Raw genomic sequence first — 72,089 nt, forward strand, 5'->3', positions numbered from 1 at the left:
CATATGCCAACTAAAATGTGTCCCTGAAAAAGCCCAGAGGACAAGGGTTGAAGAATTTGCCTGGATTGTGGGACAAATGTGAGATCCTGGAGGAAAGAGTATATGAAAGATCTTGGAGGGAAATGTGAACTTGAATTCTTCCTTCTGAAGGAGAGAAGAGAGGAATGGAAGAAATCCCTCCTCGGTGCCCCAGTTCTGACACAGTGAAATCCTGACCAAGCTTCTTTGAGAAGAATGACTGAATAGTTGAACACCTACAGCATGTCTCCTAAGGAAAACCAAGAGCTATATGGACCAAAGACCAAGAACTGCTCAGTGCCTCCAGAATTCAATGTCCTCAACCATCCAAAGCGATGGATAAAATTTGAGAGTGGTAAATATACTGCCAATAATTTAAGTGTGTTTTCCGCATACGGACCAATACGATTAAAAATGAATCCTTTGGTGAAGTCTACCTCGCTAGAGTTGAAATGCTGCTTAGAGGCTGACCAGAGACAATCAAACATATCAAATAACTAACAAGATAACATTACCTTATTGTGACAAAATTACAAGACTATTGTCCAGATTATGAAACTCAGTAATTTGGTTGCTTCGCATCTATGACACTGTGCTAAATCTTAATGACCATTTTCAAAGAACATTGGTAAGTGGGCCAGCACTACCCAGAGCAATCCTGACTTTTAAAAAGTAATAGAATAATATTATAAAGGTCAGAACCATAAGGAATAGGCATAAATATAGGATAATAATCTTGAATAAATGTAAGAAAAGTTAGACCACTGAAGACAGCTATGTAACAGTAGAGTAGGTCTTGTCTGGCCATAATAAGTATCTGTCATAGAAGTGTTCAACTAGGAACCAAGTGGTAAACCTGGGATTTCATACAACTCCATCCATGCATTCACTGCCCAGGGTTATCTCCTTCTCAAGAATCATTTGTTTACAAGAATTTAAACCTCCTGGAAGTAAAACAAACAAAGGGACACTTTTCTGGAAGAACCTAAAGATGTTCCATTGAAGCCAAGGGCAACAACAACATTTGGGCCTCAGGAAGGGCCAGAAGGAGGAAGAGGATATCATCAGGAACAAGAATTCATCTTTCTGTGTCTGTCTCATCATGCCTCAATGTGGCTAAGATGACGTGCTTCTCAGTGTTTATTCCTGGGTTCCCCGTTTGTTCTACTCTGCTTCTCTTATACTCTGTCAGCTCTGTTTTCCTGTGTTCTTTTAAGTTTTATGATTCAGTCCATGTGAAATCCCATTATGAAGCCTCAACTTGCAGATCTCCCTCTCACAAACCCAGAGTCCATCCACTTGCTAATCAGGTTGTCCCTTTATGCCTAATGTCCCAGTCTGCATTACATAAGCTTCCATGGCATGACCAGGGATTAGAGCCACTCTTTTCAGAGAAAGAGATGGCAAAGTACTTAAAGGACTCAGAATGCAAATTAGAGGTTATTGACAACCCTAAGATATTAATTAAAATCACTTAAGCTGCTTGTCTGTTTAATGTCAAATGACGTGTCAGTGAATGGCAAACCATTGGGGTGGCTCAAGTGACAATACGGAGAATGAATTGAGCATAAGGTTTCTTCATTTGTAGCTTAATTTCATCGTTTAAGGGATGTATATCATCAGGCAAGTTGTGTAATCTCTCCATACTGTAGTTTCTTCATCGATAAAATGAGGAGTGACGGGTGTGCCCATGAGGGTGCAGGTATGTGGGCATGCGACGGTGTGTATTCAAATGTTCAGATAATAACAGTGCTTCCCATGTAAGAAGGTTCATTCTGAACTTCAAAATAACTATGAATATTGGTCAAGTTGATTGTCTTTGCTTCATACAGTGACTCAAATCACATGAAGCCTGCCGCTCTTACAGTCGATGGCCTAACTGGGCCTGCATCCAAACCTTCCCGAGTCCTTTCGGATGCTCTTCCCACACTGCATGCTGCTTCTCTGGATCAACTTTATCTTTTACTATGTTAGTAGACTCACAGAAGAATTTTTTTCACAGCCTGACGAACAACTTTTAACTTCTCAAATATTTTCCTGGCACAACATGGCGTTCCCAATGACTACAATAAATTAAACTTTTCCTTGAAAATAATGTCAAGAAATATTTTGGGCAAGAACAGATTTGTAACTGTCACTTCCTGTACCTGTACACAATCCCTGTAAAAGATATATGCTCCCCTCCCCCACTGCACATGCACAAGCACATTCACAGAGCATCTCTCTGGTATAGAGTCCACTACCCTCTGAGAATTCAGGATCCCCCTCCTAATTAAAGAAAGCAACTCCCTGTGGTCACTTTGCCTAAGACACACTTTGTCTATCGTGTAAAGTTGAGCACAGTCCCGAGAATATGGAGAAAATATTTCCGGGGCATCTGCGGTCCACACTGGAACCTGGTGAACAAAAGGAAAAAGGAGGAAAGAGAAAAAGAATGCCCTCTGTTGGTTAATAACAGTAAGTCAAGGCCTTTGGGCACTTTTAATAACTGGGAAAGGACAGAGCAATGCCATGTGGAGCTGCAGAGAAAAGGGCCTGGGCTTATGGGGTATGAGCAGCAAGCGCAAATGGGGGTTTGCTGGAGGATAATTGCAAAGAGACCGTCAGTTTTCAGGTCACCTTGAGAATCTGACATGGCTTAGAACACTTCTTGCTAAGTGAAGGAGATTGAATCGAAGGCCACCAGAAGGTTCAGGATACCGATTTCGCATGCAGCTTTGAGGTGGTGATGTAAACTAGATTTATCTCCTTCCACCTCTTCATTCTGTCTTTTTCTCCACTAGCTCTGTCTCTGCAGCACTAGCTAGCACATATGTTTCCAACTTCAAATCTCTAAGAAAAGGAGAATTTACTCCACGACAGCACAGCTGGCTCTCCTAGCTCTGTCTGGCCCTGTATCAGGTGCCCATCTCTGACCCACGCCCTCTGACTTAGGAGAAAAGGCTGCTTTAGCTGGCCTCTTCCCAGGTCTCCTGTGTAAAATCAACACTGCACCTGAAACACATGTAACTGAGGAAGACAGTCCTCTCAATGGGCCAGGAGGGAATATTTTTCATATAACAGAGAAGTAAATTCTAGAAGCAAGAATAACTGATGTTTACTTAGGTCTGACTTTCCTCCTAGTTTACCTAGGGAGACTGGTGCTAAATTCCCAGAACTCTAGGGCATTAAAAATAATATAATATAAATCTGGGAAATAAACAAACATGAATTAAAACATGGCTCCAACTTTTACTTGCTGTGTGATCTAAAAGCCAACCTTGGCACACTTAGCTTCCAGATGGTGGCACTGTTTTGGAAAGTGTTGGCATCTTTAGGAGGTGGAGCCTCATCAGAGCGACTCTCTAGAAACAAGTTCACTTCCTGTGTGCTTGCTGCTTCCTAACTGCTGACATGATGTGACCAGCTGCTTCACAGTCCTGATGTCATGACTTCCCGCCATAATAGACCATTTCCCTTCTTAAACTGTCATCCAAAATAAACCCTTTTATCCCTTGAGTTAGTTTGTGTCAGGTATTGGGTTATAGCAATGAGACAAGTAATACAGATGGCATCATAAAAGATTAGTAAGGTTTAAATAGCATTGCTTTAATTCAGAGATCAACAGTCAAGCACTGGGACAAGCTTTGGGAGTCCTGAAGAAAGGGAGGAGCAATTGTATGAAGGGGGGTGTCCAGGCTATGATGGAGGAACCCACAGAGACAGATAACATCAGTTACGAGAGCACATGGACTGTGGACCAACAACTAGGGAACCTGTATGGGACTGACCTAGGCTCTCTGCATGTGTGTGACAGTTGTGTAGCTTGGTCTGTTTGTAAGGTTCCTAGCAGTGAGATCAGAACCTGTCCCTGGCACTTAGCTGGCTTTAGGGAATTTGTTCCCCATGTCAGATTACCTTGCCCAGCCTTTATACAGGGGAAAGAGCTTGCTCCTACCTCAATTTGATCTGCTTGTGCTATGTTCAAATCCATGGGAGGTCTGCCCATTTCTGAATGGATCCAGAGGAGGAGTGGGTGGATTGGGGTAGATGGGAGTGGCGGGGAGGGATGGGACAGGAGAGAAGACAGAGGGGAAACTGTGGTTAGTATGTAAAATAAAGGACAAATGTTAATTTAAAAAAGACTTCATTTAATAACTGATGCTTATGGTTTCAAGTATGATAATTTACTGTTGATGATGCTAACAACAGCAATGCTTAGAGCTATGGAAACAGTAAGTGGGATCCTGGTTATGAAGCCATTTTTCTATGCTCAGAGGACCTAAGGTTAAGAACACATAGTGGCCATCCTAACATATGTCTTCCTGCTCCATAGGATCCACAACCTTTATTACTTTGACCTCAGATTAATTTCTTTAGCCTTACTATTTATAAATTAATCGTAGTATGCATTAGATAAAATAAAAGTCATATTTCTTTCTCTCTCTCCCAAAGATTAAAGGTTTCAAATAGTTGTACCCTTAAAAGTCAGAATGTCACTACATTAAAAACAAAATGAATTCCAAACCCCTTTAGGCAGCTGGTCAACCCTACCGAGCCCTGCTCATTTAACACGACTGCCCTCCACCTGCACACTTGGTATACCCAGAGCAGTTCTCCACAAAATGTCCTTTTTCTAAACAACCAAAATATTCCATTTATAATTCCTGTTTATTAACGGTGATGCTCAAAATAGGGCTGGGAGAGGTGCCTGGCAGAGGACCAGACCTCAGTTCCTAGCGCTCTCATCTGGTGGCTCACAACTGCCTAAAACTCGATCTCCAGGGGAGCCAAAGGCCTGTTCTGGCTTCCACAGGTTACACACACACACACACACACACACACACACAAGTAAAAATGAAAGAAATCATTTTTCAAACTGCTCAAATCCTTTCAGCATCTGCCCACAGTCAGGCAGAATGGCGCTTCCCCCTGCGGGATGGACAACCCCGCCTATTTTTATCCTCATTGAAAGTCTGAATTTAAGCTTCTCGGTGACCCTGGAAGGACTTTCTCAGACCATTAGATGGGAGGTGATATTTCTCTACACATTTTAATGGGTCTGTCTGTCTAACTCTTCCTATGTCCTTACTTTGCCTTTCACTTAGGACTAGGAAATCCTCACAAGGCCTCAGAGCACTGCCCATAATTCAACTTGTCTCTATCGTATTGTATTCCGCCCTAGAGAATAAATAATCGCTGATCACTGCCGTTCTTTCATACTGGGAAAATCCTTTGCAGAGGAGAAAAATCAATGTCCCATAATTCTATAATCTCAAATATTCTTAATCCATGCTTTTCAAATGTTAAAATTTGCTTTTAAAAATAATAAAGAACCAAACTTCAATTCTATACTATTACTTTTTTAAAGACTAATTTCCTAATATCGAGTACAGTGGGCCATGACACATGTACTACATTCTTTGACTTCAAATGTAGTTTAGGAGATGAACAAGGGTAAGGTAAACTGTATATTCTAAAATATATACCTTCAGGAAAACTTCCAATCATATGAGCTGTGGCACTTGGCTTTCCATCCCTGTACCCAGCAGGGATGAAGGCTGCAGGGATGACAGTGGAAACAGGACAGCAAGCAGGTGGGTTCTAATGGAAGCTCATGCGCTGCCGAGAGACATCTGAACCACGCCCATGCCACCCTCTCCTAGTAAGAAACTGACTGGTACATTTAGTTTTGTAGAGGGCACAACTTATGGAAGGCACAAAGTAAACCAGAACTGTTAAACATGCAGGCTCTTTTTTCTTCAAAGGAAGGAAATGACACCCGTTCACCGGGGGATGCTAGAGTGGATATTATCTAACAACCTAGTAATGTTTTGACATGCCATGGAGCCATCCTTCATCAAATCCCCCAGAATTCTTGATGGAGGAATGTCTATGTATTACTTTCATTGGTCAATAAAGAAACTGCCTTGGCCCTTTAATAGAACAGAAAATTAGATAGGCGGAGTAAACAGAACAGAATTCTGGGAAAGAGAAGGCAGACGCTTCAGGCAGTCGCAATAAGGAGTCGCAATGCTTCTCCTCTCTGAGATGGATGCAGGTTAAGATCACTCCTGGTAAGCAAACACCTAGTGGTGCTATATAGATTACTAAATATGGGTTAAAGCAAGATGTGAGAAGTTAGCCAATAAGAGGCTGAACCTAATGGGCCAGGCAGTGTTTAAAAGAATACAATTTCCATGTAATTATTTCGGGTGTAAAGCTAGCCGGGTGGCGGGATGCAGCCCCTCCGCTCCATCTACAAATTCTGAGCATTGGCTCTCAATCAATAGAACCCATTTTGATGCTTATTATAAATCCTTCCTCCCTAGGCCCTTACCTTGACCATTATTTCTCTGTCAATAGAACCCATTCTTATGGTAAAGGTCACAGGTGTTTTGCTATAGACATGTAAGGGGGTTTTCATGTAGCCATAACTGTCACATGGAAACTTTTTTCTAAACTTTTGCTGTGTAAGAAAAATAAACCACTTGACCAGACTCTAGAAGTTTTTGATCCAGTACCAACTAAATTTGTGCTGATCCAAGTTCCATTCTTAACCTCACCTGGGTCATTTCCCTGCCAGCTGTGACACTTGCAGACACACACACACACACACACACATTTTGTTTAGTTTTTCTGTGCAAAGTCACCTAAGTACAGACATCTAATATTCTCTCCCAAAGGAGAAAAGTAAATATCCTGCCAGACTACATGTCTAGATTAAGAATACCAGAAAAAACAGAGCATTTTTTAATTGCCTTAAGAATGAGGTTTCCCAGGGGGAAAAAAATCTTGCTAGCCTATGGATTTAACAGCAAATAGTCCCACCCTCCAGCCACAGCTGGATGCCCTAGAAAATAACCAATTTTTATCTCTCAATCTTGATATCAATAAAGTCCCCCTTTGAAATCAAATCTCAGTTTATGAGCTGTTTTATCTCTTTCTCCATCCCAACTGTACCTTTATGCTTGCAAAGACAAATGGGCAGGGTTCAAGTTCTCAGACTTTGTGTTCCTCCTAACTTCGGCCTCTCTCTCCATGTACAGAACTCTTTAAGGGCAGAATGCGTGCTGAAGTGGGAGGAGACTGAAGTTTGAAGAAACTGAACAAGATACGCCATGCACATCTGCCCTGATGTCCAACTCAGGAGAACAAGACCGGGAGAGGCAGCCAGATGGTGGCAAGTCAAGAGACCTGCCTTCCTCACTGCTGCTCTCCCCATGTGCTGACTTCTCTGCTAAGTTCTTAGGAAGAAAGCAGTGACTGAGATAACCACTTCAGAGCTGACAGGCAAGCTGACTTGCCATCACAATGTGACGTGATAAATGCCACGGTGGGTGTGCCAGAGAGAATTCCCTTCATCGCCTTCAGTACTGGCTTTGCGTGTGTGCAACGTGGGCAGTTACACGGAATCTCATACCTAGGTTAATGCTCTGTTCTCTTTGCATTCAGTTTCTTAATTCTTTAACAAGAGAGTCCACCACAAGCGGTAGTGAACTTTAACCCCAGCACTCAAGAGGCAGAGACAGGCTGACCTTGGGGAATTGGAGGCTAGCCTGGTCTACAGAGGTGGTTACAGGACAGCCAGGGTGACACAGAGAAACCCTGTCCTTAGAAACTAAAACAAATCAGAACAAAAACAAGAGATTCCACAATTGCACTGTCCCCAGTCTTGCAAGCTATCAAGACAGCTTGACTAAGCCTGACATCCAGAAACCTGCACCTTCTCTCAGAGCTAATCCAGCACCTAAGCACCTTTTCTGAAGCAGGTTCCGGTGATTCAACAAGCCTCCTCTGCCTCTTTAATGCATTCTTTATTCCTGGGGCTCCTCATACCTTGAACTAGCAGCAAAATGATGCTAGGGGCCTTGCTTCATAGGAGGCACCGAGGGTAGAATTTTGCATCTCAGTGATCCTCAGGCAGTCACTGACAAGTGAAACAAGTATAATGAATAAGAATGTCCTAGCTACCTTCAAAGCAGATGGCAAAGCATTTATACTCCAGCTTGCCTGTTCTGTGAGTCAACATGCAGCAATAGGCAAACATCCACCTGCCATGCTTCACAGTGAAGCAGGAAGGAACAGCAGAATCTCTTGGAGTCTTCCTGCAACCCACCAGACCTGGTGGCTTTCGGACCTCTGGATCCTTCTGTCTCAAAGGAGAGAACTCTTAAAATCCACTGGAAGAAGGTAAGACTCCTCACAGAAGCAGATGAAAGCAAGCCAGGTCCCATCAGAAAAAAAAAGGACCTCCTCCCTGTGAATTCTGGGATCATTTGATTCTCGCAGAGAAAGACACACCATTTGACGAAGAAGGAGCAGGCGGTAAAAGGCAAAACTACACCGAGACCACAGAGTTTGCGACTGGAACCCCAAATACAGGCTTCCTGACCCCAGATTTTCCACTCATGACCCCTATGTCACATATCCTCTGTGACCACAGTCTACTACAGTGCCCCCTACTGTCCTCCTGAAGAAAAGATCCCCCACTTCGATGCAGAACCAACAGCTCTAAATAGGAACAGAAACCCTTGTCTTCCAATCCCACCAGCCAACAATTTTCAGATCCCAACGTAAACGGCCTAGTGCCAGAGGACAAAGAGGAGCCTGCACAGTCCGCATGATGATGGGATGCGGCTTGGGATAGACAAGGAACAAACCCTCCTCTTTCTGGGGAGCTTTCCTGCTCCCATGCGGGCATCTGCAAGCTGGAGAAGGTTCTGTGAGTGACTGCCTCACCTCCAAGAAGGAAGGAATCTGAGCATGTGAAATAACTAGAATCCACGGAGAAAGGAAGATTGCTAAATTTAGAACCCAGAGTTTAACAAAGTGTCTATACTGGCCATCCTTTAAAAAAAATCTTACAGCTTAAAAAAAATACAGAAAAGATTATTCTTCAAGCCTTTGGAAGCTACATTGTTTTATCTTTGATACAGTATCAGCAAACACTTGGCCACAAGAGACCATGGGATTTATTTAAATTGCAGAAAGAACAAATTAGTATTTTGCCACCATTTTCACTTCTTTGAAGAAAACTAAAAACCTCTCTAATGTGATTCATCCTCTCCCTGAGCTCTCCTAACTGAAACTCCAATAAATATTCGATGTGTTTCTTCTAGTCAAGAGAAACAGACCAGAAATTAGACATGCAAGTTCAAAAAAAAAAAAAAAACCCTCAGCAGAGAAAGCAAATTCCAGTATAATATAATCACCTACCTTGGGATCAGAAAATAAGCTACATATACAAAGATTGGGTGTGTTTTTTCCATCATGATAAAAAAATAAAAAATAAAGCTGGATAATGGGGGCCCAGCAGGGATTAGGGGTTTCCTATTAGGTATCTGTTTTCCAGATGAACGTTTTAGTCCTGGAGGCCTTTGGCAGCATGTGCTTTCTGAGATAATTAGTCACTCTTTTATGGACTATTTTATCAACTTTTTACTTAGTGAAATCTTGGGTAAAGAGTCCATTAAATTATATATTTTTCCCCTGGGATTTACTTCTGCTCTGTAAAGTTGAGTCATGAAATTGGGGCAGTCACAAAATCTCAGGAGGTAAAATTAAGGAAGCTATTTCACCTTGGCAGGGAATAATTCACCCAGTAAACAACCCACAAAACCAGGCTAAAAAGTCAAAGATAAAAATCTCTGTGTCACATCCACTCCCCAGCAGCTGTGAAGATTTACCTTTATGGACAAAGGCGGCCTTTTTAGGCAGTTAGCCAAGAATGTTTCCTGAAACAGATTGGCTCCGGAGCAGAAGCAGAAGGTCAAGGGACATTTTATCTTCCAATGGCAGCCAGCACAAGCCACTCCTCAGAAATCCAATTCCCAAGGACTCCAGAAACTTCTACCAAGTCACTTCTTCCAGAAGGCTGCAAGTCACCTGCTACCATATTGTCCTCAGGAGCCTAAAGGACAAACTGGCCCTCACCGCAAGTTCTTTCTGCTTTCCTGGTGGCTTTCTTTTATTTCAGATCAATTTCAGGGCCACTAGGTACCTCCACAGTGCTGTACGTCCATCACTGTTGGAGCCTAAGATATTTTTACTGCTCTATGAAAAATCTTCGCCTTAGGTATTCATCCCTCACCCCCTCACCCCTGTCTACGGCATGACAGACTAATACATACCTTTTGCATTCAACTTTTTTTTCTTAGTAGAACACTTTTGAGGTTCACCACGGTGGCAGTGTGTATTAGTCCTTTTTGATTTGTCATGGCTGAATAATCTTTTGTTGCGTGGATGGGCCACTTCAGTGTATCATTGCAGGCGCTTGGGTTGTTGCCATGTGGGCTGCTGTGACTACTGCTGCTTTCAACTGGGGCCCCTATTGTTAATGTCAACACCATACTCTTATAAAATCCTTAGGGATTTGTACAAACTCTCTCTCTTGGTCTTCCAACACCTGTTACTCATCTCTAAGGATGACTTCTGAGGTACAAAATATGCCTGCGTCATTCTTTTCCACAATGGTAAAAACCCGGACCCTTTGATTTTTGTGACAGAACTCTGTTCCTCCCACAAGAAGACTTCCCAGCCCTAACTATTCTCTTTATCCCAATCTGATATAGGTATGAATAATCTTCATTGGTATGGATTTTAAGGTCAATTTTGTTATATGTATATGTATTTCTGATCTTGATTAAGCTATTGTGATTGTGTAGTTCATTTTTAAAAATGTAATGTATAATTAGGAAATATAGGTTAATGGATAATCATCAATATAATCAAGCTTGTAGTCATGTTAGTTAGATTTTCTAGATTATATATAGAGATATATTTCAGTTAGATAGACATTCTTCATATCTTTCAAAGACTGCAGAATATGGCATTTAATGTTTTAATAACTTAGGGTTTTTCATGACAATGAGACACGTCTGCTCCTGGCAGCACCAATCTACTTTAAGAGGAGGATGGGCAACGAAGAGGATCCTTATGGAATTTGATAGCCATTTGAGAAAGAAACTGCTCTTGCCTGGACTGTTGCATAAACTGGACACAGAGAACCCACAGAGAGAGGACTGCTGAACTTGCCTAAAGGTGAGATGATCTTCCGGGGTTCCTGATTCATGAAAGAGTCTGCAAGACATTCTGCAGGACACAGCAGAAAGTGACTGAACTGTCTTTGGAATTTCCTGCTTCAGGCGGATCTCTGTGAGTTCGAGACCAGCCTGGTCTACAAGAGCTAGTTCCAGGACAGGCTCCAAAGCTACAGAGAAACCCTGTCTCGAAAAAAAAACCAAAAAAAAAAAAAAGAAAAAAAAAAGAATTTCCTGCTTCATGGAAATGTCTGCTGGATACTATGGGCCTGAAGGCCGAAGATGAATGCCCCAACAGTACAGAGGAACTTTGGGTGACTGTCCAGGCAGCGAGTTGTCTCTGTCATTTCTAGAGTTTGAAAGTTGCATATTTATTGTTTACTTAGGTAGTATTATATCCTTCTGGAGTCTTTGATGGAGTTGAAGAATGGTTCAATAGCTATAGTTTTCCTTAGTTATGATAAAAGATAAAATAGATTTAAATATTGTAACTGTAATTCTTGCTTGATAACTGTTTTGTTATATGTAATTTTACTATGTTAAAGTTAAAGCCTTTCTTTTTTGTTTAAACAGAAAAAGGGGAAATGATGGAGGAGTGTCTATGTGTTACTTTCATTGGTTAATTAATAAAGAAACTGCTTGGCCCAATAGGACAGAAAATTAGGTAGGCAGAGTAAACAAAACAGAATGCTGGGTAGAAGGCAGTGGGACAGACAATTCAGGCAGTCGCCATATGCAGTCGCCATGCTTCTCCTCTCCGACATGGATGCAGGTTAAGATCTCTCCTGGTAAGCGATCCACCTTGTGGTGCTACATGGATTACTAAATATGGGTTAATCCAAATGTGAGTAAGAGGCTGAAACTAATGGGCCCGGCAGTATTTAAATGAATACAGTTTCCGTGTAATTATTTTGGGTAAAGCTAGCCGGGTGGCGGGACACAGCCTGCCATTCTGTCTACACCAATCTAACTTCCCTCGGACAGGTGAGGGCAAACAAATACATTTCATGCTTCATTTGTTACTCAAAACCATAGCTCCGCCTCAGGGTCCCAAAGAGCATGACATTTGTTCAGTGCTGCAGCCAAGAGGCTGTGTTTCCAGCAGCATGTAGCTTAGAGACACTGCTCACAAAGCAAGAACAAGAAAGGAGAAGGGGGTGTGGTCCAACCAACAAGAGCTAGCTAAACTCACACTGCAGGCATAATCATGGAAAAAGCTGTGGTCAGATGGCCAGTCGGCAGAATTCCCAACAGGACAACTGCCTTGCTTTTCCTTCTCTTTCCTTCTGTCGTGAGACAATTGCAGTATTTGTAAATTAACACAAGAAATAAAAGCAAAAGCAAGAGAATCTATTACCCAAGAGGCACTAATCTAATTATACTATTGCAAGGGTAGTGCTCAGCCCTTACTCTGTAGCCTGGATAAATTGTGGCCCTAAGTACATCCATCTTCCATCCAGATAAGCTCTGGATTGATATGTGATCTTATACAAAGACTGCAGAGTTTCTACATCATTGAACTACCTGAATTCTGATCAAAGAATCATAAAATGTCAGAGGCCTACAAGGCTGAGAAAGCCTATCTTTTTCCTCTCTCAGTGCATGCAAAAAGGGCATTTCTGGGAGAACTAACCCCAGGTTATTACATTATACCCCATGCTTATCCCATCACAATAATGACTTGGTGTTTAAATTCTTCTTCTGTTTCCTGTCAGAACATTCCACTAGTATCATTTAAGCTTCACAAAGACTATCTGAAAGTTAAAAAAAAAAAAAAATGAAACTGGACCAGAAACTGCATGACCAAAACAAGAAACGTCTGCCAGTTTGGTGTGCAGACCTGCTGGTTGCACTGCCACTGTCACCCACCGCCACCCCACTCCTGCCACGCCAGGAGTTCCCGCTAGTTCTGCCTACCCATTCCCAAGAAAGTGCTTTTCTGGTGGAGTCCGAAACAAGTTCAGATCCTGAAAGTGAAGAGATTTTTCTACTGCAGTAACTCCCCTGAATAAACTCTCCACACCAAGCTCATTTCAGAGTCTCCAGCTTCCTGGAAGCATCCCCACAGAGAAAAGCATTTGGTAATGTTTGGGGCTCGTGTCCACATAAACAGGCTGGCGATTTCCCCCTGAGGACAGTCTCAAGCTCCCATGCAGGCCTCAATGTGTTTATCTACTGGTCAGTGGAGACCTCTCTGCTGTAAGCTTCAGGATCTAATTCCTGACATTTGAACAGCAGTCCAGCCGGGCCTTAGAAGGAAAGCATTCTCTATCTCCAGTCCCAACACTCAAAGAGCACAATGCATCTGCTGTGAAACACTTCTCTTACAAGGTGCATCCTCTTGTCCCTGGGGAGCACTCTTGTGGAGCTGCCAAAGCACTCCTCAGAGCAACCTTGAGAACGGACTTTGTCTTCCCAGGACAGTCCTCTCTTGGCCTTGCATTACCCGAGTTCAAGGCAGGCATTTCCCCTGAACTGTGACTAAGCAGCTAGACTAGAGAGCCTCTGCTGCCTCCTCAGACCTCCTGCTCCAAGCCCAGCACTTGGCCTTTGCTTTGCAAACTAACGGCTGCCAAGAAATCACTGAGATGCCTAAGACACAGATTTTAGGGGGAAATGAACATGTCAAAGAGCAAAATTAAAAGGGCTTTACTCTCAATGTAAAACGGCCCTCTCAACAGTATTAGCATTAGGTTGTTTCCAGTCTAGTGCTTAGAGTGGTTTTACTTAAAGGTTATTACCATTAATAATTACACTGTGATGTTCTGCTGAACTTCCTGGGTCAACGGAGGCTCATTATCTTTATTGCAATGATAATTTGTGGACGTGCACAGAGGCTAAAACTTACCAAATGGTATACCTTAAGTATGTGTAGTATATTATATCTCAAATATCCCTCAATACAACAGTAGAACAATAAAAGGAAGTAAAATAAAACAAAGATTCAATATAAAGAGTTACTTGTCCGTCAGTGCCCCTAGCAGTAGCATCCATAATAGCCAAAGGTGAAAACGTTTCATATGTTGTATAAATCATACAAAAATATATATAGTCACACATCAGTTACTAACAGATAAATTTTGACAAATTCATCCCTGTGTTTTCTGTCACCATGCAGGCGTCACAGCGTAGCACGAAACAAGATGATGTATCTTACTGTACTGCTAAACCTATGATTATACATGCAGTTTTTCATGGACTGAAATGTCATTAAGTGTCTATGATTGCGTATGGAGTACCATAGCGTGAACATCACTCAGCCTTCAAAGACTAGCAGATTTTGACACTTGCTGCAAAACGAATGGTCCTTGAAGGGATTACACTAAGTGAAATAATCTAGAAAAAGACAATTACTGTGTGATGTATCTCAAGTACCTACAGTATTGGTTTGTGAAGATGGACAGACAAATTAAGAGTGAGCTTGGTTCCTCCTTTGCTCTGAAGTTGCAAGGAGTAAGGGCCTCATTGTAGGACCTTCCTCCGTTACTGTCCTATATTTGTTTCAAATAAATATGCTATGTTTCTTCTGTCCAGTAACTACCGTAGCATCTAGCTCAGGGATCAGTAAGAAAGCTAGTGGGCCTGTCCAGACACAGCCACACTAAAGGAAACCAAAACCTGAGTACCAACTGTTCCACACAATTCGGCCTGAACAGCATGTGCCCATTGCATCCTGCCTTGGGAACAGCTGCAAGAGAGCTTCAGAGAAAGCCAGTTAGCCACTTTGAGTCCTATCAGGCTGGAATACACCAAAGAATTTTGCCCACCTCATTCCTAACACTTTTTGGTCATTGGATTTCAACTCCTTTCCTTTATCTGGAATTTTCTGTGCATTTTTTCCTCTTCCGTCTTGACTGGAAAATATGGAATCTATTTGCATGATGCAGAAGCATGACTATCCTGGGACGGGCAGTGCAACTCTGCATTTAGCACTGCTAGACACTACTAGACACGCAGAGCATCCTTCCAGGGACACAGGCTCATAATGGAAAGGCTGCCAGGAGCTTCTCGATGCTGAAGCATGGTTTGCTCAAATCCAGGGCCTGCGAAGCGGGGACAAACCTGCAGCAACCCACCATGTGGGGCAGCAAAACCCTGCTTGAAGCACTACAGTTTCTGGCTGCCACCTGTGGCACCTGCTTCAACACCAGCTGTGAGAGGGAAATGAGTCACACATAAAACCAAGCCTCTCACCCCTCTGGCAGTCAGGCGCAGCTAGGAGCATCCTTGATAGGATCAATTTAGTCTGTAACCAGCTTGCCTGAACCAGAGATAAATGGACTTCTCTGGCTTCTATGTAGATCTTCACTTGATCTGCTCTTCTCTGTTTCTCTCCAGGTCATGGTAAGACAGAAAGGGATTCAGTGCAGCTAAGGCTAAGAACCATCAGGGAGGCAGTCACCAAGGCCTGTGCCTTATATTCTTCTAAACTGATTCTCTTGATCCTCCTGCTGTGACCTGTGACAATGCAGCTGTCATCCCTTAGCCCTCTCCTGTACCAGCACAGCCAGGCAGCACCAGCAATTCCCACCATGGGTGAGCTGCCCCTGGATTTCACATCTTGTGATGCCCACGCAAAGTGGTCTCCACCCACCACTCCCTTCATAAGCTGTTTGAATGCTTTAGACTTGCATCAAGATCCAGCCTGCAGTCTAACCTGCATCCCTAACTTTCTAAAGACTATGTCTATTCCTACAACTCATTTAGGGCTCTATCTATCTATCTATCTATCTATCTATCTATCTATCTATCTATCTCTAACAACTAAGTTGGAAATTCCTCAGAGCCTTGAGATTATGAAGTAGACCACATATGTGTCATGCAGTACCTGCTAGACATGATATTCATCTTAGCAATCGCTGGCACTTGTGATTGATGGGTATCAACCATGTTATCTCCACAGTTAGCCCAAGTGTTCTTTTCTCCTGTAGAGAACCTGAGGAGAGCTGGGAAGATTCATCCTTCCCTTTCTTGTCCTCACTGCCACCTCTTCTGAATCCCTCCCACTGGTACCTTGTCCTATAAAAGGCTGCCCTCTCATCTTCTGGATTTCTGGAGAATGCACAGCTGAGAATGTACTTGAGGAGACCATGGGTGCACTTTACCCAGAATGCTATAGGATAATGCTCTTGTACACTGTAAAGATTTATCACTCATTGGTTTAATAAAACTCAGATTAGCCAGTAGTCAGGTGGGAAGTATAGCTGGGGGTGACCAGACTAGGAGAATTCTGGGAAGAGGAAAGGCAGAGTCAGTTGTAAGCCAGATGCAGAGGAAGCAAGATGAGAATGACTTACTGAGAAAAGGTACCAAGTCACATGGCTAAACATAGGCAAGAATTATGGGTTAATTTAAGTTGTAAGAGCTAGTTAGTAAAAAGCCTGAGGTAATAGGTCAATACTTATAATTAGTATAAGCCTCTGGGTGTTTCTTTGGGACTGAACACCTGTGGGACTGGATGAGATAGAAACTTCCATCCAGACCAGAATACTTGTTTGTCAAAATTCCCAGATACCTGCAGTTTTCTCAAGCACAGTTACAACATGATCAGACATCTCCAAACCCATGTACACCACATTGTAAGGAATTCTGAACTGATATGAGAAGATGGTGTAAATCTGGAAGAATGGGAGATTCACTTGGCCTTGAAGAAGGCTCCTCAAGGGCAGCAGGCCTCTCATGATAACAAACCCTCTATGGAAGGTAGGCAGAAGGAAGTGTGTAGGGCTGCATGTCAGCTACTGTCTTCAATGTCCCACCCTTGGGCACTCACTCTATTTTCTGAATGACACTTGATGAACTTCTTTTAAAAATAGACAGGGCCTTTGTTCCTCAAGCATGTTTAAAATGCAAATAGCTCTGGTGTTTCAATTAACATTAAGTCACCAATGGTTCATGTCAGCTCTCAAATGACAAAACAATAAGAAGAAATGCCGCTGAATGGAAAAGGAATGGGAGACTCCCTTTCGGACCCAAGATATATTTTATCCTAGCTTTTGGCCCCAATTATATCTTTACTATATATAGAGAATAGTAAATCGGCAGAAGCTAAAATAACAGCTGACTCTGGTAGGGTAGGGGCGGAGCAGTCTGTAGGAAACCTCTGTGTGTATCACTGAGTTTGCCTCCCAGAGAAATTCTGCCAGAAAGATAGGAAGCCCACCTGACCAGTGAAGAACATTTATGGAAATAAATTGTGGGGCCTCAAGATAATGTGTGCATTGATCAATAGAATTCGCTCTCAAAACTCAGCCATCTGCTCATTTATTCAACAAATAATTCTGCCTCACCTACGATAGACCAGGTTGTATTAGGTGCTGAAGACAAAATAACATACACAAAAATATAAACTAAAAATTAAAAATTATAGACTCTGCCCTTGTAGAACAAGAAGTCTAACCAAGTAGACAAATGTCAGTCAATTTGTGGCAGAAATAAATGCAGAGTAGCCATTGTTTAATTTGTTTAGTGTCCCTCAACACCTAAGTATCAAAACACTAAAAATACAGAACAAAGAAAGAATATTAAAGGCTCCAAGTGAGAGAAACCAAGTGGTATATAAAGGCATACCTCTTAGAATTACATCCGACTTCTCAACAGAGACTCTAAAAGCCAGAATGAGCTGGATAGATGTTCTATGGACTCTATCACACCATAAATGCCAGCCCAGATTATCCAGGGAAAAAAAGATGTCAATCATCTTACTATATCCAGGAAAAAAATCAGTCATAGATGGAAAAATGATACTGCATGATATATCCAAATTTAAGAAACATCTATGTACAAACTCAGTCCTACAGATGGTTCTAGAAGAAAACTTCAACCTGAAGAAGTTAACCACACCCAAGAAAATACAAGGAATAAATAATCCCAGGCCAGCAAATCAAAAGAAGGGAAAACACAAAACACACACACACACACACACCCCACCACCACCACCACCACCACCACCACCACTACCACCACCATCACCACCACAATGACAATAACAACAAAATAATAGTCATCAATAAACATGGCTCATTGATAACTTTCAACATCAGTGGTCTCAATCCCCCCCAACAAAAAGACAAATTAAAAGAATATATGAAAATAGGGTCTTTCCTTTTCTGTATACAAGAAATACATCTTAACATCAAGGGCAGACATCACCTCAGGGTAAAAGGATGAGAAAAATATTCCAAAGAAATAGACCTAGGAAGCAAACCTGTGTAGCCAGTTTAATATTTAACAAAATAGACTTCAAAGCAAAACTAATCAAAAAAGATAGGAAAGTATACTACATACTCACTGAAGGAAAAAATCTACAAAGAGGACAAAATAATTCTTAATATTTATGCACCAAACAAAAGGGCACCCAAATTCATAGAAGAAACACTATTACAGCTTAAATCACATATTACTCTCACACACTGATGGGGTAGACTTCAAAGCCCCACTCTTGCCAATAAACAGATCATCCAGACAGAAACAAAACAGAGAAATACTGATGCTAACTGACGTCATGAGCCAAGTGAACCTGGCAGATAATTACAGAACATTTTACCCAAACACAAAAGAATACACTTACTTCTCAGCAGTTCATGGAACTTTCTCCAAAACTGACCACATATTTGGACATAAAGCAAGTCTCAAGAGATTTTTTAAAAAATGAATACTATCCTGCATCCTTTTTGACCATCACAGACTAAAGCTGAATATCAACAACAAGAGAAACAACAGAAAGTTTACAAACTCATAGAAACCAAATAGTTCACTATTGAGTAAAAAAAAAATGGATTAAGACAGAAATTTAAAACTTTGTATAATTGAATGAAAATGAATGCACAGCATATGCAAAAATATGGGCACAATGAAGGTGGTTCTAAGAGGCAGATTTCTAGTCCTTTCTAGCATTAAGTATCTCATTACAGAGAGAGGAAAATGAGATAGAGGTCTCCTACTAGGAACTTAACAGCACACCGGAAAGTTCTAGAACAAAAAGAAGAAATAGTCCCCCAAAAGGAATGGACAACAAGAAATAATCCAGGATGGGGCTGAAATCAACCTGAAATAAAATAGACACAACAAAAACAATACAAAGAATCAGGGGAAAATGAGTTGGTTCTTTTAGAAATCAATAAGATTGACAAACGCTTAACCAAATTAACTAAAAGGAAAAAAAAGATCCAAAATGACAAAATTAGAAAAGGGGTATACAGCAAAAGACACCAGGGAAATCCAGAGAATCATAAGGACATACTTTAAAAACCTGTATTCCACCAAATTAGAAAATCTAAAAGAAATGGATAATTTTCTTCATATATACCACTTACCAAAGATAAATCAAAATCATATGAGCAATTTAAACACACCTATACTCTTCAGTGAAATAGAAGCAGTAATCAAGCCACACAATGAAAAAAGAAAGAAAGAAAGAAAGAAAGAAAGAAAGAAAGAAAGAAAGAAAGAGGAAGAGAGGGAAAAACCCAATGTCAGATTGTTTTAGTGCAGAAATCTATGATACTTTCAAATAACAGTTAATCAAAATTCTACTATACTCAAAGTTCAGTACTCAGCTATCATCAGAGAAGCTTCCTCCTGCAGTAGATGGGAACAAATACGAAGACCCACAGCCTGTCAATATGCAGACACCGAGAGATATTGGAACACTCAACCCTAAATGAGAAGTCTCCATCAAATCCCTACCCTCAGAGATCAGGGAACCCTGAAGACAAGGAGGAAGAAAGAGTGTAAGAATCAGAGGGGGTGGAGGATACCAAGGAAACTAGACCCTCTAGACACAGCAGGACCAGCACAGCACAATGCCTGAGGAAGCACACACCAGGTCTGCAAGGATCTGCTGCACCAGATAGGGTCTTAGACTGAAACAAGTGGACAAATGCCCCCATTCCTAATCTCCAATCAATACCACCTGCAAATGAAATTTGAGTTTTCTCCAAGGCAGTCTTACTGGGAAAAAAACAATACTCTCAAGGGAATTCTACAAGGTCAGTAGTAGATGGCCAACAGAAAATGAACTCAACAATGTCTTTGATGAAGACTCCTTGTCTCATAATGTCATAATGTCACATCAGAACATTTCCCCCCCCTTCTCTCTCTCTCTCTCTCTCTCTCTCTCTCTCTCTCTCTCTCTCTCTCTCTTTCTCTCTCTCTCCTGTATAGATTCCTAGTTTTGTGTTTCTATTAGATTCCTGGGCATGTGAATGAGTGAGTCTCTGCATCTATAACTGTTCCCTGTCCTTTTCATGAGCTCTTTCCCCTCTGTTTGTCTCTTTTGTCCTATGCTGTGGGACAATGGTTTGGACCCTGTCAATTATATTTTAAAACAAACACTGATTGGCCAGTAGCCAGGCAGGAAGTATAGGTGGGACAACCACACAGGAAGTAGAGGTGGGTCAATGAGAACAGGAGAATTCTGGGAAGAGGAAAGCTCAGTCTACAGTCTTGACCCAGCCACAGAAGAAGCAATATGTGACTGTCTCACTGAATAAGGTACTGAGCCACATGGCTAACATAGACAAGAATAATGGGCTAATATAAGTTATAAGAGTTAATAAGAAGTCTGAGCTAGTAGGTCAATCAGTTTATAACTAATGTAGACCTCTGTGTGATTTCTTTGGGACTTAACAATTGTGGGAACCTATCAGGACAGAAAACTTCTGACAACAGTCCTATTCTGATGTGTTTGCTTTATCTTAATATGTTTTGTTTTATTTTAGTATTATTCCTTAGAAGCCAGTTTTCTTTCTAATGAGAGACAGAAAGGGGATGGATCAGGATGGAAGGGGAGTATATGGAGAAGGGTATATGATATGAGGAGAAAAATATTTTCAATAAAAGAAAAAATAAAGGTGGCACTCACATATAAGCATAAGCACATGCACACATGTGCATGCACACACATACACACACACACACACACAGTATAGGATGACTTTTTTCATGCAGGAACAATAATCTCAGGAAAGCAGCTCAATGTTCTTGAATTTCTTACATTCCAGCACCTTTCTTTGCAGTATCTCTCCCATCTCTCAAGTGATGCTCCATATCCAGAATGGGCAGGGTCACATTAACAGTTTCTGTCATCAGTCAACTGGACTCTTAAATGACAGTAATATTTCAAATCAGTCTGTAGTCCTTTGCTGACCAGAACTGTACCTCAGTGTTGTTTGTTAGACATTGCTAGGGCTGTCTCCTGCCTGTGGGCCTTCACCTCCTGAAGTCTGCCATTTCAGAGCTATTTTTATCAACTCTACTATTTTATTAACTGAATCATAAAATCTCCTATTCATTACCTTTCTGAAATGACATTCTGCAGTCACTAATAGAATTTTAAGCCTGGGTTGCCACTTGTTTCAAAAGTATACATTATAAGCCAAGCAAGAAATTTGGAATTATACTTTCCCAGCTAGAGATGCAAAATACATCACATACTCAAATGGAAACATGCTTCATTTGAAGGTTCTGATCATTTGGTTTTTGCCTTCCATTATGCTGGCCAGGTATTGATATAGAATAATAATCCCAAGAGAGGGTGTGTTTAATTCCAAACCTTTATAAAGACTAAAGAAATTCTCAGCATGACTGAATTTATTTTTGCTAGTCAAAATTATACACCATACATAGTTATATATAACAATGTATAGGATTTAGCAACTAGCAATAAGCTTTGATTGTCACAACTGAGGGAGCCATCATGGTGGTCTTTGTTCAAGCTCTGTGTCTCTTCCCACCGTGTTCTTTCCCTGGTAGTCTTATTACAGGGTAGGCAACATGCTAAAACCCCTGTTCTCATCCTCATCAGCTGGAACCTTGTGTTTACATGCCATGAATATGAACCTGAGCCCTGTGGGGCTGGAAGGGAAATTCATGCACTTCATTCTGCTAGGAATGTAGTTTCAAATGAACCCCTACATTTGCCTTACATCTTCACTCTGTCTGTACAGTCTCGATACATACTCTGTAGACTGGAGGTGTAGCTCTGTAGCTCAGTGGTGCAATGCTTGCCCAGCATATATCAGGCTCTCATGTTCCATCCCCAATACCACAAAAAACAATAAATTAACACCTACACACAGGTGCACATGCATGTGTGTACAAATCCAAGTTTCTTGAGACAGAACATTGCTATAGGTATTTGTGTGTGCATGTTTCTGTATGTTTACATGTGCAGGTGCACATGTGTGTGAGGGTACCCAGAATCCATTCCTCAAGTGCCATCTGTTTTCAAGACAGAGTATCTCATTAACCTGGAACTCACTGTTTAGGGTAGATTGGCTGGCCACTGAGCTCCAGGGATCCTCCTGTGTCTACCTCCCCAGCACTGGGATTACAAGAGCACACCACCATGCCTGGCTTTTGGGCACGAGATCTGGAACTAGAGCTCAGGTCCTCATGCCTGCAGACAAAATACTTGGCTCATTGAGTCATCTCTCCAGTCCCAGAGCATCATTATTAAAGTGCCCTAATGTGTACCCCACTGGACTGGAGGCAGAGACTGGAAGATGTCTCCTTTGAACATTAAATATCTACCCTACCTTACAGCAAAGACTGTACACTGAGCTGCTGCTTTATACCCATGCCTTCATCTTGACTCTGCAATTTATCTTTAAGAACAAATACTACCCAATATGTGGACTTCATTTCAGCATCTACTCTGCATCAACCACAAACTCATTAAATGCTAGTGCTTGGTAACAGAGCACTTGGGAGATTTACTGCCTTCTAAGAACTAAGAGAACAGAAAGATATCTTTGCCTATCAGCCTTCCCCTACTAAAGCTAACCCGCCATAGAATCAAGTTCTGCCCCATAGAACTATAGTCAGGAATTATAGCCATGATTGCTTATCCTCCCACATACAGAGCTTGCTAGTCACTCATGAAGCCCATGCAGTGATGGAACAGAGCACCAGAGATGTGTTGCACACCCTTAGAATCATACAGCTCACCTGACAAGTATGGGCAAAAGGCAGGGTTGTCGTGAGACATTTGGTCATTTAAAGGTAAACAACATAATAGAGAGTGGTGTTAATTACACAAGTGTTAAGTGTTACATAAAGTCTGTATCTGTGGTTTCTCTCTCTCTCTCTTTCTCTCTCTCTCTCTCTTTTTCTCTCTCTCTCTCTCTCTCTCTCTGTGTGTGTGTGTGTGTGTGTGTGTGTGTGTGTGTGTGTGTGTTGCATATAAGAAATGGGCATTTTTATTCCTCACAGGCTATAAAGCAACTAATATTGCACAACCATTGCTTCTTAAATATTTGAGCATGTCCCAAATCGTCTTCATTTCAAACTTTTCTAGGAATCATTTCTAGGGTTGGGAGTGAAATAAAACATTTACCAGTAAAAGAAGTTTGCAAAATAAATCTGCCGGAAGTTCCCAAAGGCACACAGCCTGTGAAAGACCTTGAGAAGTCCTGCAGTAAGGAAACCCAGTTCTTTTTGTGCAGCCAATTTTTCTCCAACTTGAACATAAAAATCCCTTTTCTTTGGCATAAATTTCTTGTAGAGCAATGTTCCATGATTTATCAACCAGTTTGAAAATTCATTCCTTCAAGTCAATGTCTTGCTATATAAATATTTTATTCACCTCATCTTTCTGTAGAGGAAAAGTTAATGTGGAATCCAAAGGAGACATTCTTAGTCCTAGTTTTCATATTAACTAACATTATGATCAGGCCAAATCATTTTCATGGGGTGGAACTCTTGCCAAAGAACATTACTCACACACACACACACACACACACACACAGAGAGAGAGAGAGAGAGAGAGAGAGAGAGAGAGAGAGAATTTAGTCTTATGATTATCAAAAACCCTGATCATGAAGCTTTGCAATCTAACTTTCTAGCTACTTTTAATTTCTGCCATGATTTACAAGGTCATCAGCCACGTTTGCAAGGTCAGTCTAATATTGCTATATGAAATGAGCTGTCATAGAAACAATACAAGCTAAGCAGTGTTGGTTGCTAATTGGTGAGCCACAGAGGAAGGGTGCCTTTCGTTTCCTTTCTCATCACCCTTCTTGGCCTCCCTCAGAGCTAATGCATCCGTCTCTTACAGGGATGTATCACCATCCAAGAACTTCAGCTGGCATTCACTGTTAACTCTTTTCTTTCTCATCTCTGTCTGGATCCAAGCCTAAGTTCCTGTAGTCAAGGGCTACACCCCAGGAACACTGTAGCAGGCATCAGGAAGTCCCAGAATCCCTAGGGAATTTGCAGGCAGAGATACCACTGAAACCCTAAACCACTGGCCAACAAAATTCTATGTGAGAGAAAAATGACTTTCTACCTTGCTTTCCTCTTCTCCTTAAAAGTATGTTTTCTGTTGTTCTCAGTTAGAGATAATTTAAACTAAGACAAGGTTTTAATCTGCAGCATGTAATCATGAATGAGAGAGAAGGAACTGACTTAGCACACGTCCCTGGGGGACAGTGAATGACAGCATAGACGGGTATTTTTGTTTTAGCATGAAAAGGGTGCTTTTTTTTAGACAGGATTTCTTGTTGCTCAGGCTGGCCCTGAATACCTAATTCTCCTTCCCCCATCACTCAAAAAAAAAAAAAAAAGTCTATATATTATACTTCCTCTTGGCTTACCTTCGGGGACTACAGGTTGGCCAAGACTGACACATTCAGGCAAAGGCTAGAGACGAAAAAAGAAAATGGGAATGTTCTATTTTTATGCTTCCTGACTGTGAATGTGAGCAACTGAGCCAACGCTCAATTAGTCTTCAAGCTGAGTTAGAAAGCATGAGACCAGAGAGCAAACGTTCTTTCTGCCTGTAATCTGGAACCTTGCTGCCTGCACCCCAGGGCAGGCAGGTTTCAAAGATGCAGCTTTAACGAGAAATAAGTGATGCTTTACCGTTTAAAGGTCACAAAATCTCTGGTGGAGACTGAAGTTTCCCTTCATCTCAACCTGCTGCTTCAAGGGGCCTCCAGAAAGGGAACTTAAAATGAGAGGGTGGAGCATACAGGTCAAAAACCAGTCTTTAGCCTTAAAAATCTTGTCTAGATAAGACCTTGGCTCAGGGACTGCCTGGAGATGGACTACATTTGCATGAGAATTTTACACTCAAAGTAATGATAAGCATTCAAATAGATCAGGTCACCAGGGTGAAAACAATGAGATGCCACTCCATCACTGTTATTATGATCAAAACCAGGACCACTGATGTCACCAAATGCTGACAAGGACCTGGAGCGACAGGAACTGTCTTTGTTGCTCATGGGAATGCCAAATCACGTGGCCACTTGAGAAGAATATTAGGCAATAGCTTAATAAACCCTTACTGTGTTATCCAACAACCACACTCCTATCCATGAGTTTAAAACCCATCTATGCCTCCCCCGCAAAGAAAACCTGCTCAAAGGCACTTATATCAGTTTTAAAATCTCGGATGCAAGTGACAAACTAGGATAGATTCTGATGCTGTGATCCTATTAAGAGGTGGGAAGATGTACCCCATAGCCGGATTAATGCCTTGTTGCCCCGGCGTAAATTCCCTATAAGAGGATCAGCTGATCCTTTATTTCTTGCTAGTCTTCAACCCGTGCTTTTATCCTAGCAAGAAGTCCCTTGCTAGATGTCACCTTATGGTTAGACTTCCCAGACTGCAGAGTCATGCTCTGTGTATTATGAACTGCCCAGTCCCGGGTATCCTGTGACAACAAGACAAGAGAGAGTAGGATATGCAGATGTCATAGTCCTGAAAGAAAAGCCTAGACCCACTCTGCCCCAATACTATGCAAATCAACCATCAGCAAACAAGAATTCTTGGAATCCTTGGAAACAGGGAGCACCAGGAAAAGCTACTTGGGCTAGTAGGAGTGCTGCACCACTTCCCATAGACCCTGACTTGTATAACTCGGGTTATACAAGTGTACAAGTGTGAGCCTTTGGGCTCTTCCTCCCAAGGGAGATGCAGAGGCATCAATATCAACAGCAATATTCTTAAAAACAAAACAAAACCAAAAAAACCTCCCTATAAAATAAGCATAAAATTGGTTTAGAGGAAGAAGAATGCTCTCGTAAGGACTTCATGAATCTGAAATAGTCATCATGGGGTAGCTGAGGGTAACATGTCCCCTATAAACTCATTTATTTAAACACTTGGTCCCCAGGTAGTTGTAGCTGTCTGTGAGCCTAGCTGGAAGAAGTGAGTCACTGAGTTCTCCCTGCTTCTTTTCCTGGCAATAACATAGACGAGAGGACTCTTCCTTTTTAGGGAGGATGCAAGAACAACAGAAGTACTCTTTTCTGTTGCCAGGAGAGGAAGGAATATGAAGAGCACTCATATCTCTAACACAGGGGTCAATGTTTCTTGCCCAAATGGCTAACCAACTCCATAAGGAGCCTCTTTGATGCCCATTTTCCTCTTAAAGTAATTTGTGCTGCCAGAAGCAGATGTGTCTCATTGTCATGAGAAGTACTAAGTTTTTAAAACATTTTAAATGCCATATTCTGTTAGTCTTTGAGAGGTTTGAAGAATAACTATGCATCTGAAATTTATTTCTGTAGATCTAGAAAACCTAACATGACTACAAGCTTGACTATTATAGATGACTATCTATTAACCTGTATTTCTTAATTATACATTACATTTTTAAATGGACTACACAAACATGATACCTTAATCAAGAGCAGAAATATACATATAACAAAATTGACCTTATATTTGTATCAATAAACCAAGATCCATACCAATGTGAAGTATTCATCTCTATAGCACACCCCCTTTAAATGTAAACAAACATTTATAAACAATCATTTAGGGACTTTGGGCATTGTTCTCTCCAAACTGCTTTCTGCTTTTTGCTGTGTAAAGTAATTTTTGGGTGTGTTTATGGCAACTTTTCAGAGGTCTTGGTCCATTAAACCACATTACTCTGGAAGGAATCCATAGGTTTTCATCTTCTGTGGAAACGAAAGAAGAACCTTTTTTCCAAAGCAACAAATCCTTAGACCCAAATTCTGAAGTCAAGATACCTTTAAAATACATATGTTGGTTTAACTTAGCAGTCCCCAGAATCAAATGTTTCTCTGTAGTCAAAAAATTCAAAGAAAACACAATAACATACATAATCCAGACTCTGTGTATTTTCCATCTTTATGTTTCTTTACTCCTTTTAATCTATGACTGTCTGTACTCTGTCTCTTTAAAGACTTTGGCTGGACTCCTTGATGTTATGCTGTATAGACTGGACATGCATGACCCACAGAAAAACGACTGCTAAACTTGCCTAAAGGTGGGATGGTCCTTTGGGGTTCTTGCTTCAGATCCCAAAAGAGCATTAGGATTTTTTCACTTCAAAGTTAACTTCAGAGACTTTAGGGGTGGTTGAGATAGTAAAGAATTTTCTGTGTAAACGTGAGGACCTGAGTTCAATGCTGGAACCCAAGTGGAAAAGCCAGGCATGGTAGCAACACTTATAATTCTGATGCTGAGGAAGGAGAGACAGGCAGAGCTCTCTGACCAGCCAGCCTAACCTAATAGGCAAGCCTCAGATCATTGAGAGACTCTGTCTCAAAACATAAGGTGGACAGCACCTGAGGAGCCATGCCCCAGAATGAACTTTGGTCTTCACATGTACATTTATGTGCACCCACATGAACACACATACATATATACACACATGAACACACATACATGTGCACCCACATGAACACACATACATACATACATACATACATACATACATACATACATACATACATACACACATGAACACACATACATGTGTACACACATCATAAAAGAGGTAAGCTCAGTATGTGTGGGGGAAACCCTAGGAAAACAAAAAGACAGGAGAACATAGCTGTAGAAGATAATGTTCTGCGAGGATAGAAAAGTCACCTTGCCTAGCCATCGCTATAGACTTTTGGGCTATGGGAGGGTGGAGGGTAGTAGAGGATGAGAAAGGAGAGAATTTGTCAGCAATCTTCTATACACAGTTATGAAATGTTAATTGAAATGGAAATTTCAGATTAAAAATCCATTGAGAATCTTTTAGGCAAGAGAAGGGACACTAAGAATACATAAATCATCTTTCCCTTGCAAAACAAATTAGAATTAGAGCACTTTCATACCACAAAAATTGAAAGACAGGTTTCAACCTTGCAGAAGAATGGGAGATGTTAAATATGAAAATAGAGCTCGGGGATTAATAGTGTCATTAACATTTTAAAATGCTGTTCTGAGCATATGCAGTGGCAAATTATAATACCATGGCATGCCTGTCATTAACAGCTCGCTGCTTCTATAAGCCTTGTTCTGAGTTAGAGCAAATTCATGAAAGTGAGGGACATATTTATTCTTGACACATTTAGTCAAATAGAGTTCCCAGGAATCCCGAAAACCAACTTGTAGTTCTCCATCCATTTTTCTTTTCCTATCCCACTCTTATAATCTATTTTACAACAAAAAACACAATAGAATGTAAGTATGAAACTTACATTCCACTCTTTGGAAAATCCATGTACTTTTTCTTAAACGTATGACCAGACGTGCAATTATTTTCACATGAATTTGTTATGTAATAGCTTTGCCTCTTGAAGATGATCAAATCCAATCTGCTAACAAATTGCTAATACTTAGTCTCCAGGACTATAAAATTGAAGTCTGACTGCAGATTTTCTATTATTTTTATTTTATGTGTATAGATGTCTTGCCTACATGTTTGTCTCTGCACTATGTGTGCAGTGCCCGTGGAAGCCAGAAGGGGACATCAGATCACCAGACTAGAGTTACAGATGCTTTTGAGTCTCTGTGTGGATGCTTGAAATTTACCAGGTCCCTCTGGAAGAATAGTAAGTGTTCTTAGCCACTGATCCATCTCCCCAACTCTTGAATATAGCTCTTAAATCTTGTGATACAAGTGAAATGAAAATCACATTGACTTGCTATTTTCTTTTTTTAAAAATATTTATTTATTTATTTATTTATTTATTATGTATACACTATTCTGTCTGTGTGTACGCCTGCAGGCCAGAAGAGGGCACCAGACTCCATTACAGATGGTTGTGAGCCACCATGTGGTTGCTGGGAATTGAACTCAGGACCTTTGGAAGAGCAGGCAATGCTCTTAACCTCTGAGCCATCTCTCCAGCCCCTGACATGCTATTTTCTTCTGGTCTGTTGGCCTTCCACTCTGAGGAAGAGTCAGTGAGACCAAGGAAGGCATCATGCCTACTGTCCCCTCATGCGAACCCTCACTACCTTTGCTTTCTATTCTATAGCATTAAGAGAATATGTTTGACGATAGCTGGAGAGATGGCTTTATAGTTGCAAGCACTTGCTCTCTTGTAGAGGATTTGGTTTCATTTTCTGACCTACAACAGGCACTAGACAGGCAGGTAATCTACACACATGCAGGCAAAACATACATACACATCACAAAATAAAAATAAAGAGAATGTTTGACCTAGAAACTAAAAGGTGGCATGTAACTCTTGCTCTGCCACCTGGGAGGTACATGACTTTGAAAAAGAGTTTCTCACACCTTCTGCTCCCCTCCTTCAAGATCTTTCTGGAGTTTTATATCCATAAATCCGATCCTTTCTGATCTTTCCACCTTATAGTCACAAACTGTTAGAGAAGGCCTTGGAGGTTCTTAGCATCTTTCTCAAAACACAGAACACAAATAGCAAAATAGCAAGAGATTTTATTCAAAAGCAATGTAGAGACTAGGACAACTGTGGGATTGGCCCCAGATTTACGTCTCAGGGCTTCCTTCTGGGGCTTCAGGAACAGTAGTTGGTTGCTAAGGACAGGGTGTGGGAGGTTTACTGTTTTGATGTAAACTTTTGCCCACTGAACCTTTTCCATCATGCATCATATTTTAATCATAGGCACACCCAATCATGTATAAATAATGCTTTTTCTCCCAATTATTCAGGCTTCCCCCTAAAATTTGATTCAGAAAACACAAGGAACCTAAACCAAGCTGGGACCTACTCACTTTTCCCTAATTCCAGAACATGCTCCAACACATCTGAGCACAGAAGTGAGACAAGGTTTCCAGGGCATTTCTAGCGAGTTACCAGGAGTTATTAGGGAAGAACAACAGTTGTTTTATTTGGACAAGGGTTCATATAGCTTGGTATAAGTGGGCATCGTGGGTCACTAAGATACCTCTGCACTGTCTTCCTCACAAGTACCTCATGTCAGCTTGGCTCACTTCCGTTCTCCTCAGCCAGCCAGCGCTAGCCAGAGCATGGAATCCAGGTCCTCCACTTCCGTGTTTGTTCTCTCACCACATGGCAGTAAACTCACACGTTGTGTTTGGATCCACTTGTGTCCATCTTGTGTCCATTATCCCCGCCACCTTCACACTCACCAGGACTACGCTGAGAACTTCATCACTCACCCATTAGCAAATAACTGTTCTTTCTGAAATGCGAACCCTACCGAGTGATCACTTTGTCTAAAGTGTTCAGTGGCCTGGTCCATTCTGAAATCTGGCCCAGCTCCTTCATCTTGTCGAGGCCTCTCAGCTCCCTCGCTGTGCTAGTCTCTGCACTAGGCCTGTGCACACTGTGTTTCCCAGTCTTCCACATTGCCTGCCAATGTCTGTCCCTCCGTCAGACTGCATCTCAGTCTCCACTCACTCAGAGACCCTTCCTCTCACCTCGCCTGAAGCCACTGCTTACCATGCACAATCATAGCACAAAACCAGAGCTTCTCATTTATCTTGTAACTTTCAACATTGCCTGTGCTCCCATTTGACTGCAAGTTTCATAGGGGAAGAAATTGACACTTTCCTCTTACAAGGCAGATGCCAGGAAACATTTGTTGAATGATTGGATGGGCCAATGAATATAAATTACTAAAATTAGAAAACTATGTACCCCCTCAAGGCTAAAATCCTACAAACCTGCCATATAATTTCCATGTGAAATCCTTTTTTAATTAAAACGAGGCAGTATTGTGTGAGTTCAATAAATGGCCTAGCTAATTTATTTCATGGCTAGTATATGAAATAGACTTTGATGAATTCCTGATATGTGTGTGCCATTATATACATTATATACATACATATATGTATGTTTGTATATATGTATGTATATATATATATATTCACATATATATGTATATTCCTTAAATGGAAAGCAAGCCATCTGTCAAAACACCAGGGGAAAGGTACCCAGAAGGGATCATTTTGGTGAAGCAGGTGACAAGAAGAACAGGACAACTGTCCAGGCAAATGACAACAGCTCAGAAAGAAACTCAGCTGAGGAAGTGACCTCACTAATGTTGAGCAAGCAAATAAGCAGCTTGACCCCCACAGGAAAAAGAAAAAGAAAGAGGAAACCATGAAATGACAGAGCTGCATCGCTTATTACTGTGAACAGCCATGTCTAATGCAGGCTCCAGCTACACCGATGCCCTGGAAAACACTTTAGGAGGAAAATTGATTTTTTTTTTGCTTAGAGCAGCAATTTTACTGCCATGCTTTCATTTTTGGAAGCCTAAAAGACATCAGAGCAATGAGAGGCAATGATCCTTCCTGCCAGCAGTGCACGGTCTTGGTGGCTGTGCTCGTGGTCGAACAGTTTGACACCAGCTGCAACGGAGTGTGTATTGATTACCTTGGTGAGCACCAACACTGTGAGCTCTATGAAGAAAATGCAGGGTTAGAAGCTCCCAAAGGGTTGCTCTCTTTCTCTTCCTCCCTCTTACTGTCCCTCCCTAAACACCTCCCTACACACATACATGAACATACACTCAAATGTTTCTCTTGAGCCCAACGTGAAGGTGCTGTCTTACAAGAAGTGTTTCACTCAATGAAAAGAAGAAAAAGGCAAATGACACCTGCTTATTAGAAACAAGAACCTTCTGTGGGAAATCTTTCATTTATAACGCTGCTTCCACAGAGCAAAAGTCTGAGATACTAGTGATGAGGCTATCTGTACCCACTCGTGTAGCAGGCATGAAGCTCCGGGTTCTGGTTCCAAAACACACACACACACACACACACACACACACACATTGTAGAATATTATCTTAAGATATGTTGTGTTACATTTTTTTATGCTGTGAAACATTTGTTTAATGATGCAAAGATGTGTTGCATTCTTTCATGCTGCGTTTGTTTAACTATATGAAGCTGTGTTACTTTGCCTATCTAAAACACCTGATTGGTCTAATAAAGGGCTGAAAAGCCAAGACCAAAGCAGGAGAAAGGATAGGCATGGTTGCCAGGCAGAGAGAACAAATAGATGTTGTGGGACAATAGTCTGTACCCTGTCACTTGTATTTTAAATAAATGCTGATTGGCCAGTAGCCAGGCAGGAAGTATAGGTGGGGTGACCAGGCAGGAAGTAGAGGTGGGGCAAAGAGAATTCTGGGAAGAGGGAAGTTTCAGTCTGCAGTCATCACCCAGACACAAAGGAAGCCAGACATAAAGCAAGCAAGATGTGACTGCCTCGCCAAAAAAGGTACCAAGACACGTAGCTAACACAGACAAGAATTATGGGCATATATAAGTTATAAGAATTAATTAATAAGAAGCCTAAGCTACTGGGTTGGTGTAGGAGGCTCTTCTGTATTTGTATTGCTTTCATTGGTTGAATAAAGAAACTGCCTTGGCCTTCTGATAGGGCAACACTTAGGTGGGTGGAGTAGACAGAACAGAATGCTGGGAAGAAGGGAAGTATGGCAGACACCATGAATCTTTGGCTTGAGACAGACGTAGGTTAGAATCTTGCCAGTAAGCTACAGTCACATGGTGATACACAGATTTAATAAAAATAGGTTAATCAAGATGTGAGAATTAGCCAATAAGAGGCTAGAGCTAATAGGCCAGGCATTAATTTAATTAATACAATTTTGTGTGATTATTTCAGGGTTAAGCTAGCCAGGCAGTGGGATGCAACCCGCTCCCCATCTTACAAGAGATTGGCGCCCAAAATGGGGCATAAACCCACGACCCTGAGATTAAGAGTCTCATGCTCTACTGACTTAGCTAGCCAGGTGCTTCTCACTCCTACTACAGAGTGGTGCCCATCGTGGTTAACTAATGCCATGTAAAACCTGAGAGGGCTTTAAAAGGAATTCTAGACACAAATATAGAGTTTAACACAGCTTTTTGCTGTGTGCTAGAAGGGTGCCACAGAGAAATTTTCCCGACTCAGCAATAGCAGCAGGAAAAAGCTTCACCATTTTAAAACAAAGCTTCCTGGGCCCTGCCGCTGGTACAAACTCTGGCTATGGGGCATTTGTGGGCCCAGATGTTTGTGTGCCCACTCGGGGTCGGGAACAAAGTACTCTGAGACCATGCCAATGGCTCACTGCTCCCCACCTGGGCTGGCAGCGGGGTTGGATTTACTAGTCATGCACAAGCAGGAGAGCATGGTGAATTTCTGCCACCATACAGAGAGAAGTTTCCAGGCTGTGCAGTGCTCTGTGTGGCAGATTTGGCTGTAACTCAGATAAAAAGCTCATTCTCAGAGTTAAAGTGCTGAGTGTGGCTCCTACCTGGCAGCCCCAGAGCTAGCAGAATTGGTACATTCACTATTTTGAAATTGGAGAGAGGTAGATCTAACATCCAGAACAGCCACAACCAAGCTGCTTAGCATTTTAAAAGCTCTTCAAAACAGTAGAGAATTAAAGACAATGCAATAGGACAAATTCAGACATAAAAAACCTTTAAATTGGTCATGGTGTTAGATAAACCATGTAGGCTTGGGAGAAAAAAAGATAAAGAGTATACAGAATCATAATATAAAGTTAATGCTTTAAAAAGGGTAAAAATTTTAAAGAGACAGAGTACAGATAGTCATAGATTAAAAAAGTAAAGAAAAATAAGCCACGTAAAAATGGAAAATTCACAGAGAGTCTGGACTATGTGTATTATTTTTTTCTTTGATATTTTTGACTGTGAAGGAGCTAAGTACAGAGAGAAGTTTCATTGTGTGGGCTGCTAAGCTAGACCAGCATGTATATTATAAAGGTATAATAAATTCAGAATTTGGGTCTAAGGATATGATGCTTTGGAAAAGAGGTTCTTCTTTTGTTTTCACAGAAGATGAGACCCTGTAGAATGTTTCTAAACCAATATGGTATGATAGACCATGCCCTCCTGAAAGGTCACCATGAACACCTTCAGAAAATTACTTCACTCAACTGCCAACTAAGATGAACGAACCTAGCACACAGGTTATACCATGAAAGACCTAAATAACAGCAATCCCATACAGCACGAAGCAGTTTGGAGAGAAAATATTCTCAAATATTGTTTATAAATGTTCTTTTGCATTTAAAGGGGGATATGATATAGATATAATTAATTTGCATTGGTATGAATTTTGGTTTGTTGATACAAATTTAAGGGCAATTTTGTTATATGTATATGTATTTCTGATCTTGATTAAGGTATTGTGATTGTGTAGTTCATTTAAAAATGTAATATATAATTAGGAAATATAGGTTGTTAATGGATAATCATTGATAATAGTCAAGCTTGTAATCATGTTAGTTAGATTTTCTAGATATATAGAGATATATTTCAGTTAGATAGTCATTCTTCATATCTTTCAAAGACTGCAGAATATGGCATTTAAAATGTTTTAATAACTTAGGGTTTTTGTGACAATGAGACACGTCTGCTCCTGGCAGCACCAATCTACTTCAAGAGGAAGATGGGCATCGAAGAGGCTCCTTATGGAGTTGGTTAGCCATTTGGGCAAGAAACTGCTCTTGTCTGGACTGTTGCATAAACTGGATATGAAGAACCCACAGAGAGAGAACTGCTAAACTTGCCTAAAGGTGAGATGATCCTTTGGGGTTCCTGCTTCATGAAAGAGTCTATGGAACATTCTGCAGGATACAAAAGAAAGTGACTGAACTGACTTTGAAATTTCCTGCTTTATGGAAAAGTCTGCTGCATACTATGGGCCTGAAGCCCGAAGATGGATGCCCCAATGGTACAGAAGAACTTTGGGTGATAGTCCAGGCAGTGAGATATCTCTGTCATTTCTAGAGTTTTGGAAGTTGCTTACTTCTTGTTTACTTAGGTAATATTATATCCTTCTGGAGTCTTTGATGAAGGTGAAGAATAGATAGTTATAGTTTTCCTTGGTTATGATAAAAAAATAAAATAGATATAGATATTATAACTGTAATTCTTGCTTGAGAACTTTTGTTATATGTGTTTTTACTATGTTAAAGTGAAAGCCTTTCTTTTTTGTTTAAATAGAAAAGGGGAAATGGTGTAGGACGTTCTTCTGTTTATGTGTTGCTTTCATTGGTTGAATAAAGAGACTGCCTTGGCCTTTTGATACGGCAGACTTAGGTAGGCAGAGTAGACAGAATGGAATGCTGGGAAGAGGGACAGACAAGCAGATGCCATGATTCTCCTGCCTGAGACAGATGCTGGTTAGACTCATGGCAGTAAGCCACAGTCAAGTGGCGGTACACATTAATGGAAATGGGTTAAATCAAGAGGTGAGAGTTAGCCAATAAGAAGCTAGATATAATGGGCCAGGCAGTAATTTAATTAATAAAATTTTTGTGTGATTACTTCGGGTTAAGCTAGCCGGGTGGTGGGATGCAGACCGCTCCTCCCTCCTACAACACTGGGCCAATCAGTTTATAATTAATATAGACTTCTTGTGATTCTTTGGGACTTAACAACTGCAGGACCAGGTGAAACATAAACCTTGGTCAACAAATAGAAGGAGAAAAAGAGAAGAAAAAAGATCAAGGAACAATAAGTGAAGGAGAAGACTCCAGGAACCAGCCTCCCAGCTACACAGCAAGCCACAGAATAAGAAGTAAAGAAAGATATATAGAATAGAGGAAGCTAAAAGTCCAGAGGTAAAAGATAAATGGGATAATTTAAGAAAGGCTGGCAAGAAACAAGCCAATCTAAGGCCGGGCATTTATAAGTAGTTATAAGTCTCTGTGTGTATTTATTTGGTAGCTGGGTGGTGGGCCCCCCCAAAAAGCAAAAGAATATTTAAAAACAACAACATGTACCTATGTGTGCACACATGCGTGCACACACACACACACACACACACTGGGGGGGGAGAAACAACACAGAAACTAAACATAGTGATATAAACCTTTAATCTCAACATTTCAGTAGTGTAGGCTGAAGAATCAGGAGCTCGAGGTCATCTTTGGCTACCTGGTAGCATGGGATACATGTCTTTTAAAAAAGTCTAAGGGATGCTGTAATTAACTTTAACTCTTACTTAAGGTACTTTTGGTAATGATTATTCTTCCCTCCTTGATGAACCCTTCAGTGAAAGCCCAATACGGCATGTGCCATTTCTATAAGTCCTGAACCAACAATTAGGAGCCAGGACTGCCTGAAAAGATGTCCCAAAGCCTAGGCCCACTGACAACAGCGCTCAGAAACTGCTTCATTGATGTGTCTTCAAGGTTCCAGGCTCCTAATGAGAGGTGCTAATGATGCCAAACTGCAGCAGAGCCCTTCTGAACCCTAGCAACAAGCTGTGAAAGGACCATGTTCAGGCTCTCGTCTCTGATGTATCCATAATTCCCATGTAGAAAATTCTAAATCAGGTATTGTGAGGTCCTTTCCTCACATCTCTGCAGACACCCATCCAGTGCGGTGATGTGTCACACTGAAAGGCTGGGGATGGGGAAAACCTGAGTTTCCTAACATTGTCATTCCTACTAATCTCAAAGACTGTGCAGAACAGTCAATCATTTTTATTTTAAGGGATCACAGATTTGAAATGTTAATCCTGCCTTCCCATCTATGTAACATGAAGGTCACACTATCTGTAAAATGTTTCAGCAAAGGAAACAGGAAAAATATAAATTGCTTATAGTGTCTAGATTACTATCTGATAAGTTACCGTGTTTGGTCTTCAGATCCTGTCTATATTTTATCTTATAAAAATCAAGAAAATGTGGACATCAAAGCAGATTGCTGAAATAAAACATGGCTCTGTCCTCACGTGGCCTGTGAAACATCTCCAGTTAACAGAAAACACATATGTTACATTTAAGACAACTGTAGAAGCTACAGAGAAAATAATGGCAGCACTGACCACACACAATAACCCAGAGAAACTTAATATAGGCTCTACAACCTGTAACCTCACTATGAATCTAAATTTTACATCCAGTCCACACTTACAGCAAGAAGCGCAAAGATAATTTATATTAACATAAAACATATATTGCCATGAGATTAGTTTAATGACCATAAAAAGGCATTAAATGAACAGAGGGATCTTGCCTTTGTCCTACAGCAAGTCTCAAATAATACTGAGAAATGGACAACATCTCTATGAGTTGTTCTTTCATACCTTCAAAAACAATCCAAAACATCTTCTACCTTCTATGAAAAGGTTTGCCACCTCAGAGGTGAGTAATATACTGAATATCTCTCTCTCAACACTATATCTTTATCACTGGCTGTAGGTGTTGCTGGATGCCTTGGTCCAGATTGGTTCATAGACCAATATGTAGAGTTGTTGCCAAAAAAAGACTGTGACCACCTGTGTTGTTCAAACAAACGGCCCTGGATAGCTTGAGTTGTCTTTATTTATACAGTTTCAATGGTTTGAGTGAACAATTTCGCAGCCAGTTTTTACTTCCTAAGTTTTTAAAAAATGGTTACAATTATCACCAGTTTGTTCCTTGCCTCTTTCCCTTTTGCCTCCCAACTCTCCCATGGATAGCCATTGTCCTTTCGACCTATATCTCTATCATCAGAAGTGTGAACTTTTCTAGCTAGGCACACCTACAAGTATAACAGTGTGTCCAGTTGGCAGTATGTGCAGCTATGGCATCATATAGGGTAAGAGACTGCTTTGTCTCTCATGGTTAATATTTACATCTGGTAGGTGGTATGAGAAGTCATTCTGCATATGTGTTGCTTTTATTGGTTAATGAATAAAGAAGCTGCTTTCAGCCAATGGATTAATAGAACATAGCCAGGCTGAAAGAGATATATATAGAGAGAGAGTAGTCAGAGTCAGTGAAAAGCCATGTAGTTCTGCCAGAGACAGATGCCAGGCAGAATCTTGCCGGTAAGCCACAGCCACGTGGCAATACACAGGTTAATAGAAACTGGTTAAATTAAGATATAAGAGCTAGCCAATAAGCAGCTAGAGTTAATAGGCCAAGCCTTGATTTAATTAATACAGTTTCTGTGTGGTTATTTTGAGTCTGGGCAGCCAGGAATGAACAAGAAGCCTCCTACTACAGGTAGGGTCTGGGTTCTCATGATCAATTCACCAGTCAAAGCTGGATCAATTAATTCTTGATTTTGTATGGCTCTAACCTCTCTTGGGCATGTCAGGATTTTTTCCTTTTATGCTATAGGTATTGTGACCTGGAGTCTTAATAGTTGGCACTGTTTATCCCTTGTTCTTATGTCTATCTCCTTTAACTTCTTGAGGTATTAGACCAGCCTGGTCTACAAGAACTAGTTCCAGGACAGGCTCCAAAGCTACAGAGAAACCCTGTCTTGAAAAACCAAAAAAAAAAAATTCTTCCAGAAGAATTATGCAAATATGTAATATTAAATTTCAAATATTACATCTCATGTAACTCGTTCAGGCCAGCAGTATGGCTACCATAGCAGGAGCAAGGAGAGCATGTAGCACACATGCTTCCGGGGTCATGCCCAGAATTAGGCAGTGAACGGTACACAGGTTCTTGTCAAGTGGGTCTGGGTCTCCAGGGGTCTTGCCAAATGGAGAGCCACTCATGCTATTCTCGGGCATTGTTTCCTGAAGAGACATATGGCTCCCACCAAAGTGGATATGGGGACATTAAACCCAGCTTAGGGTGGAATTCACACCACATAATTGTGCTCCTTGACCTAATATGTGTAAGTTCAGAAATAAACTGCAAGCAACTGTAAGATGATATAAAATAAGAAATAAACTGTTAGAAGCAAACCATGGCAGGAATCTTCTGTTTATTTTTGTGGTTTCTGATGCCCTTGTTTTGTTTTTGCTTCCCCCCTCCTGCCTCAAATCACATTAACAAGTATAATAAACAACTGTTGACTCACTGGAGAAACTGAGAATATTCTCCTCCACATTTTTAAATTTTCCAAAACCAGGGTGCCTCAAGAATCAAAATAATTGCTATGTACTTGGAACATTCTAAAGTAGCCTCAATGTGTATAAATATAATTCTTCACTGGTGTTTTTATTATAGACTCAGGAGTCAGTCTCAAAGAAAGTAAATAATTTATCCTATCTAAGATATGAAGTTTTATGAGTAGATGGTTCACACAGTACAAAAAATTGCCCCCAAATGCTGATAAATACTTCAAAACATGGTGGTAAGTGTCCCTATTGACTCTACTGTTGGGGACTGTGAACCCCCAGACCCTGAATTTCCTGTGACCCTCTGCCTACTGGAGTTAACAACTTTTTTCCTATGCTTGCAGCTGGTCTGCAAATTGTTTTGCAGCTGCACTGAGCATCAGACCCTCATGAGTTCCTTATGGCAAGGGAGTGGTTTCTAGGGAGCTTGCAGCTGAGAGTTAGGGTGTGGCCGTTGTTAAGGAAAAAGCACTATATAAGCTGCCCTGGGAGACAATAAAGTAGGTATTCTGGGCATTCTTGGTGTTACTCATCTGTGTGTGTGCTTGTGTGTGTGTGTGTGTGTGTGTGTGTGTGTGTGTGTGTGTGTGTGTGTGTGTGTGTGTGTGTTTCAATCTCCAGCCCTTTGCCCGACTCACAAGCCATACCATAGTGCATAGAGCAGGCATGGCATCATACTCTACAGTCCCACAGTTCAATCAAAAACTCAGACTCTAACTAAATGTAGTGCCCAAAGCCATTTCCCATTGCTGCTTTAAAACAATCATCTCTTCTAAGAATAAACCTACCACACTCAAAGTCAACATTTTCTTGCCCTTTGACACAATACTTCTTTAATGTTCTTTTGAAGCTCACAGTCAGAAGCGTGCATGGCACATAATACCCACTTCTGACTCATTTCTGGTCCTTACTTGGGATGGTAGTCATGTCCTCCCTTGATGGCACTTACAAGTCAGTAAGACATGTCAACCCTGTGGTCCTGGGGCCTGAGCACATGCCCTTGATGAAGGCCCGCTCAGTACTCTGTCATAGTACTGTGTCAAACAAGGCACATGTTCTTTGCTGCAGAGACATTGTAATAACCTCATTAATGGTGGCCAAAGGAAAGCCAGCTCATGAGTTCATTATACCCCAGGCTGAGACTGACATTGGGATGGCAGATATCAGATGGCTGCCCTCACATTTCTGAGGAAATAAAGGGGTTTGAAGGATGTCATTTACGAGAAAAGAGTGACGCTGCTCTTCCTGGGGATCATTAAAGTAAAACATTGCCAAGAGGGATAAAAACTAGCAACACTTCAAACCTAGTGACGAGACTTCTACTCAATGTGTGTAAAAGCCCACATTCATGGAAAATAGTCATTTCAGGAGGATCTATTTAGGATATGCCTCTTTAAAGTACCCACATTTAAAAAATTCTTCTCTCATATGTTATTTCCCACCAAATGTGTACCCTCCCACTTCCCTTCCCAGTCCTTTCCCTCTACCCCCTGCCCCCAAATCCATTCCTCCTCCCTTTCCCTTCAGAGAGGGGCAGGCTTCCCAGGGAGATCAACCAAACATTGTATACAAAGTTGTAATGAGACTGGGTACCTCCCCTCATATTAACACTGGACAAGGGGTCCCAAGAGCAGGGGAAAAAAAGAGACAGCTCCTGCTTCCACTTTTATGAGTCCCACAAGAAGACCAAGCTACACAATCATAACACATATACAGAGGACCTAGGTCAGTCCCATGCAGGCTCCCTGGTTGTCAGTTCAGTCTCTGTGAGCCCCTATGGGCCCAGGTTAGTTGATTCGGAGGGTTTTCTGGCTCCTACAATCCTTCCTTCCCCCTCCTCCACAGGATTCCCCGAGCTTCATCTAATGTTTAGCTGTGGGTTTGCATCTGTTCCCATCAGTTGTTGGATTAAGCCTCTCTAGTGATAGTTGGCGTGCCCAGATTATGACCCCCAGAGAGACTACCAGAAACCAGAAAAGAACAAACTGCAAAAAGCAAGGTTTCTTTATTGCAAGCTAGCTCAGAACCCTCGCCTCCAACACCCCGTCACAGTGAGGTAGAGAGAGGAGTAAAGAGTTCCTTTGTGGGGTTAGTTTTTTAAAGGCAAGAATCACAAGCAGCCCTTCTGGGCCGTCGGAGGTGGGGGAGTCTGGCATGGGTGCAAGGTCTTTTGCTTTCTTTCCCATCTTATTTAGCCAGCTTGTTCTTTGTTTTCAGAGTAAGGCCATCTTTATCACCAGGTGGCAGGGCGTCCTTGTGCTTTGGAATTTCCCAGGTGGGAGTAGGGAAGGGAAGGCCACTATCTTTCTGGGAACATGAAGCTAGTCTGGGTTTCTAATTTTAAAACATTCTGCTAGGAAATTCCTTCTTGTCCCTTTGAGAATAAGGGATGAGGGTCTCACAAAAGTGATGATTATGCTAGGCTTCTGTCTACGAGTATAGCAGAGTATCATTGGGAATCATTTCATTGACTTTTTTCCTGCTGGTCTTGTTTGGTTCTATCCTAGGTCTCTGGGCTATACAGCCTTAGTTCCTGGCTGTTTAGGCAGTGTCAGGGATGGGCTCCCTCTCATTGCAAGGGTCTCAAGCTGGACCAGTCATTGGTTGGCCACTCCCCTAATTTCTGTGGCACTTTTACCCCAGCACATCTTGCAGGTGGGACAAGTTGTAGGTCTAAGGTTATATGACTGGCTTGGTGCCTCAATCCTTCCACTGGAAGCCTTGCCTGGTTACAGAAGATGGCCAGCTCAGGCTCTGTATCTCCCATTACTAGGGGTTTTAGCTAAGGTCACCGGAATAGATTCCTGGGAGTTTCCCTTTTACTAGGTTTCTACCCCCAAATGCCTATTCCATTTGTATCTCCAAGTACTCTCTCCCTCCATCCTACCCTACTTGATGTTTCCTGCCACCATCCCCACCTGCCCCTGTCCACCCACAATATCTGTTCTATTTCCCTTTCCCAGGGAGTTTCATGCATCCCCCCGCTACCTAGAGCCCTCCTTGTTACTTAGCCTCTCTGGGTCTGTGCATTGTAGCATGATCATCCTTTACTTTATAGCTAATATCCACATATAAGTGAGTACAGACCATGTTTGTCTTTCTGGGTCTAGGTTACCTCATTCAGGATGATTTTTTTTCTAGTTCCATTTACTGGAAAATTTCATAATGTTGTTTTTTAACAGCTGAGTAATATTCCACATTTTATTTTTAATAATATATTTATGTTTATTTTGTGCATTGGTGTTTTGTCTGCATGTATGCCTATGTGAAGGTGTCAGATCCCCTGGAACTGAAGATACAGACAGTTGTTTGCTAACATGTGTGTGCTGGAAATTGTACCTGGGTCCTCTGGAAGAACAACCAGTGCTCTTAACCTTTGAGTCATCTCTCCAGAGGGATGGCTCAGCTGTTGCAGGCTAGGCTTATCACATTTTGTTTATCCATTCTTCTGGTGAGCGACATCTAGATTATTTTCAGTTTCTGACTATTACAAATAAAGCTGATATGGACATAGTTGAGCAAATGTCTTTGTGGTAGGATGGAGTGTCCTTTGGGTATATGCCCAAAATTGGTATAGCTGGGTTTTGCGATAGACCTATTCCCAATTTTCTAAGAATGTGCCATACTGATTTCCAAAATGGCTGTACAACTTTGCACTCTCTCTAGCAATGAAAGAGTGGTCCCCTTGCTCCACAAAACCTTTCCAGCATGAGCTGTCACTTGTGTTTTTTATCTTAGCCATTCTGACAGGTGTAAGATGAAATCTCAGAGTCATTTTGATTTATATATATGGCTAAGGATATTAAATATTTCTTTAAGCAATTATTTGTCATTTGGGATTCCTCTGTTGTGAATTCCCTGTTTAGATCTGTACACTATTTTTAATTGGATTATTTGAAATTTTTATGTCTAGTTTCTTGAGTTATTTAAGCCCTCTTAGAAAACAGATGTGGAGTTGCTGAAAATTTCATAATGTTGTTTTTTAACAGCTGAGTAATATTCCACATTTTATTTTTAATAATATATTTATGTTTATTTTGTGCATTTGTGTTTTGGTTCCCATTCCGTGGGCTGTAATTTGTCCTATTTACAAAGTCCTTTGCCTTACAGAAGCTTTTCAGTTTCATAAGGTCCCATTTATTGTCGATCTTAGTGCCTGCCCTACTGGAGTTCTGTTGAGGCTGTTCTCCACTTTCTCTTCTATCAGGTTATGATGAAGTCTTAGATCCACTTGGACTTGCGTTTTGTGCAGGGTGATAGAAATGAACTGATTTGCAAGCTGGGTGGGACCTAAGGAGTATTAGTGGGCTATGGGCAGGCTCTTACTGCTCTATCTCTAATAGAGCAAGGGGTTTCTGCCGGAGTTGTGGGCCAGAATATGAAGATGAGGGGATGGGGTACTGTTGGGAAAAGCTGGGCAGGCTCTGAGGAGGTTTAGGATGTCTGCAGGTGGAGTCTCACCTGTAGTTCTGGCTACCGACGAGGCCTTCAGTGGGTGGGGAGCTATCACAGGAATTGTGGGCTGGGATCAGGATGCATGTTCTACAGTTTGAGTTGTTCTTGATGGCTCTTTCTCATTGTTGCTTTGTTTAAAAAAAGACAGGGTTTAGAGAGGGGGCTCAGGGGTTAAGAACACTGACTGCTCTTCCAGAGGACCCAGATTCAATTCTCAGCACCCACATGACAGCTCACCCACTCAGCAACACAAATATCACAACTGTTTGTATCTCCAGTTCCAGGGAATCTGGCACCCTCACACAGACATGTGTACAGGCAAAACATCAATGCACATAAAACAAAAAAATCATAAAAATGGAAGATGTCAAAACAAAACAACTGCTATGTCCCTGCACCTGATGAACCAAAGTCAAGCATTCCTAAACTAACTGAAGCCATGGTGGAGGCTGTGACAGAGCACACAAGGTCCCTTTGGGAGAAGCTTCTCCTTAGACTATCACTTGCAAGGGAAAAGCTGAACTCAGCTCCAATGACATGAGGGTCTAAGTTCAGTTTCTCTACACATGATCTGTTTTTACTCGAATTTTCGGGATCCCAATCCAAGCTGGATTTCCCAACCACTGAGAAGCTTCTTGCCATCTAACTTCAAAGCAAAACATTTCTTCCCCAGCAATACTGGCAGAAGTAGGAGGAATCTGGCTTCAAAGTGCAGCACCACCTTTCTGAGTTTCTGAAGATCTAGCAAACACCTAGTAAGTAAAGCTCTCTGTTCCCAGTTTTCAATGTACAATCATCCACAGAAAACGTAAAACAGCAAAGTCACGAGAGGAAAGGGAGGGTTTAGCAGCAAAAACAAATATTCAACCTGCAGGCAAGCTGAGCATCCATTAATTTCAAGAATCCACAGACTGCAGGTGGCGTGGAAATAATGTAGTGCATCTGAGTAATGCTGGCTGAACAGAACCTCCGCCCTGCATCCTCCCCCTTCACCTAGCCCCATAATGCTGGCTGAGCAGGACCTCTGCCCTGCATCCTTCTTCACCTAGCCCCATCTTCCATAATGGCAATTTTACTCTAGCTGCATCACTCTGGGGCACTGGCTCTCAACCTTCCTAATGCTGTGACCCTTTAATACAGTTCCTCATGGTGCAGTGACTGCCAACTCTAAAATGGTTTCCATTGCTACTTCAGAACTGTAATTTGTTTCTGTTATGGATTGTAATGAAAATATCTATGTTTTCCTGGTTGTTTTAGGTGACCCCTGTGAATGGGTCGTTCCACCCAAGGGGGTTGTGACTGACAGGTTGAGGATCACTGTTCAAGAGTACTGCATTACAGAAACCATCCAAATTCTTGTCCTTACTAACACCTAACACCCTTTACAATCTCCCAGGGTGCTTATCGCCATCTAAAATAATGAAAGAACAATAGATTTACAAAGAAATCATAAGGTATGTTACCCTCATTTTTATTTTATTTTATTTTTACTTTCCTGGTTAGAACAGAAGATTGGTTTGACTCAGGGCAGGGATGATACATATATATCATACATGAGAATTCCTGTTAATGATTTAAGTAGGATTTACGTTTTAGGTTTGAGTTCCTTCAGTCTATGCATGAGAGTCAGGCATGGGTTTCATGAGAAACCCTCATATAGTTGCAGGTGAACAATTCTTGCCTCTTCACACAATAGGAAGTATGACTGGAAGTCACTGGTCTTGTGTTCATACTCCAGCAAAGATGAAGAGGAACAGGACAGAGTAAAAAAGAAAAATATGCAAAACTTGTCCCCTGAGTACTGTGGGTTAGCATTGTCCTACCCCTTGAATTCCTAAAGAACTGCAAAATGGTTCTATAATCTTTCACTCTCTCTCAGATGGTTCATGTGACTGAGTTCTAGATGCCAGAAGCAGCAACTATTCTGCCATGTCCTATATATGTTCTGTGTAAGAGTAGGATGTTCATAAGAGAAGGAAGTGCTTGTTGAATCATTCATGAGCACCCCCGTTCAGTCCTTCAATGGTCCTTCATATAATCACCTCCCTCATCATTCAAGGAAACAGTTAGAGTAGGACCTTAACTAAGGGCTAAATGGCCAATAGCCAGGCAAGAGTTATAGCAAGGACTTCTGTCCAAGGAAAGCTCTGGAAAGAAGAAAGGAGCAGCTGCCAGCCAAATGCAGGAAGAGAGCAAGACATGCAGGAGGAGAGGTAGAAGCCATGAGTCACGTGGCAACACGTAGACGAATAGAAATGGGTTAATTTAAACTGTAAGAGCAAGTGGGACAAGCCTAAGCTATAGGCTGAACTTTCATAATTAATAATTATGTCTCTGTGCCGTTATTTTGTGAACTGGGAGCCCAAAGAAAAATCTGTCTACATTGAGTTATTTAAACAGAAAGATTCTGCTTCTGTCATTAGTCAATGATCTAAAGAGTCAATCCAAATTCCAACAAGCTATTTTTCCTCATGTGAACACAATTGGAAAGGAAGAAGTCAAGCCTTGCATGGCAGTTCACACCTACAATCCTAGCACACTCCAAGCTAAATCAAGAAGACTGGGAAATTTAAAGCCAGAATGGGCTTCATATAGAATACCAGACCAGTCAGGGAGCTTAACTTTATAACTATGTATCTATCTTATCTCTGCTAGTATGTATGTTTGTCATATCTCCAACAATAGAAAGTGGGAAATTGTTTACTTGCATGGGGAGGCACCTTTGAAAGGGACATGAAAGAACCTTCCAGAGCACTGGGAATATTGTAGGGTCTGGTCACATGGTTGTACATGAAAGTAAAAGTTCATGGAGTTACTGTATACTTCAGATACATGTATGTATGTGTGCCTTGTGTTTTACTTGTACAAATGAACCTTTTATCTCAAAGGTTTTGTTCATTGTTTCAAGACATTAAGAAAATCTTTAATTTTAAATCTGAGTTCTTCATCACTGGAAAAAGCTCTTTAGCAGGTTGAATTGGATAGGATTGAGCCAAGAAATGGACTTTTGGCACTAGAAGGTGAAAGGGTCAAACTCTCCCAGTTTTACAACTAAATTTAGGTTTCAGTTCTCTGAAAGGGACACTGTCTCTCCAAACAAAGGGCCATTTATTGGCATATTACATAGATTACATTCAGGGCCTAGGGAGAGAGAACACTAACAGTGTCTGAGCCAGCCCCCTGTAGCATCTCAAGGCAATGACCAAATAGGGACAGATCCTAGGAATTGTCCAAAGATGGAAGAATTGTAGCCCTTGCCAGTTCATGTTAGCCCTAGCCAATCAGAATTGTACTACCATAATTGCCACTTGCTTAAGCCAATCATAGATAGAATGACCTAAATGCTTCTGGAACTGCTTCTGTGCTTAAAAGGAGCCTGCTGGCTCTATTCAGGGTCCTCACCATTTTGCCTCTGTGTGGGATGGTCGGCCCCAGCATGCTGGAATAACAAACGTTCTTGCTGATTGCTTACAACAGTGGTCTTTTGAGGGACTTCTCCAGGACCCTAGCAGAAGGATTCCTCAAACTCCTTGGGCTGATTCATTCATTCATAACATTGTACTTTATACTTCCCCTACCCATATTTATTCATCTCATTGCAAATCTATGAAAGACTTTGTCAAGCACTTCATGGAAGCAAGACCTCAATGGACTCTCAAACACTGTTCTACTCATTGTGTTCAAGTATTTTAAATCCTGGCACATATACCTATACTTATCCTATCAATTACAAAGAAAGCTGTATTCAGTTTTCCAATGTTACTGTATCCGATTTTATTTGGGCAATTTTTGAGGCCATTTTGTAAGGCAAATTTCAGAAATACAATCTCTATTGTCCTTGTGGAATGTCCTTCTCCATCTCTAACTCATACCCAAAGTGTGCTTCATCTCTGGCACAGCTGCACCAGCTTGTTTTTTGAGCTTTCAAATATTTTGCTGTATATTTTGACTTGGATTGTTTCCACCTTTTTTATATTCAAGTGGATCTCTTATAGACGGACAAAAAAAAAACAAACCCAGCGTGGAGTGAGGAGGTGTTTATGAAGTCCCACCTCCCACCTGAGAAGCTATTGGTGATTGGCAGTTCCACAGATATGACGATCATTTTCCTGAGACTACTCATGTAGCCCTACATAGATGCACACACTGGCAGCATTTAGTGGACTCGGTGGGTTTATAAAAACAAAAGACATGAAATTGGGAGAAAATAGTGGGCAGGTAGGGGAGGAGTTGGAGGAGTGAGAATCGTGGATGGACTTAATCAAAGCACATAACATAATATGCATGTATGAAATTCTCAAACAATAATCACAAAATAATAGTATTTGACCTTACAGGAGATGATTGTGTAAGTTACCTTGTTTCTTTGCTAAAGTACTTATAGTATTCCTTCCTTGAAGCCAGAAGTTTTCTTTTATATTCTAAGATTTATTTAATTGTAATATGTGCAATAGGTCATATTTTTCACTTAATTGAATAACATTGGAAGTTAAAATTAAAATAATATTTTCACTCCATAGTCTTAAGAGTAGGAGTTTGGTTTCTAAAAGGATCCAATGCTATATTCAGATCATTTCACTTGAAACTGACCTGGAGATAATGACATAAAGCAAACTAAGCCAGACTTAGAAAAGCAACGATTTCTGTCATTGACAGCAGTCTAGATTTACCCTTATGTAGATGCATCTTCATGGAAGACAGGGAAGCAGAAGAGGGTTATGAAAGGAAGGAGGGGGTCTAAAAGGAGGGGCACACAAAAACACAAAAGGTTAAAAATGTGTGTGTGTGTGTGTGTGTGTGTGTGTGTGTGTATGTGTGTGTGTGTATACACATGATATGAAAACTGAAAGGGACCTATTTGGGAGGAAGCAGGGGGTGAGAAAGAGGGCAGTGCAGTAAAAGGGTGAATAAGAATGCATTATAACGAGAGGCATGGAAGACAGCATCCTGAGTCCAGCCCATGTCCATTCACCACTGAGCAGCACTGTAATGAGAAAATATACGGTAGAGAAGTGGGAAAGAAAGAGGAACAGAGTGATTCATGTACTGTGGAAAGCGGAGGAACTGGCTGTGGGATGTTGTAGCAGGGAGGAAGAGACTGGTGTCAGTGACCTACACTGCCAGCTAAGGCTATGTGATAGCCAGGCCTGTGCTGCCTCCCAGGGCCATACTTATCTGAGTAGCCTGCACTACCACCTGAGGCCATGGTGACATCTGAGCCTGTGATGCAGCCCAGGGCCATGTCTGGATCCATGACCATACCACAGCCAGGGTCCATACTGATCAGTTCATGGCTCCTGTCACCACCAATGGCCATATGGATGCCCATGGTGTAGAGATTGCTGCCTAAAACCATTTCGATGTCAAGGGCCCTGATGAAAGGGCTCTATCCCTTGCTGGACCTGGGAATGATGACCCTGGCCTTCACAGGAGAGATGGTCCTAATGCCATGGGAGCAGGAAGGCTGATCCTGCCCCTTGCCAGTTGTAGCATGACAGCAATGTGGTGGTGTGGCCGTGGGAGAGTTGGCCCTTTCCCTTGCCTAAGTCGGGGAGGGGCAGTCCCAGTGCAGGCCTGGACTGACCAACTCAGCTACCACACAGGTTCACTTCCAGGGTGTTGAGTTGGGCCACCCCAACATCTACCCCATCTATGACCTGCTGGAGCGTATGGAGGGACCAGTCCTGTGGGACCATAGCCACAGGATCTCCATGACTTGGGCCAACAGCACAGATATCTGAGTTTTCGGTTAGGGTCCAATATTGATGATGTACTAGAAGTCAGAGGCCTTGAACCAGATCAACCACTCACTGCAATGAACATCTGCAGGTAAAGCTGTTTGGACAAAGGGTGTACTGTGTGATCCACTGCAGCTCCAAGGCCACTATGATACACAAATATGTGCTGGGGAGATGGGGAAGATGAAGGAGAAAAGTGGGTTTTGGTTTTGTTTTGTGTTTTTTCTTTTCTTTTGGAGGGGCTGCTGGGGTGAAGGGAAGACATACAAGGACTGGAAAATGAGTGGAATTGAGTGTATGTTGTGAAATTCCCAAAGAATCAGTTAAAAAGGGTTTTAAAAAGAATACAGTATAATGATATACATGTTTGAAAATGCCTTCATGCCTTGTGTGCTGTCTTAATTACTTGTCTGTTGCTGTGATAAGACAACATGACCAAGACGACTTACAGAAGAAAGAGTTGATTTGCACTTACAGTTCCCGAGGGATAAGAGTCCATCACCATCGCTGCAGGCAGGCATGGCGCCTGGAGCAGCTGCTGAGAGCCAGACTGACCTGAGACATTCTCAGAGACAAAGGGACAAAAGGACAAAGGGAACGTCAGTTCTGTCCTCATCTAGGAGTGGACTTGGCAAGGCCAGTCTAGGGCTATAGTCAGTGCCTCAAAGGAGCTGAGATTTCAGTTCCTGGGAATTTAGTTCTTCTTTTCCTGGAAGAGACTGGAATTGCCAGACCCAGGGCCACTGTGTACTCCATCTGTAATGCTCTTAAGATACTTTGTGTTCCCTTTGTACAACATTTCTTGATTAGTCTCTTGATGGTTCTGTTCCATTTTATGATAGATACTTCTGACTCTCTCCCATTTCTCCCCTGAAAATAATATTATATATGGTGCTGTACTTTTTAGTAGGCTTGCTTGGCATTAAGACTTAACTTGTGCCGGACCTCCCCATCCCAAACATTATTATCCTATCTTCTATCCTCTTTATCTTCTGATCTTCTGACCCTCTCCCTCAGGATCCTGTCACGGTAGAATGACCTGTTGGTCCAGGTCAAGCAGAAAATTGAGAGCTCATATCTTGAACCACAAGCATGAAGCAAAGAGAGTAACCATTTTGAAAAGACATGGGTGCTCAAATTCTTAAAGCCTGCCTCCAGTACTTACTTCCTCCAACAAGGCCACACCTACCTCAAACAATGGAACCAAATAGGGTCCAGTTGTTCAAATACAAAAATAAGCCTACAAGTGACAGTCTCACCCAAACCACCATGTGTGCCAACTGCAATGTGACTTAAAAGTAATTCAGCCCCACTGCCACTGGGCTGCTTCCCTCTCTGCCACAATTTCCCTCCAGGACACATTTGTAGCAGTCTCCGGCCAGCTTCTCTGGAGACTCTAAACATTTAACATAACTCCTGATCACATCCTACTCAGAGATACCTCTTGTCTTGTTTTGAGGCCTTATCCTCTTGCTCAGAAGTTATGACTTAGTACACCAAGTCCTGTTCTGCCCAACCATTTCATAGCCAGGTCACTCCTCCACATGCCTCTCTAAAGACAAGAAATCAAACTAGAACAACAAATGAACAGCAAATCATGGCAACTTTACCCTCCTTCAATCTCTGAAGAAAACTGTAGATGCTGCACTTCAAGGAACTCAGTAAATGTAGAGGTTTGGACTGGAGAACAGCAAACTACAAACCTTAGATTTCGATTCCAGCCTCCTCTCTCGATCTCTGATTATTATGACGTCTTTCTTTTACTAAGAGGTCTTCATAACTTGTTCCTTGGGGTGCAGACACTCCTTAAATCAACGTACTATTAAAAAGGGCTTCTTTAGTTATCCATTTGTGATATGAAATTAAGTAGCCCTTTCCAACTTTGGAACTTCTCAGAGCTGTCGATCGGTGCATCACCGATGAGCAAATGTGGAGTACAAAGCAAGCGACTCCTTAGGCTTATTTTTCCTCCGGTTAGGAAATAAACTACTGACATCCCGGTACTACATAAACCATCTCTGGGAAGACAACATGGGGAATGCAGACAGATCTCCTAACTAAAGCTGAGTGGGGAAGGGGATCTTTTCCAAGAATAGTCACCGATGGTACTACAGGGATGGCTCAAAGGTTAAGAGTACTTGCTGTTCTTGCAGAAGACCTGAATTCAATTCCCAGAACCCTCTTCAGGTGGCTTACAAATGCCTGTAACTAAAATTCCAGGGGGCCAATTCCAATAATTCCAATGCTCTCTTCCAACCTCCATGGGCATCTGTACATCATGGACATAAAAATCTCTCTCTCTCTCTCTCTCTCTCTCTCTCTCTCTGTCTCTGTCTCTGTCTCTCTCTGTCTCTGTGTGTCTGTTTGTCTCTTTCTCACATACACACATAATAAATTTTTTAAATGTTTCATACTTAATCTTTTTATTTATTTATTTTTTAATTAAAAATTTCTGCCTCCTCCCCACCTCCCATTTTCCTCCCTTTCCCCCACTCCCCTCCCCCTCCTTCTCCAGCCCAAAGAGCAGTAAGGGTTCCCTGCCCTGCGAGAAGTCCACGGTCCTCCCCCCTCCATCCAGGTCTAGGAAGGTGAGCATCCACACAGGCTAGGTCCCTCCAAAGCCAGTACATGCAGTAGCATCAAAACCCAGTGCCATTGTCCTTGGCTTCTCAGCAGCCCTCATTGTCTGCCATGTTCTGGGAGTCCAGTTTTATCCCATGCTTTTTCAGTCCCAGTCCAGCTGGCCTTGGTGAGCTCCCATTAGATCAGTCCCACCATCTCAGTGGGTGGGTGCACTCCTCGCGGTCCTGACTTCCTTGCTCATGTTCTCCCTCCTTCTGCTCCTCCTTTGGACCTTGGGAGTTCAGTCCGGTGCTCCAATGTGGGGCTCTGTCTCTATCTCCATCCATTGCCAGATGAAGGTTCTATGGTGATATGCAAGATATTCATCAGTATGGTTATAGGATCGGGCCATTTCAGGCTCCACATAATAAATTTTTAAAAAAAAAATACTAAAGAAAAGTCTCATCAAGTTGGTATTGCACCTAGTAATTCTACTGAACTATACTCCTCCCACTTTTTCTCTAGTTTGAAGCACTTTTGCATTATAAACTTAAATTCATAGTTCCCATGAAAGCTTAACTTCTTTTTAAAGTAAATAAATTTTATTGTAAATATTTAAGGCATATAACAGGGTATTTTAAGGCTTCCTGGCTCATTTAATTACTAATGGTTAGTCCTTGGGAACCACTGAGCACACTCATCATACATCTGGAGACAGATCTTAGGCAAACAAATGTCTGTGTGTTGCAGACTCAGTTCCCACAGTAGCACCGTCAGGAAGTGGTGGAGCATTTAAAATCAGGGTTCTTAACCTGTGGGTTGTGACTTCTTTAGGGTAGCATGGCAGATATTTACATTATGGTTCATAACAGAGGCAAAATTATAGTTATGAAGTGGCAATGAAAACGGTGTTGTGGTGGGGGTCACCACGGCATGCGGAACTGTATTAAAGGGCCACAGTGTTAGGAAGGTTGAGAGCCGCTGCCTTACAAGGAGGCAGGTCTGTGTACAAGATCTTGGGGTAACTGAGGGCACAACTTCAAGGAGAGTAGGAAGAGCCTGACCCCTTCCTCTTTCTTCCTCACTTCTTAGCCGTGCCATACTTTGATCACGTTGCACCAACTCTCCCACCATGTTGCCATCACATGCCACAGCAACACAGGAAACGGAGATGAAGTGACTCTTTTCTCTACATGAGGTAATTACGTTGGGAACGTCTGATAGGAATAGAAAGGTGACAAATAGAAAGAGTTGTTCATTTATCCTACCTGATATAAGTGCAGCTGTGATCTACGCAGTCAGCAAAAGTCCTGAATAGAACCCGCTAACAGCAGCTACAGCCCTCCCTTGTGCCTTAGATCTTCAGGCCTTGCTCTCCACTGCTTTACTACTTTATGTCATTTGACCCTCATCTCTGCGTTTCCCCCCTTACCTCACCCTGATAACTTCTTTACATAGGCTTATCCTTTTCTCGTTGGTGCTAGAGAGGGAAGCTGGGACCTGGTACTAGCACACAAAAGCAGCTCAGCAATGGAGATGATAGCCCAGCTTCACTTTTCTTAACCCCGACTTTTGAAAGAAATGCGAAGTGTTTCTAAGCCAAACCTATGCTACCTAACTATGAACTGGGGGCTTCCTTCATAACAGCGATTCTGCTAGCGGCTTCTAGGGGCACAATGTAAAGGTTTGCCAGCCAAAGCAACTAGAGAACAACCAAGTTCAGGGTCAGGATACATTTGTGCTTTCTTTTCCGTTATATTTTGCTTGGTCTTAAAATGGATGAACTACTACTCTGATAAATTACAAGTTATCTTGAAAGACCCTCGGTATGGGGAGACTCTCACTCAAGTCTCAGGATAACACAACCCCCCCCCCAGTAACTCACAAGAGACCGTCCTTGCTGCAATCACACGAGGTTTATTTGACAGGACAGCAACCAGTGAACTGGGGCCGAGACTCATAACCCTCGCAGGGGAGGAGTACGACCTCAAGTAACTGGGAGAAGGGGTTTTTAAGGGAAGAAACCACAACCCAGTAATTCAAAGGGAGTAGGGAGGGCATCATTAAAAATTCCAAAAATACCAGTGATTATCACAAGGGGGTAACTCCCTGTTTCTCAAGATTATTCTCAAGATTATAATCTAACTTTATCTTCAGCTAGTTCCTGAAACAGAGTCACTGAACCTAAATTTTTGGTTTTATTTTTCCTGCTAGAGGGGTCTGGATTTATCCAGGTCTTTCAATCTGATGGGCACCTCACTTTATGGTTGCCTTCTCCAACTTCTTGCTTCTTTCCTTTTGGCCTTAACAGAAAGCTATTCTGCCTGGTTCCTAGTGCTCTTCCTTCCTTTCTCTGGGAAAGACACTCCTCGCGTCTGCCAGCAGGCTGGGTTTTTCCAAACCTATTTCCTGTCCCTAACGTACCTTGGAGAAATAAATGAAGAATTTATTAACAGATATACCACCATGGCATCTTCAGATGGTGTAGCTGTCAAAGACAACAGCGTCAAGGTATTTGCATAAATCCAGAAACACTTCTGAGAACACTCCTGATGATCAGAGAAGTCTGGTGGCACACTTGTGAGACATGATTGACAAGAGGAAGTTAGAGGTTACTGAAATAGATTGTATTCAGTTCAATCTTTAAAAATCCATCTCCATGTCTGATATTTTACTGGCAGTGGTGAAAATAGAAGCATCTTCCTCTCAGAGGTTTAAAATCCTTTTCCAGAGAGATTGCCCACTTACAGAAGTAGGAAGACAAAATTGCATCCACATGCAATTCTCCTATTTCCTCCTCCTTTCCCTGCTCGTCCCACTTGTAACATCAGCAAAAATGGAAACCTTACCGTGATTACTCAGGTATAATTTAGATGCTCAATTCCAGGTGACCCACCAAATTCTTCTCCTAGAAAAGTATTCCAGAGAAATGGTGTAGCAAAAATAGATGTTGTGCACATCAAGAAGTCACTTTAAAATTTACAGAAAGAAAGGGGGAAGAGGGAGGGAGGGAGGGAGGGAGGGAGGGAGGGAGGGAGGGAGGGAGGGAGGGAGGGAGGGAGGGAGGGACGGACGGAGAGAGAGAGAGAGAGAGAGAGAGAGAGAGAGTTATGATTTGTTGGCCTGGTCTGTCACTTGGGTACTCTGTCCCTTTAAGAGACAAGCCCTGCCTCCTCCCACCGCCATGCTCTCTCTCTTTCTCTCTCCCAAAGAAGTAACTTTTGCTCTTCTGCTCTCTCTCTCTCTTTCTCTCTCTGTCTCTGTCTCTGTCTCTCTCTCCCTCTCTCCCTCTCTTCCTCCCACCCTTCTCCCTCTCCCCCTTTCTCTTCTTTTCCATGACCCATTGAATAAACTCAAACTCTCTCTGCATGATGTATCTGTCTGTCTCCCACCTGCCAAGGTGACCCACCAAGGCCTCAGGAGACTTGCCAAGGCCTCAGATCACCTGCCACTACCCCTTGTGAGACTGGCCTTTCCCCTTATATCTTTAAAAAAAGAATAACAGAAAGAAAGAGAAAGAAGAAAGGAAGGAAGAGAGGGAGGGAGGAAGGAAGGGAAAAAAGAATATAACCAAAATATTAAATAAACCAAAATGTTAAATAATTCATGTGTACTATAAATTTACATGTGGTTTTCAAATATAGAGCTAGAAACACTATAAACAGTAAATTAAAGGGCAAAATATAAAACAATCCTTAAACTCTAAGATGTGCATATATGGGTACACTGGGAAATAGAAATCAAATCGCTGAGTAGTGTTCACCATAGGTTTAGGCAAAGGGGGCTCGTGGCTCTTCTTTGTGGAGATGTGAACAGCAAAGCTGCCACCTCTGCATCCTTGTATTTCCTATGGGTGTGACTCATGATTGCTCTGATCAATAAATAATAAATAGATTGTGTGTATTAGCAGTTAAATTTCAGTTGTTAAAATGGGATTTTAGTAAAATTGCCTTAAGATAGAATTTAACTCAGTAGTGTATTATCTGGGACATGCATACTCCAGCATAAAAGATGTTTTTTATGTGAAATTCAAATTTAGCTAGTGTTCAAGCCAACAAATTGGATAGGGAGCTGTCAGAGACCAGCTTCGACAAAAATACCATTTACCAAGGTAGTGGCATGGTGATCAGAAAAACAATAAAGAGGGTGAAGACACGAGTAAAAATATAGGATAGTATCAGGAGGGGACTCCATTGCATACTGAAATCTGCGCATTTAATTTTCCATATACTTTTATACCCCAATACCACAGGGGGAAGAAGACAAAAGACTGCCTTAACATGATACAAGGGACAGCTTGCTTCCGTACTTTGAGACATTAGGTCATTAGCATTCTGTTGTGTTGTTTAGGCAGCGGACCCACCCTAGACCATGCAGAAGGATGACCAAGGCCTCAGCACTGACAGCACAGATGGATCGACCGGGACTAGTGTTGTGGTCAGTGAAAAGCAAAGACTGGGGCAACATGGGTAATTTCTGCCATTGCATTCTCAACAAAATCCTTGATAAATTCAAAGGAGAGGATAAATAAATAGTCATCAGCCATGGCGAAGACTGTAAAGTCAATTCAACTACAAGTGGAATCACATTGATTTCCATTTTCCAAGTCAGTACCTTTTACGATGGCAAAAATCCGCTCTGCATTCAAGACCATGTATGGTGTATGCAGACATCAGTCTGAAACAACCCATCAAACAAGTAAACAAAAAACCAACTCTCATCCATCTCTTTTCTTGCTTCCATAGACAAGAGATCTAAACATCTCTCCAGGAGAAATTGGTAGCTTAAAATAACTTATTATTTTGTGGCCTTTTGTGGTGCTTTGACTATCTATCAAAGGCGAGGTCCACTCCAAGATTGCAAAGTAATATACAGACTACACACAAATCATAGTCTGCTGTCAGATAAAGTGGAAAGTCTGCAACAGTTTAAAGAGCTCAGGAAAGTGTAACCAAGGACCTGTTTCTCGCATGGCCCCAGAATGCTACAGACCAGAGGACAGCTGCTTTTCCTTCATCCGTGATCATACCGTGTTGATGCATCCAATGGGCAAAGATGGACCCAGCAAACACTGCACTACACTGTTTACCTCCAATCCTTCTCCAAGATAAGGGAGGCACCTGGTGGTCCAAAACCAATCTCCTTCGATATGCTTACTTTCCCTCTGGAAATGGTTTGGGAAACATCTGGCTCTGAAAGGCATTGGATATTTTTAAATTTCTTCCTCTGGGGACCAGCCCATCTCCTGCCCTTTGCAGCCTGCAGTTGCTGCCAGGAGATAGAAGACAGGGGGGTGGAAGGCACTGGGTTTATTAGGCACAATCTGAAAGCAAGGCCAGTGAGATGAGAAGCTAAGCCCCTGCACAGCTGGCTCTCACCTCTCCCTAACTCCACTCCAATACTGGAGTGGGAGAACCCTAATTTTCAGGTTCCCTAAGCTCTGCCAGTCTTTGCTAATATAGTCTAAGCAATCAAGCTTTCCTATAATTACAGTCAAGTAAGTTTGCCTCAGAAGGAATTCACACTATTTCTGGAATAGAGAATAATTGCTGTGAGTTTAAAACAATCTAGTGGGGCATTTTGGCACAATAATTCTGCATGTTTGTGGGTACAATATGATGCTTCAATGTATGGGTCTACTGTAAAGATTCAATTGGGATAATTAGCATATGTATCACCTCAACATTGATCATTTCTTTGTGGTAGGAACATTCAGAATCTCTTCTAGCTCTTTTGAAATATATAATTCATTATTGCTGTGTGCACACAATCTACTTGTGTATTCAAACACACCAAAACTCATTACTCCAATATAAATATAATCTTCTATCCATTGAAAACCCTGCCAGCCCTCCTCCCTACCCTTTCCAGACTCTAGGAATCTCTGACCTTTCTTGTCTCTATTTCATGAGTTCAACTCATATTTCACGTATGGATGAGATCATGTAATACTTATCCTGCCTTATTAGGCTAAGTTTACTCAACGTGTAGTCCTCAAGGTTAATGCAAACTAAGCAAATGACATGATTCCCTTCTTATCAATAGTAGAACAGCATTGGATTGCATAGATAGATACAGATGATAGACAGACAGACAGACAGACAGATAGATAGATAGCATTGGTGGACACCTACAATGACTCCATATCATGTCTATTATGAATAGTGCTGAGTATCCATAGGAGTTTTCTGTCACGCTGATTCCCTTAGTGATCATCTTAATCACAGTGCAGGATAAGAAGCAAGCCCTGTATACTTGGATCAGTAAAGGAAGAGAAAAACATCCAAAGTGTCTTTCCGGAGCTGGGGATACAGTTTAGTGGACTAAAGCACCTGCTGAGACAGTGTGACGATCCAAGTTCAAAACCCCAGCCTCCTTAAAAATCACATCCAGCAGCATGAAATGAGCAGAATTTCACGAGCTTCTGCAATCCCAGCACTGCTGCAGGTGAATCGGAGGAAGAGGAGAGAGAATCACCAGAGTTTGCCAGCTAGGCACATACATTGCAAACAGTGAAGAGAGCTTCTGGAAACAGTGGAAGGGGAGAACTGACACTGGAGGCTGCCCTCTGACCTCCAGAAGTGTGTTTTCTCCTCACATTGACGTCAACCCTGGCCAGCACACAGGCACACAGTGCAGTAATCCACACACCCAGTTCCTCTTAATCACTTGTCTCAAAACCGTTAGCTTCTAAGTGAGTATCTGAAGCCTTGAAGTAATATTTTAGTAATAGATTTTAATTTATATATATTTCTATTTATGTCTGCACATCACTCATCTGTGTACTGTGGGCATGCAAGCTCCTATTGAAGCCAGAAGATGGTATCAGATCATCTGACATTGGAGTTACAGGCATTTGTGAGCCTCCTGATGGAAACCAAACCTGGATCCTCTGCAAGGGCAGCAAGTGCTCTTAATCACTGGGCCATCTTCCCAGCCTCCTGCAGAGATATTTTTTAAAAATACTTTATTAAAATATCTTACCTAATCTTTCACTATTCTGCTTTATGAAAATACTATTGGTAAACAAATTATTTCACCAACCAGATCATTTCAACATACTTTCCACACCTGTGAACATTTTCCTATGGGCGTATAACTTAATGTCAGAGCTATTTTCTGTGTAGGTGTACACATGTTTAAAAGTCCTGACAAGTGCTAAGCCCATGGGTGCGTAAGTGTGGCATGCATTTCTGATTGTTTTCCTAAGACAGTTTCTTAGGGGCTGGACAGTACCTTGGCGGACTAGCACTCACCTCATATGCATCATGGTCCAGGTTCAGTCCCAAGTATTATAAAGAGAAAAAATAGAAAGAAGAAATAGAAGATGGGGGGGGAAAGAAATAATTTCCTGAAAATAAAATCTCTAGGTGTACTGACAGGTTTTGTGTGTCAACTTGATACAAGCTAGAGTCATCAGAGAGGAAGGAGCCTCAGTTGAGGAAATGCTTCCATGAGATACAGCTGTAATGCATTTTCTCAATTAGTGATCAGTGGAAGAAGGACCAGCCCTTGGCAGGTGGGGCCATCCCTGGGCTTGTGGTTCTGGGTTCTATAAGAAAGCAGATTGAGCAAGTCAGGGGAAGCAAGCTCGTAAGTAAGCAGTACCCTTCCCTGGCCTCTGCATCAGCTTGTGTCTCCGGTATCCTACCCTGTTTGAGCACCTGTCCCGATTTCCTCCAGCAATGGACTATGACCTAGAAGTGCGTATGCCAAATAAACCCTTTCCTCTCCAACTGCTGGCCATGATGTCTCATTGCAGCAATAGAAACCCTGACTCAGAGTCTGAGTGAAATGAAATGAGTATTTCAAAAACTTTAAAATAGGTTGCAGTATTGACCATCTGAATGATTGTAAACAATTATGCTATTCTAATTAACGCTTCAAAACACCAACTTCAGTTTTATAATAATTTAAAGTCATGCTATTTTGAAAGGTGGGAAAAGGTGCATAATACTACATGGTAAATTAGTATGATTTCTACCGTGTAGAACATTTATTTTTTTAATTTATTTATTATGTATATAGTGTTCTGGGCAGCAGATCTCATTATAGATGGGTGTGAGCCATCATGTGGTTGCTGGGAATTGAACTCAGGACCTCCAGAACAGCAGTCAGTTCTCTTAACCTCTGAGCCATCTTATTTGTATATATGTATAAGAATCTCTTCCTTAGTTTTCACTTGTCCAAGTCCTCATCTCATTTTCCAAGTAGATTCTTTTAGATTTATTCTATGTGGATGGTGTGTTTGCATGTCTATCTGTATAACATGTGCGTGTCTGTCTGGTGTGTGAGATGAGAAGAGGGCACTGGATTCCCTGGAACTGTAATGGGTGATGGGAACCAGACCCGGGTCCTTCACGAAAACACCAAGCGCTCTTAGCCACCGGGCCATCTTTTCCAGCCCCTCAATTATGTTCTTAAATTTTCATCTTGGTATGTTTTCAGAATATCGATATTTGATCACATTAAAAAAGTATCCCATCCTTTCCTCTCTTCCCAACCTCAGGGATGAGTTCTCCAATCTCACGTCATCTTCTTCAATATTCCACAGGCCATGGACACCTGACCTGACCATGTCACCTTCCCCTCAAATCCCCTTAAGTTTATTTATTTTTATTTATGTGTCTGTGTGTGTGTTTGTCTGTGTGAGTGCTTGCCATGTGTAAGCTGGTACCTGTAGAAACCAGAAGAGGGTGCCAAATACCCTGGACCTGGAGATAGGCCATTGTAAGCTATCAGACATGAGTGCTGGGAACTGAACTTGGGTCCTCTAGAAGAGCACCAAGCACTCTTAGCTACTGAATTATCCACTCAACTCTTATGGTCAGTTTTAAGTGTCAACTTGCCACAACTTTCCATCCCTGAGCAAGGAGTCTCAACTGAGAAACTATCTGTATCAGTGTGGTTTGTGTTACAGGGACACAGCTACAAGGGGTTTCACTGATTGCCTTAAAGACCTACTCCAGGTGTGGAGAGCATCTCTGGTAGCACCCCGGATAAAAAGGACGTGGAGGGGCGATGATCATTCATGCTTTGTGCTCTTGGCCTTTACTCTCCCATCTGAGTTAATTTGCCTCATTCACTATTGCTGTGGACTCCATTGCTGGGCTTCCAATGTGGATTGAGGGCTAATGGTTCTCCAGGAACCCTCTAAACCATCCAGCAGAGGAGGACCACTAAGGTACCCAGCCTCGTGGACTGAGCAACGACCTGGTTCTTAGCTCCTGTGTAAGGCAGTCCTTGGGAGATTACTATGACTGCCTTGGCACCCAGCCTTTTAGACCAAGTGAGAAATTTCTGTGTTCTCAGGCTTTTAGCCAGGTGGTAGCAGCACATGCCTTTAATCCCAGCACCTGAGAGGCAGAGGCAGGTGGATCTCTGTGAGTTTGAGGCCAGTCTTGTCTAGAAAATGAGTATCAAGACAGTCATGGCTGTTTGCACAGAGAAACCCTGTCTCTAAAACAACAGCAAGCAAACAGAAAAGAATCTTGGCCTTTCGCATGTGAGACAGCTGTTGTTCAACCATTTGGACCATATTTCATATGCCCACTTAATAAATTCTATTAGTTCTGTTCCTTGAGAGAATCCTGACCAATATGCTAATCCTGCTGCATACTATTGGCACTAGCTTTAGAATGTGCCCAGAATCTAGCCAGTGTCTACCACCCGTATCCACAATGGTATTCTTTCTCAAAATAATTACCTGCAGACTTGCTATCTAGGAAAGAAACAATGGCATGTTATCAAAACTAGAAAAAAGAGTATAGCTTACTTTAAAAATTCTCTGTTTTTCATTGCATTTCCAGTCTTTCAGTAATAAAGAATATGAAAATTAAGAAAATTGACAAAAAGAAACAACGAGTGTGTGACTCCACTTAGAGAGGCAAACTGTGGATGAGTAAGGAGCAGGGTGCTCCCCCATCTACCTTCTGACTGTTGAGGTTACAGGCACACACCACACCCAGTTAAAAATCTCTTAATGGTTAAAATACAAAACCGTACATAAATACGATCTTTCAGCTTGGTTTGCACTGTAACCTGGAAGTCTATCACACAATGCTGCCAACTACTTGCAATGTGTCAATCATACTTTATTAAGACCTGAGTACAGTGGAGCAGTTTATAATATAATGTACAATAGAATCATCCTATTTGATGATTATCTAAACTGCCAGCTGAGTAACTGAAAGCGTTACTCAGTTCCTATCTGCCTTTCACCACGACACAAAGGAAACAGAAAAGGCAAAGAGAAGAGAGTGGCCAAACTACTAGAAGTGGTTTCATAGAATAAAATTTCTCCTTTGCCTGGGGCTTAGTGTTATTCTTCTTTGAATTAGTCTTGTGGCTTGTGGAAGTGGGCATTCCATTAGCATTTATAGATTAAATCAATCTGGGTTTCTCTAAAGAAAAAAATGTCATGGTCATTACTTAACATATTTGCACAAATGTTTATTATGGATGTTTGTTGGTGTTTGTTTCACATTTTTTTTGAGGCACGGCCTTTCTATATAGCCTTAGCTGGCCTGCAACTTGCTATATAGACGGGACTGGCTTCAGAATCACAGAGCCCCGCCTACCACTGCTTCCCAAGTACTGATATAAAAGCCTTGGCTATGTTTCTGTTTTTTGTATTGTTTAAATAAAAGCAGCAGTTTAACTTCTGGTAACTTCAAGAATCTGCAACAGAGATAGCAATAGAAAGTAAGTAAAGGAAGATTAATTATCATTAGAAACAAGTGTACTTTCCTCTTCACAGAGGGCATAGGAAGAGAATGGCTTAGAATATAGGCAAATTAGAATCCATAGGCTTAGCAAGACTGTAAATTAGAAGAGCAGATACGTATAAAGTCAAGTATAAATGAGAGGAAGAAAACATGATTACCAATTACAACGTAATTAGACTACATCACATGCTTCAATGCTGGTTGCAGGGCAGGAGATGTGGCTCAGTGGGAAGATGCTTGCCTAGGTTGTTCAAGTCTTCAGGTTCAATGCGAAGCTGGGGGCGGGGTGATGCTGGGAATACTTTTCTTTTATTAAGCAATGTCAGAATAGATGTGTGTAATGATCAAGAAAAGATTCAGCTCCACCTGTAACACAACATTATGTAGCTAGACAGAAGTTAGTAGCCTTAGAGGTCAGCTTTGGACTCCGCCTCTCTTGTTTCCCTGGTAACATTAGAAAAGTAAACCTTAGCTTTGCCTTTCCTTCGGCACCCTGGCAAAAAGAAAATGGAATGTGCAGCCCTGAGTGGCATTTTGACTTGGCATTTTGATCTGTCCCATAGAATTGTAAATTACATGTTATATCACCTCCCTTAGTTAATTCAAATACAGGGTCTGTCCCACAGTCTCTTCACAGAGAGTCCCATCCAGCCATCCCATTTTTTCTTATACACATTTAATCATCTACTACACAGTTACTCTGTGTAGCTTCATACAGCAATCTGTAATCTAGAACACCAAATATAACTAGAGATGTACACTTGTAGGAGAAAAAAAAAGAATAAATGGGGAATAAGTCATAACATTCCCCAGTGCCCTGAGATTTCTCCACATATGTCCCTTATATCAGGGACAGCATCTGCCTTGCTGCCCCTCTGCCCCACCTCTTGGTGACTCTATTTTTTGCTGCCCTGGCATTTCTTAGAAGCTGAGAGAGGGTAAATCTGTGACTTAAAATATCTCCTACTTAAGCTCATAATACATTGAGCGTGCCAACACCCTTATTTTCTCCTGTCATTGAGGGAATATTTAGAATTTAGAAATCTGTGTTTGCTACCTTCAGAGCTTAGCTTTCAAGACAGCAATCTCAAGGCTGAAGGACAAACATGATCTGTTTGTTGTCATGAATGACAAATGTATTTGTGTCAATGAATACAGAACATTAGTTGGTAAAACCCAGCAGCTTTTCAAGGTAAAAGCTTCCAATAAACTTGATATAGAGGTAATGTGCCCAACCCACAGTTTATATCATGCTTGATGGGGCAAGTCAAAAACACTGCCTCTGAGTTGAAGAACCAAACCAGAATTCTCCATCTGTAGACAGAATTTTCGGTGTCCCCCCCCCCCAGTCCCACACCTGTTCAGTCCCAAAGAAACACACAGAGGCTTACATTAATCATAAGCTGTTTGGCCTATTAGTTCAGGCCTATTAACTACATCTTACAACTTAAATTAACCCATAATTCTTATCGATGTTTAGCCATGTGGCTTGGTATCTTTCCTCAGTGAATCATTCTCATCTTGCTTCCTCTGCATCTGGCTTGTGACTAGCTCTCTGCATTTTCTTTTCCCAGAATTCTCCTAGTCTGGTCACCCCACCTATACTTCTTGCCTGGCTACTAGCCAATCAGCATTTTATTAGACCAATATGAGTGATAAATCTTTACAGTGTACAAGAGCATTATCCCACATTCCCCTCTTTTTCTTCTCAAAACAAGAACCCTGAATCTAATCTCTTTTGTTTAGCTTTGTTTTTAATCATTATCCTTAACAACTTGTAACCAAAATGCTAAACAAAAACAAATATCCATAATCTGTTTTTTTTTGGGGGGGGGGGGTGGATGTAGTTTTCTAGGCTGTTTCCTGCTGATTGGGTGTGCTGATATTCTTATGAGGACCCAAAGAAAATTTAGAATTATGGTCAAGTCTTGACTGGAGCATTCAGTGAAGCTGGATCAGTCAATAGTATTGAAGCTGTTCTGGATGTAGAACTCAGAGAAAAATGCAACAGAGGTGTTCTGAAACATTGGATCATATGGGCTATATGTTCCCATTGGAGATTTTTTAGGGGGTCTTACTCAATCAAACCTTAGTTTTCTTAACCAAGAATGAATTCACAGCCTCTCATTTCCATGGAAATGAAAGCAAAACCTCTTCTCCAAAGTAAGACATCTTTTGACTTAAATTTTTATGTCAAGGCATTTTCAAAATATATAGGTTGGGTTGATCCAGCAGCATTTATAATCAAATGTCTTTTAGCAGCTGTTGCTCCTTCCTCAGCAGCCAAACAATTCAAAGACAATACAATAACATACAATAAGTATCCAGATTCTCTGTGTATTTTTCAGCTTTACAGAGCTTTTTTTTTACTCTATTTATTTTTATTTTTAGATTTTTGGATTTTTGAGACAGGGTTTTTCTGTGTATCTTTGACTGTACTGAAACTCTGTAGACCAGACTGGCCTCAAACTCACAGAGATCTACCTGCCTGTGCCTCCCAAGTGCTGGGATTAAAGGTGTGTGCTACCACACCCAGAAAAATCTATTTCTTTTTTTTTCTTTTACCACTTTTGGTTATATATCCAAAGGATGCTCAATCATGCCACGAGGACATTTGCTCAACTATGTTCACAGCAGCATTGTTTGTCATATCCATAACCTGGAAACAACCTAAATGCCCCTCAACCAAAGAATGGATAAGGAAAATGTGGTACATTTACACAATGGAGTACTACACAGCAGAAAAAATAACAACATCTTGAATTTTGCAGGAAAATGGATGGAGCCAGAAAACATCATTTTGAATGAAGTAACCCAGACACAGAAAGACAAGTATCACACGCACTCACTCATAAGTGGTTTTTAAACATAAAGCAATGCAAACCAGCCCACAAATTACAATCCCAGAGAACTTAGACAACAATGAGGACCCTAAGAGAGACTTACATAGATCTAATCTACATAGGAAGTAGAAAAAGACAAGATCTCCTGAGTAAATTAGGAGCATGAGGACTTTGGGGGAGGGTTGAAAGGGAGGGGAGAGGCAGGGAGGGGGGCAGAGAAAAATGTAGAGCTCAATAAAAATTAATTAAAAAGAGTACAGAGTACAAAGAAAACATATAAATGAATCACTGGGGTTTCTTCATATGAATAATGGTCTATCCAACAATAAATCATGAAAATATAAAATCCATTTATAGTAGGAAACAATGCAAAGAAATATACTTAAGTATTTAGCCACAAAGTTGAAAGCCCTGCACACAGAACTCTAAAAGCATTGATGGAATAAGCTTTAAAAATAGAAATCAACTAAGGAACAAATATCAGTTAGTGAACTGCAAGAGTTAATATTTAATATTTCCCTTTTTGTTTATTTTGGTTTTTTGCTTTAGATCTGGTCTCACTATGTAGCCCAAGCTGGCCTGAAACTCACAATCACTCTACCTCTGTCCCATAAGTGCTAGAATTACAGGTGTATGCCACCACATTCAGTTTGTAAGAGTCAATACTGATAAAATGTCCATGCCATCTAAAGCAGACTGCAGATTCAGAGCAATTCCTCTGAAAATGTCATTGATGTTTTTCACAGATATAGTTCTAGGAAGTGGGCATGGTGGAGGCACATGCTTTTCTTCCCAGAACTTGGGAGGCGGAGACAGCAATTATGAGTTCACAGCCAGCCTGAGTGACAAAGTGAGGCCTGTCTAAAAAAATAATAAAAAGAAAATCTTAAAATTTGCTTGGAACCAAAAGACCTCAAGTATCCAAAGCAACCCTAAGAGAAAAAAAGACTCTATTCATTACAAAGTTACTATACTCAAAACAGCATACATATATGTATATGTAAATGGAAAACAACATAAATCCAAGAAATTTACCCATGAATTTATGATTAATTGATTTTCAGCAAAGTTTACAACATAGTCTCTTTAATGAATGATACTGGGGACATTGGATATCCACAGGCAGAAAATGAAGTTGGGCTCTCATCTTGGACCATGTGTAAAACTTAACTCACACCCAAGAAATGTGTGAAAGCATATTCAGCATCACTAACAATCAGCAAAATGCACGTTAAAACCACAGTGAGATATTAACAGAACAGCTTCTATCAGAACAACAAAAGTGTTGTTGGGGATATGAAGAAAATGGGACCCTGGAACATTGATGGTGGGAATCTCAGTTGGAAAGACCACTGCAATAAACAATATGGGGGTTGACCAACCATGTTTGAAGGGATGCATGAATAAAGTCACTCACTCACATACACACACACACACACATACATCATACACACAAACCACACACATTTACAGTAACACCTCTCTCTCTCTCTCTCTCTCTCTCTCTCTCTCTCTCTCTCTCTCTCTCATACACACACACACACACACACACACACACACACATTGATACATTGTTTAGCCTTTTAAAAGAGAAAAACCTGTATTTGCAGCAATATGAATGAACCAAGGACTTTATATTAAATAAAGTGATCCAGAAACAAAAATCTAAAAGCATGATCCCATGAATATATAAAATTATAGAAGGGGAGGGTAGAGTGTCAACTACAAGTAGCTGAAAGGGGGTTGTATTTAAGAAGAATAAGGTCAAAATACCTATGGCATGTTATAGGACTATTACATTTTTAATTGCTGAAAGTAAAATTTTAGTGTTATTACCACAAGAAAATGTTTTCAAGGTAATGCTTCTGAAAGTTTCCTCAAATTAGCCATTTTATAATATGTGCATCCTTCAAAACATGCTGTATACAATATATAGAATTTTATTTGTTAATTTAAAATTAATTAGTCCCCTTTTTCCTTAAACAGCAGAAATCACAAGTTAAAAAGAGGAGTAGAAAAGAATAATTTAATGCACAAATAAATAGAATAAAGTTCTTGAAAGGCAACATGCCGTGAACTGAGGGTGTCACAACATGTCCCTAGCTCCACAGTGATAGTCTCTGTCACAAGGGATATCTGGACCAGCCAGTGCAAGGCATCAGGTCTTTCCCAAACCCAGAAGGAGGTTCCCATCTCCACCTATGTGCCCAGCCTCTCTTCTCCATCATCTGCTCTTCCTCTTTGTTCTCCGGCATCCTTTAACCAACCTGTGGTCCATTGCTCCCTCACTCTTCCTTTTCTCTTTCTGGGTACCATTATTTTCTCCCTCAGTTCCCCTTCTTTCCCTTTATCTCTACCTCTTCTCCTCTCCCTGAATGGAATCTCTCATTCTTCCTTTTCTTTTTCCATCTACAATTATTGTCTCCTTTCTTCCCTTCTCTCCAAGAATAGACTTTCAACATGTAAGCATCTCTGACTATAGGCTGTAATAACAATAATAGATAGCATTCAGTGATATCATTCTCACGAGCGCAATCTCTTTGTCTTTTTTTTAAAAAAGTAATTTATTTTTTTATGTGCTTTTGGTCTGTGTGAGGGTGTCATATCCCCTGGAACCTGAGCTATCGACAGTTGTGAGTTACCATGTAGGTGCTGAGAATTGAACTGGTGTCCTTTGGAAGAGTAGCCAGTGCTCTTAACCCCTGAACCAACTCTCCAGCTAGTTCTTTGTGTCTTAATCCTCACACCAACTGTTGTGGTTTGAATATAGAGTCTCCCAATTTTGAAAGTCGCCACTGTGAAAAATTAAGGAGTAAGACACTTGAGAAATAGTTAATACATGAGTGCTTTCCCATTGTGGGTGGGGTGAAGGTTCTTGTGGAGGCATTCTCTTACCCTGCTGCCCCCTGCCATGCCAGGTGAAGACACAGCACCCCTCCCTCAGGAAGCTGGCCACAGCCCTCAGCAAATGATCTGGAACTTCCTGTTCTCCAGAACTCTGAGAAGAAATATTTTCTATTCCTTAAAACCTAGTCTTCATTAAGTATCAGTACAAAATGGGCTAAGATACCACTTCAGGCATGCTTTATCCTTAGGCTTGTCCTACAAGACAAAGGGACGTTTAGAGAGTAATTTGATCAAGGTTGCATACCTAATAAAAAGCAAATAATGAATGCAAATGCTATGAAGCCCAGCACCAGAATCCATGCCATTAATTACTATGTTGTGTGTCTACCTTAGTGTGTAGCTACACTCTCATAATTCCTCAAAATTTTAATGAATAACATATGCATTATAGGAAAAGTATATTGATATTAATAGGTAGGTTTGCTAATAGCTATCTGTGTTTAATATCCAGGAAGAATGATCTATATATACATGTATTCACATTGAAAGGCCTAAGCCATTATGTGAAATATTCATGGACCAAATATTGTGTGTAATATTATGGTTTTATGTAAACTCCATTATAAAGAGATGCCTGTATTCATATACACATGCAGAAATACGTATCAACAAACATAAGAAATAAGAATAATAGCTAGGAATACACTCACACTCACTTTTAAGGTAGAAAGGGGATCTGAAATAGGAAGAAAAACGTGTGTGTGTGTGTGTGTGTGTGTATGTGTGTGTGTGTTTATGTGTGTGTACTTGTGTGTGTGGTGTGTGTTTGTGTGTATGTGCTTGTGTGTGTGTGTTTGTGCATGTGTGCTTGTGTGTGTGGTGTGCATGTGTTTGTGTGCAGTGTGTGTTTGTGTGTGGTGTATGTGTTTGTGTGTGTGTGCTTGTGTGGTGTGTTTGTGGTGTGTGTTTGTGTGTGTCTTAAGTGGTGCCTGCACATGAGTGTGCTTGTTCACATACCCATGCATTCATTTAAGGAGGCTAGAGCAGGGTCCTAGATATTTTTTTCTCTCTCTCTACCTGTATTAGAGTTTCTATTGCTATGAAGAGACACCATGACCACAGCAATTCTTACAAGGAAAACACTTAACTGGGGTGGCTCGCTTAAGGCAGCAGTGGTAATTCTTCTCCCCATACTCTGTGGAGACCACACTAATCAGGGAGCTCGGTCAAAGACGGTTTTATCTACTTTTACTTTATTTGTGTCAGCATTTGCCTGTAGGTATATGTACACGTATCACATGCATGCAGTGCCCTAAAAGGCCGAAAGAGAGAGTTGGATACCCTAGACCTGAAGTTATAGGATGCTGTGAGTTACCATGGAGCTTCTGGGAACCAAACCTGGGTCCTCTGAAGGAGCAGAATTTGCCCTTAATCTCTGAGCCACCCCATCAATCGCTTCACAAAAGCATTAAATCCATATGCAAATCTAGGAACTGGTCTTCCAACCCTAGTAGAATATCATCCAAGTTCAAGGCAATCCACTATAACATTTTTTTAAAAGCAAAAGACAAAAAACAACCAGGAACAGCATCACCAGGCGGGAGAGCAGTGAATTACCACATATTTATTATGTGGAATGGTATCTCACTGATGAAGAGCAAAATATTACAATCATTTCAAGCCATGGCATGTTTTATTTCCAGTTGTAATTTTAAACTAAGAACTTTCAAATTAACCCAAAGAATTTTATTATTCATCATGACTAGGTGCACATGAAAAAAAGAGAGGGGAAATAAATTGCGTAAAGGATTTCTTAAAACTCTTCTGAATCACTTTTGGGGTTGAGGTTTTAGAAACCCAAATTTTGCTGTGAAATATGACAGCTCATCGCCATCTCAGATAGCTTTTAAAATACTGATACGAGTCATTTTTATGCTACCACTGTCTTGATTTCTATGAGAAAAAAAAAAACCTGGAAGAACTTCAGACATGGCCTGGAACTGATGTTTCTCCCAGTGTGGTCTTTCAGTTGTCTGCTGCTATAACATCAAAAAGCTGCAATTCTCCCATTGTCACATGCATTGACGGCGGCACCTGGATCCCTGCTCATTGACAATAGTAAAAGATACACCAAATGTAAGGCTCATTGTAAGTTTAGGTGCTAAACTATGAAGAAGATGTCTCACTGTTGAAATACACTAAACAACAGAGCAAACAGAACAAACCGTATGAATCAAGCTGTCATTTACATAAATGTGGTGATAAAGAACACTTGTATATGATTGTGAGTGCATAAAGTGTCTCAGGAAAACACACACACACACTCACTTACCTGAGGCATGGAAAAGGGTGGTTGGGTGGAATAGGAAGAAGAACTTCATTGCATGGTTTTCTTAAGCCATTTCAAGCAGTTGGAATGTAATATCAATTCAAAAAAATAGCATTAAATTTTCAGGAATCCACTTTTGCTGTTTTGAAAATAAATTTGAAAGCAAAGTGTGCTTTTATTCTCATCCCACATTAAAGCAACACTTTTCATAGCCAGATAAAGCATGTTTGTATAGAAGTAACAAGATTCGTTGCCTTGTGTATTCATTATAAAAGCAAAGAGAACCCCAAGGGATGCATTACCACAAGTAAAATAAAAGTACAAAATGGTCAGTAAATCGCTCCAGGGCTGCCATTTATATCATTACTAGGGAGTTCAAATATATCCTAAAAAGCTTTGCACCACAGGCGAACCGAAATGCCATTCCTGGTTCGTCCTTTTGAGCCATGTACACAGGGGAAGCAGACAGTCATTCAATAAGCCACTAAATGGCTATTATTGTGGAATAATAAAGACAAAGGTATTGACTCTGAGGACCTCAGAATCTGGTAGAGCGAAAGGATAAAACTTCTACACTAGGGTTCAAGGTGGGGAAACAGAGCAATGGGAATGTGGTCTAACTCATCTCAGGAGGGTATAAAGAAACTTATTACCGACACTGAGCATCTGTCCCCCTAAAATTCTATGTTAAATGCTAACACCAAACACAATGACCACTTTAGACTGCCTGCAGTGAAGGACTGACCATAACCTGGACCTATAAGTCCAAGAAGACTTTTCACCTTGAGGTTGCTTTTTGAAGCTGAGACATCTGCGGTTGTCATACTGCTTCAGAGGTTTAGTCCAATGTCATCATGGTAGGACTTGGCAGCATGCAGGCAGATGCTGTGGGAGCTCCTTCAGCCAATAGCCTTTAAGATACCAGCCCACTTGGGCATGGTCTTTTATACTATAAATCCAGCTATAAAGCATGCACTCGCTCTCTCATTTCCGGCTCTGACTTCTGGCTGCTAGATTCAGTTCCTGTTCCCCATTCATTCGTGCAGTGAGGACTGTGATCTGTGAGTCTACCCCTAAATAAATAACCCTTTATTATATGTAATTCTGAACTAGTGTGGGATTATTTTGTAACTTCCATCATCAGGCAGACGTGATGCCGGAGGAGGAGTTGAGAGTTCTACATCTTAATTCACAGGCAATAGGAAGTGAGCTTTCTACCACACTGAAGATAGCTTGAGCAAAGGAGACCTCAAAGTCCACCCCCACAGAGATCATACTTCCTCCTACTAGGCCACACTACTCCAACAAAGTCACACTCGCCTTGGGGGGAGTCATTTTCTTTCAAACCACCACAGAGAGATATGAAAAAATGGTTAATGTAAATCTTTAGATGGCTTACAATCATTCTGAGGTATTAGTGGTACAATGGTGAATACAGTTGCCCCCCAAGGCCATCTGTCAATATTTATTAGTGAGACAGCAGTAACTGCAGCTGCTAT

This window comes from Arvicola amphibius, chromosome 2 (assembly GCF_903992535.2).
Source record: "Arvicola amphibius chromosome 2, mArvAmp1.2, whole genome shotgun sequence".
Lineage (NCBI taxonomy): Eukaryota > Metazoa > Chordata > Mammalia > Rodentia > Cricetidae > Arvicola > Arvicola amphibius.